At 35.7% G+C, this 72,089-nt stretch overlaps 2 protein-coding genes across 3 annotated transcripts; one reads left to right on the top strand and one right to left on the bottom strand.

Annotated features, from left to right (window-relative positions):
* Nucleotides 1–43,669: 43,669 nt before the first annotated feature.
* Nucleotides 43,670–52,780, top strand: LOC121260718 (ribosome-recycling factor, chloroplastic). Of its 2 annotated transcripts, none has more exons than XM_041162708.1 (11): nucleotides 43,670–43,962; nucleotides 44,139–44,292; nucleotides 44,697–44,766; nucleotides 44,898–44,993; nucleotides 46,154–46,251; nucleotides 46,560–46,671; nucleotides 48,833–48,874; nucleotides 49,481–49,537; nucleotides 49,660–49,710; nucleotides 51,318–51,374; nucleotides 52,500–52,780. In XM_041162708.1, exons 1-11 carry the CDS (start codon nucleotides 43,875–43,877, stop codon nucleotides 52,515–52,517), a joined length of 843 nt encoding a protein of 280 aa, XP_041018642.1. In that variant the 5' UTR covers nucleotides 43,670–43,874; the 3' UTR covers nucleotides 52,518–52,780. The 2 variants fall into 2 exon arrangements, with proteins under 2 accessions (XP_041018642.1, XP_041018641.1); XM_041162707.1 differs by having other exon boundaries at nucleotides 43,685–43,962; nucleotides 52,449–52,780.
* A 3,029-nt stretch (nucleotides 52,781–55,809) lies between these two features.
* Nucleotides 55,810–58,642, bottom strand: LOC121261344 (fatty-acid-binding protein 1). Its single transcript, XM_041163667.1, has 4 exons — nucleotides 58,213–58,642; nucleotides 57,274–57,523; nucleotides 56,759–56,850; nucleotides 55,810–56,150 (listed from the first exon to the last, which is right to left on the bottom strand). Exons 1-4 carry the CDS (start codon nucleotides 58,607–58,609, stop codon nucleotides 56,011–56,013), a joined length of 879 nt encoding a protein of 292 aa, XP_041019601.1. The 5' UTR covers nucleotides 58,610–58,642; the 3' UTR covers nucleotides 55,810–56,010.
* Nucleotides 58,643–72,089: the final 13,447 nt, after the last annotated feature.

Raw genomic sequence — 72,089 nt, 5'->3', positions numbered from 1 at the left:
TAGTCTAATAGGCGTTTCACTTATCCAATTCTGTGTGCAAACGAGGGCCTCCACGGTTGACGGTGACAATGAACTCCGATAAGCATCCAACACGCGACCTCCAGTGCTAAATGCCGACTCTGAGGCAACCGTAGTGACAGGAATGGCTAGCACATCTCGGGCCACACGGGAAAGGACTGGATACTTGGTGGAATTAACTTTCCACCAAGTTAATAATTGAAATACATCACTAGGTGCCTCGACAGCTTACATAAAATATCGTTCAACCTCAGATATACAATGCATAATATTCCTTGTTGACATGAGTTGATGATACTGCCATATAATACGATTGCCTCTAACCCCTACAGATGGGTCAGTATCACCTGAGGAAACTGTCAATCCTGTCGGCCTCGAATGTGAGGAGCTACCAACTGCGGATGAAGGCTGAGCACTAGTACTGTAGTGATGATAAGTCATCAACATCATTTTTTAGCAATCTAATAAACTCTGCAGCCTTCACTGCCCCGAGGACGGAATTTACCCAAAATTCTAGAACGGCCAACTTAACTCGGGGGTCAAGGATCACAGCCACAAATAGCAATCTATTTATCTTCTCAATATTCCCCCAACATTTATCATATTTGATCTTCATCCTCGTAGCCATAGCAGATAATAATCCAGCAGAGTCAGTACAACTATTTTCCAACTGGAAGTGAAGCTCCGAGAGCTCGCTAAAAAATGAGTTCGCAGTCGTATATTTGGATCCAGATAGTCGCATGGTTATCTCATAAAAAGTTCTTAAAAATTCAACAAAATAACTCACACTGGTCCAATCATGTGCGTCCGGCGCACCGAGCCCCTGTCCTGCTGGCTCCAACAAAGCATACCTCAGGCCCCCCATCCTCGACCTTCATCCGCTCGAATGCTTTTTGGTACTTCTGTGCCACATCCAACATCATGTATGTAGAATTCCATCGAGTTGGAACGTCCAAGCACAGCATACTAGAACATTCAATCTTCAGATCTTCTGCTATTGCCTTAAACTTGGCAAGCCTTTGAGGGGAACCCCTCACATATCATATAATGTTGCGGACTCGGGTTATGGAATCATGAACCTCTTTTAATCCCTCAACAACTATGAGGTTAATGATATGAGCACAGCATCGAACGTGAATAAACTCGTGGGCCCGAATGACATCATCTCTTACCGTCGTGTTCCGCTTAAACCAATCAATTGTTGTTTCATTCGCACTGGCATTGTCAACTGTAATACACAGCACTTTTCGAATTCTCCAATCCTTTAAACAATCATCCATCTTCGCCCCAATGGATGCACCTTTATGATCCACAATTTCTTTAAAACCAATAATTATTTTATGCAAAATCCACTCACTGTCAATGTAGTGTGCTGTGATACACATGTAGCAGACGTTCTGTATGGAAGTCCATGTGTCAGTCGTAAAAGACACTCTCTGGCCAGTGGTAATAAACATCTTCCTCATCTCCTCCTTGTCCTTCACATGCCTCTTCATACAATCTCGCATCACTGTATACCATGATGGAATGGGAAATCGTGGCTCAACAAAATTTAGAAACTTTCGAAAGCCTCTTTTCTCAACTATGGTAAATGGCATCTCATCAGTAATTATCATCTCTGCAAGCATTTCCCTCGACATCTTCTCACTGTATTGAGGGATGACCAATTTCTTAGTCTGTGTACCATCAGTGGCTGTAGAAGTTTGGTAACTGAGGTTGGTTTGATCAGTGGCTTGTCATCCCTTCGCTATCTTATATCGTTGACAACCATTTAGATGTGCTATTAACACACTGGTACCTTGCTTCTTCGAATGGCATCCACAAAGTGATCCACAGTAATGGCATCTTGCTACTGGGTTCGCAATTTCACCAAGAATTTTGGTGAAATGCTCCCATGTCCATGACCTCTTTTTAGAAGGTCGTGGTGGTTGATCTTGCTCAATAGGCATCTCTTCCTCTTCGTTGAACATATCCTCATCCTCTATATCAATTGGGAGTGGGAGTCGACTACTCGCACAAGATGTAGCTGCTCTAGATGTAGCTGCTCTAGATGTAGTTGCCCTAGATGTGGCTCTAGGGGTGGAAGTACCCACCGGTGTAGGAGTTGTAGCATTGGCATCCGCCACATCCCCTTGTGGACGATCATCTCCACTATGTCTAGGATCCATATCACAATCAATGAAGCTGAAAAAATTAAATTAAAAGCAAAACATTAGTTTAAAAATAAACTAGGCTATTGTATTATACAATAGGACATGTATTATTGTATCATAATTACATCGAGGTTCGGTTGACGTGCGCTCGACTTAGCGGAACCCATCCAGAGAGGTTCGCTCGACTTGCGCTCAAAGTGGCGCTCGAGCAGAACCCATCTAGAGAGGTTCGCTCGACTTGCGCTCGACATGGCGCTCGAGCAGAACCCATCCAGAAATGTTCGCTCGATGTGCACTCGACGTGGCGCTCGAGCAGAATCCATCCAGAGAGGTTCGCTCGACGTGCGCTCGAAGTGGCGCTCGAGCAGAATCCATCCAGAGATATTCGCTCGACCTGCGCTCTAGCAGAACTCTTCCAGAGAGGTTTGCTCGACTTCCGCTCGACATATCGCTCGAGCCAATGTTCAATACAACGTGTGCTCGACTTGTACTCGACACCTCGCTCGAACGAGAGTCTGCAATACAATGTAAAATTCAGGGTTTTGAGCGCCGTGTTGGGACTATATTGAATATTCAATACAACCAATTCACAAGAATCACAACTGCTGGCTCCAATTCATAAGAGACATGCTTGAATTAAATTTAGGGCTCATAAATTTAGGGCTCACCGTAGGTGGAAGCTGAACAGAGGAGCAACGAGGAACGGTGGCACGGAGGAGCAACGACGAACGGCGGCACGCTGGCAAGAAAGACACAAGACGTGAGGACGGCTTCACAGTCCACTGGTTCAGTCACTGGGACGGGAGACGCGAGAGAGAAGGGAGAAGGAAGAAGAACTGAAGAAGGAAGAAGAAGAACTGAAGAAGGAAGAAGAAGGGGGGAACATATGAAGAAGGAAGACATATGAAACGACGCCGTTCCATATTAAGTGGAACGGTGTCGTTCAATAATTTTTTTTTTAAACCCAGCTGTAAAACGACGTCGTTTTACTGCTGGGTTTAAAAAAAATTCAGAGTCGGAGTCGGAGCTACAAGGACCTCCGACTCCGACTCCGACTCCGAATAACTATTCGGAGCTACTCCGAATTCCGACTCTGAATTCCAACAACTCCGATTCCGTTGGAGTCGGCGTCGGAGCGGAGGTCGGACGGAGTCGGAATTCTCGAAATTTTGCACACCCCTAATATTAAGGCACATCAGCCAGCTCAACTCCCACAAACAGAGCACGTAGAGGATGCTTCTTGGAGAAATAAGGAAACTACCATGCCATTGAGTGATAAACATCCTCACAATCAGCACAAATCTGTGGAGACAAATTCGGATGGCAAGCCAGATTTGAGTACAGCTCACGGATTAATATGACTCAATCACAGCATGAAGATCTATGTCTAAAATCAAGGAAAAATATCCAAAGTGTCCTCCTTTTATATCTCAACACCTTCAATCAAATATTATAGTCCACAGACTCTCCCACTTTCCTCACTGTATAATGTCCTTCTGTCAGTCTTTCTGTTTAAATACAAATTGTAATCTCTACTTCTTGTTCACATTGAAAGATATACAAAGTGATATTTGCTTCATTTCTCAATTCTCTTCTAGGTATCAAAGCCAATGTGAGCAACAAGCTTCTTCTTTTTTTCACTCTCAATAGCCTCTCTTTCTCACAACATCAGCAATTTCATGACTCTCAAATTAAAACAAGATAATTACCCTCTATGGCATGAACAAGCTCTGGCTATTGTTGAAAGCTACGACATGGTTGGTCATCTCACAGGAGAAACACCCAAACCGACCATGCCCCCCACACCAGCCACAGACAACTCTACTGATCAACTCACAGATGCAATCATTGCGTGGCGAAAATCAGATCCACTTCTTCACAGATGGCTTATTGGCACACTTGCAAAAGAAGTACTTGGCCTTGTTATTGGCCTAAACACAATCCAATCTGTCTAGGATGCTCTCAAAGAAGCATATGCACAAGACTCCTAGGAGAGAGAGCTCACTCTTCGTCAGCAAATGACTTACCAGTTCAAAGATGACAACACAACCATTGCAGAACATATTTGCAATTTCAAGGGCATCTATGACAGTCTAGCAGCAATAGGAAGCCCAATAACTGAAAAAATCAAAGTTTTTTCTCTCCTCACAAGTTTAGGACCAAAGTATGAGTCCTTCACCATAACCATGATAAAGCCACCACGTCCAACATACACTGAATTGGTGTCCTTGCTACAAGGTTATGAATAATGTCAAAACCGGTTCACTACTAATACATCCACTCACCAGTTGGCTTTTTATGGTCAAAAGCAGCGTCCCCAACAATATAATTCCACTAATCAAGGATCACAAAATCAATTCAACTCAAATGGTCATGGGTTCCAACCGCACAACCAGAATTTCAACAACCAGGGACATGTCAACTCCCACAAATAGATGGGTCATGACAACAACAAACAAGGTTCTATGTCTCGGAGACCACCTCCTCCAGGACAACAGTGAATGACACCAGCCAAACTTGAAATATATCGCAATGATTCCTATCAAATTTGCAGTGTCATGGGTCACATTGCAAAGATCTGTTGGCACTTAACAAAAAAAATCTCTCAAAAAGATGAAGTCCCATAGGCTCTGGCTGCTCTCACCCTTGACAACACTGTCTTTGATACTGAATGGACATCAGACACATGGGCCTCAAATCACATGACAGGTAACGCTAGTATGTTAAAAAATATACGTCCCTATCTTGGCACTAACTCTATCTTGATTGGAGATGGTACATCACTAGCAATTAAATTTGTTGGTGATGCTACTCTTAACAATGGAACTCAAGTCCTACCCCTTAATGATGTCTTGAATGTTTCTCATCTAAAACGAAATTTATTGTCTGTAAGTCAGCTTACTAATCACTATCCCTTGAATTGGGAATTTTCTAATACTGATTTCTATGTTAAGGAACGGAAGACAGGTCACAAGTTGTTGATAGGACAGCGCAAGGATGAGTTATATGTTCTTTCCAACCCCCATGAATTACATTTTTCACATAGGTTCAAATCTGGTACTGTAGAAGTGTGGCATTAGAGATTAGGACATCCTCATGCACTCACTCTAAAGTTACTTCAAAACAAAGGATTAATTCATGTTCTAGGATCCAATAAGTTGCAATCCATTTATGATAGCTGTCAATTAGGCAAACTTAGTACGTTTCCATTCTCTTGTTCTAACAATTCTAGTGCTTCTATTTTCAATAAAATTCATTGTGATTTATGGGGTCCATCACCTGTTTTGTCTCTTGGAAAATACCATTATTATGCTTATTTAGTTGATGACTTGTCTCGGTATACTTGGCTTATTCCTCTCAAAACAAAATCTAAATTTGTTAATGTTTATTTGGCTTTTAAGCAATATGTAGCGAGACAGTTTGACAAAAAAATTTAAATCTTTTACTCTGATAGTGGAGGAGAATTCATTAATTCAAGGCTCAGCTCACACTTCCAATCATAGGGCATCATTCACCAAATTTCTTGCCCTCACACTCTAGAACAAGCAAGTATGGTCGAACGTTGGCATAGGATAATTCGTGAACTAGGTATGACAATGTTATTTCACAATGGTGCTCCTTTATACTTATGGGTTGAAGCATTTATAACTATTGTTTTTCTCCTTAACCATTTACCATCCATTGCCATTAATCTAGACACTCCTTATTTTAAATTGCATGGTGTGCATCCAAATTACTCCTTTTTACGGGTATTTGGATCTAAATGTTTTCCATATACTTGGGATACTAAGAAACACAAGTTTGAACCCAAGACAATACCATGTGTTTTTCTGGGATATAGTGATCATCACAAAGGATACAAATGCATCCATCCATCTACACAAAAAATGTTTATTTCTCGGCATGTAGTGTTTGATGAGACTAGTTTTCCTTTCGTTTTCCTTTCATGGAACCTCGAGGCTGTAGTCCTGCAATTTCTTCTAATCAATGGATGAGTATTTTTGACTCATGGACTGTTCTCCCTATTTCTCAAACTAATCATTCTACTTTGTCTACAGATTCCACTTATTTACACCTTCCACCTTCTGATTTGCCTCATCTTCATACACCAGCCCCCTCAGACTTGATGACTAACACACTACTGTCCTTATCTCCATTTACGTCAGTAGTTTCTGATAGTTCTCATCTTACTTCGACTAACTCTCCTCTATTTTCTCAGGATCAGGTCACGAACACGGCACCAATGTCACCTCTAATAGAGCATGTTGAGCCTCAAACTGAGGCATCTCATGATCTACTCGAGCCTCCTGACCTCCCTAAGACTCAAAATCAGTGAATGATGACTCATTCTCAACATGGCATTCACAAACCAAATCCGATATATGCTCTCATTGTTGACAGTCAAGATATTCCAAGGATACCTCATTCAATTAAAACTGCTCTCAATTATGATGATTGTCGGGCAGCTATGCAAGAGGAAATGGATGCTCTTCATCATAACAACACTTGGCAGCTTGTTCCTCGCGACCCCGCCATGCATGTTATTGGCTTGAAGTGGGTCCTCAAGCCAAAACTCAATCCAAACGGCTCTCTTGATTGACTCAAAGCTCATGTCATTGCCAAGGGTTTTCATCAATTGGATGGCATCGACTACATTGACACATTCTCAACTAATCAAACCCTGCACAATTCGACTTGTTCTTAGTTTTGCCTTAGTTCGACATTGGGATATCCGACAATTAGACGTTAAAAATGCATTCCACCGTGACTTTCTCTCTAAAGATATCTATATGGCACAACGACCAAGCATGGTTGATCCAATGTTTCCTAATCACGTGCGCAAGCTTCAACGAGCACTTTATGGCTTGAAACAAGCACCTCGTGCTTGGTTTGACAGTTTCAATGCATTCCTTCTTAAAAATGGTCTCTTTTACAGCCTAGTTGACTCTTCTTTATTTATAATGCATTTTAATCATGGCACTGTAATTATTTTATTATACGTTGATGACATGCTTCTTACAAGTTTCAACCTGCAGCTTCTCGATAATTTTATTCAGCTTTTACATTCTGAGTTTGCTATTAAGGATCTCGATCCTATCCATCACTTTCTTGGTATACAGATTGCACACACATCTATAGGGCTGCATCTTTCACAAGCTCACTATGCGCTCACCATTCTTGAGAAAACACAGATGATCGACTGCAAGCACATGAGCAAGCCTCTAGAGGCAAAAACTAAGGCTCTTGACAATGATGTCCTACTTGATGATCCCAGCTTATATCAAGGGATCATTGGAGCTCTACAATACCTAACACTCACTCGACCCAACATTTCACATAGTGTTAATTTTGTCTCCCAATTCATGCATGCACCCACTATTTCACATCTTAAAATGGTTCGACGGATCTTGCGATACATCAAAGGCACTATTCATCTTGGTCTAGATTTAACTTCTCACACTACACTTGATCTTTGTGCTTTTTCTGATTTCGATTAAGCAGGATGTTCTACTACTCGCCGCTCAACGACTGGATATGTCACCTTTCTTGGCCACAATCCCATTTCCTGGTGTGCAAAGAAGCAAAACTTTGTCTCTCACTCTAGCACATAGGCCAAATATAGAGCCATGGCTCAAACTACTATAAAAAAAAAATTATATGGTTAACATTCATTCTCAAGGACCTTGGCGTTCCTCAAACTCATCCTCCGGTGCTGTTCTGAAACAACATTAGTGCACTCCATAGGATAATCAACCCAGTCTTCTATGTCTGCAGTAAACACATCGAGCTAGATTATCATTTTGTGTGTGAGAGGGTTGCACTCGGTCTCTTTGTTACTCGACATATCTCCACTACACAACAGGTGGTAGATCTCTTTACCAAACCTATGTCTAAAGCCTCACTTGCTCAATTTCAAATCAAACTTTGCCTCCAGCACTGGCCAAGTTTGCAGGAGGATATAAAGGCACATCGGCTAGCTCAACTCCCACAAACAGAGGACGGAGAGGATGCTTCTTGGAGAAACAAGGAAACTACCATGCCGTTGAGTGATAAACATCCTCACGATCAGCACAAATCTATGGAGACAATTTCAGCTGGCAAGTCAAATTTGAGTACAGCTCACGGACTAATATGACTCAATCACAGCATGAAGATCTCTATCTAAAATCTCCAAAGTGTCCTTTTATATCTCAGCACCTTCAATCAAATATTATAGTCCACGATACTCTCCCACTTTCCTCACTGTATAATGTCCTTCTGTCATAGTCTTTCTGTTTCAATACAGCTTGTAATCTCTGCTTGATGTTCACGTTGAAAAATATACAAAGTGATATTTGCTTCATTTCTCAATTCTCTTCTCAGAATTCAAATTAATGAGGATAAAATAGTGGTGTTACTTGGCTGTTTAAATAAGAGTGGACAATTATTTCTTATTTTGCTTTCCAGCTCCTAGGATGCCTCCTCAGCTGCATGATTTCTCCACAAAACTTTGACAATTAGGATTTTCCTATTTCTTAATTGATGCTTTTTGAAATCTAATATTTGCACTAGAAATTCTATAAAGATCAATGTCTCTCGTATTTTCAAGGGTTAGTACTAATGATATGCGTCGGGTCATTAATGTACTTTCTCAAAATGGATATGTGGAACACGTTATTGACTTCAAAAAAATTTGGTGGTAAGGCTATTTAGTAGGCTAATTTCCCTACCTTTTCCAATATTTTGAATGGCCCTATAAACCTTGGGCTTAGCTTTCCCTTTATTCTGAACCGCATAATGCCTTTCATTGGTGCTATCTTGACAATTCTTTGATGTTAAATTCTATATCTTAACGTCTATTGTCCGCATAGCTTTATTGGTTTATAGGTTGTTACCTTGTTTAACTCATGGTAGTCAATGTACATTCTCATGGTTTCATTCTTCTTTTTTATGAAGAGTGTTGGTGCTCCCTAACGTGATACACTTGGTCGGATAAATCATTAGCTTATGAGTTCTTTGAGTTACTGCTTTAATGAAGAACTTGATGATATGGATTCAATTTTTCCTACTACTGTGATACATAATGAACAGGGGAGAGATGTATTGAAAGAACAAGTTGATACTGTTGAAAGTGGTGAACCTAAAATTGATGATATGAGACCAGAACAACAAGCAAAACAATCTCCTTCAGAACCACCTACAAAAAATCAGTTAAGAAGATCAACTAGAGAGCTAAGTATGCTTTGCATTCAGATAGGTGGAGAGCTAGAATGTTATCAAGAGGCTATATAGAATGGTCAGAAAAATAAGTGGTTGAGAGCCATGCAAGAAGAGATGAAATCTCTGCATAAGAACCATACCTATAAGTTGGTAGAACCATCAAAGGGTAAAAAAGCACAGGAAAATAAATAGATTTTCAAATTGAAGATTGAGCCAAATAGCTCACAACCAAGGCACAAGGCACGATTGGTTGTGTAAAGGTTTAGTCAAAAGAAAGGCATTGAGTTTTGGAAAAAACAAATTTACTCGTGGTAAAAATATCTTCTATAAGTGTTGTCTTGAGTTTGGCTACTAGTATGAATTTTGAAGTTGAACAATTTGATGTGTAGATTGCTTTCATCCATGGTGACTTTGATGAAAAAGAAAATATATATAGAGCAACCAGAGGCGTTTACAACAAAGGAATAAAATATCATCTTGTGTGTCAGATGAAATAAAGTTTATATGGACTCAAGTAGGCACCTAGACAGTGGTACAAGAATCTTGATTTCTTTATGGTTGAGCACAGGTTTAATAAAACTACTTATGATCATTGTGTATTTGTTAACAAGTTCTTTGATGTTGACCTTATTATTCTCCTGCTATATGTGGATGACATGTTGATAGTTGGTCATGAATCTGAATAAATTGACAAATTGAAAAGAGAATTGAGTAAGTCTTTTGCTATGAAAGACATGGGACCCGAAAAAGATTCTTGGTATCTCAAGAGAGTTTATTAAGAAGGTACTAGACTGGTTCAACATGGGCAAGGCAAAATCAGTGAGTTCTCCACTTGTAGGTCATTTGAAGCTATGTTCAAAGTAGAGTCCTATAAGGAAAAAAGAGAAGGAAGAGATGTAAATTGTGCCTTATGCATCAACTATGTGTAGCTTGATGTATGCCATGGTATGTACAAGACATAATATCGCTCATGTTGTTGGAGTTTGTAGTTGATTCCTCTCTAATCGTGGCAAAGAACATTGGGAAGCTATAAAATGGATTCTCAGGTAACTCAGAAGTATTTACAGGGTGTTTTTGTGCTTTGTAAATAGTAAGTCTATGCTCGATGGGTTTACATATGCAGATATGGTTGCTGACATTGACGGAAACATTGTCTATACAAAGATTTGAAGTATGTAGAGGAAAAGTTGGCTTGGTGGAGCCCCTCGCATAGTCAAGACGGGGAGGTTTGTTTGGTGGGTTCCTCCATGTGAGGGAAGCCCATGTGAGCCACTTAGTGGTAATTTGATAATTTATAAACAGGTAGGGTTGCGTTTAAAAGGTGATATACCATGTGTCTTAGTGAGTGAGAGGAAAGAAAAGGTAGAAAAGAAAGAGAGGGAGGTGTGGCATTGTACATATAAAGAGTGAGAATTTGTCTTTTCTCACACTTCCATAAGAGTTTTGAGGGATATCTGTAGTTTGACTTTGATAAAATTTCGGTATGTTATTTCTAATGGAGAGAGCTTTGTTTTGACTAGTGTTGATTGCTGAAATTCTTTTTTGGTTGTTTACTAAAAATACTCACTTGATGATATCTTTCTTGTTGCTCTGTTGATATCTACTTATATGGTGATGATTATGTGTGAAACCAAGAATATAGATATTCTTGATATATTGATAGCCTCTAGAGATTTCTCTAGAGAAGAAAATATATAAATCCATAATTTTTTATGGTGAAAGTTTTAGCTGGACTAGATTCTTTGGTTTTTCTCTTTGCATTGGAGGGTTTTTCATGTAAAACTCTTTGTCTTGCTTGTGGTTACTTGATTTTCTTTATTCTATTTATGAGTTTATTTTTACTAGATTGCTAATTTAATTTACACAAAGAATGGTAGAAAATATTTCGATGTGTTTTTGGTGTTCACCCTAACATGGTGCCACTCATCACATGATTTCGGAGTTCCAAAATCTTACTCTCTGTGTTGATGAATATAGTGGACAGGATCACATTCATGTTGTAATGGCCAAGGCATTTCCATTTCCTATGTTGGGTTCTCTTTTTTGTCATTTTCATCTTCTAACTTTTGTTTTCTTAACCTCCTACATGTTCCACTTATTCGAAATTTACAAAGATAATGGCAGTTTACTTGAATTTCATCATCATTGTTTTGTTTTCTTAAGGACTGCCCCACGGGGAATGTTCTTCTCAAAGGCCAGAGTAAGGATCGCTTGTACCTATGTCCTTCAACTACAACTCAAGCTCCTCTACTACTTTTGTTGGTGAATGGGCTTTCTTTAGTCCGTCAGCATGATCGTTTGGCTCACCCCCACTCTTTGTAATATTGTTCGTCAAGTCCTTCGTTGTTTTCAACTTCTTGTTTTGACAAATAAGGCTCAACCCATTTGCTCCTCTTGCCAGAAAGGTAAGAGTCACCGTCTCCTTTAGAATTATTATTTGTCAACATTTGGGGTCCTTCCCTTGTATACTAGAATAATGGCAATCACTATTATGTTTCCTTTCTCGATGCTTGTACTCGATATACTTGATTATTTTCCATTAAACTAAGTTTGATGTAACCAATGTTTTTATATTATTTCAAGAGCAAGTAGTAGAACGTTTTTTGGGTGCAAATATTAAATCCATTCAAAGTGATTAGGGTGGTGAATTTTGTAGTTTACATAATATTCTTGTTTCCAATAGAATTCTTCCCCAAATTTATTGTCCTCACACTCATCACCAAAATGATATGATTGAAAGAAAACATCTTCATCTTGTCGAAATGGGTCTCTCTCTCCTTGCTCACGCCTCTCTCCCTTTCACATTCTGGGATGATGTTTTCCAATCATCTTGCTTTCTTACTAATTAGTTACCCTGACGAATACTGGCCAACAAAAGTCCCAATGAAATCCTTTTAAAAAAATCACCAAATTATTCCTTTTTATAAGTTATAGGTGTCTGCTGACCTTTTTTCATCTCTTTAGTATTTTTAAATTAGACTTCCATTCCAAGCCATGTGTCTTTATAGACTACTCTCCCATACATGTTAGATACAAATGTCAAGAACCCAAATCTGGTCGTATTTACATTGCAAGACACGTTTTCTTCCGCGAGTCTCACTTTTCCGTTTGCATATAGACCCACCTTATCACATCTTCCATTGAGCAATTAGTCTCCACCATAAACATGTCTTTCCCTTCCATTTTACATGTTTCACCATACTCCTTTTGTCCTTCACTGAGCATCCTACTCTTAATGACCAACGTCAAACACCTGTTGCTTCCTCTCCTTTTGTGTCTCCACCTTTGGTTGCTTTGTGTCATCCACTCCTCCATCATCATCTCCTCCTTCCCTTAATTCAGAGCTTCTTCTTGGCCATTGTACACAACTCATGGTGACAAGATCAAGGAACAATATTTCAAAGCCTAAAATGTGTAAGAATTTCACAAGAGGAGTAAATTACAGCAAGAAATCATTGCTTTTCGTTACTGAGATTGTACTAAATATATACATGTTTGTATTAGTCATTATAGCAGTAACTACAGCTATACAAATTTGACAGTAAATCTAAAAATGGAAACAAAGAGCAAGATCAACTGTTGATTATGTAACAGTAGAATCAAAGGGATTTGGACCATCTAATGAGCTGACTTCATGTGAAGAATCTGTGTAATCAATAGGCTTAACTGCCCCCACAAGCTAATGGGGAAAGTTTGAAGCATTAGCTTGTCTCTAAGAAGAAGGAAACAAGTTGAGGTAAGGCCCTTGGTGAAGATGTCTGCACACTAATTAGATGTAGGAATGTATTTGATTTGAAGATCTTTGTTTAACACCTTCTTCTGAATCAAGTGATAATCAACCTCAATATTCTTGGTAAGAGCATGAAATATGGGATTGGAAGCGAAAGCAATAGCACCAAGGTTGTTACACCATACAGTAGGGGGTGAAGAAAGTGAGATTTTTAAGTCACAAAGAAGCATCCTTAACCAATATAGTTTAGCTATAACTAGTGCTAGAGAGCGATACTCTGCCTTTGTGCTACTACGAGCTACAACACTTTGCTTTTTAGCACACCATGAGATGAGGCATGGACCAAGATAGACACTAAAACCAGCAATAAACCTATGGTCATCAAGATAACCTATCCAATCCGAGTCACAATAAGCATGTAGTGTAAGAGAGCCACGAGAAACTTGAAGACCATGAGTAATGGAGCCCTTAAGATATCTGAGCACCCTCTTGGTTGCAGTCCAATGAAAGGTTGTGGGAGAATGAAGGAACTGGCATAACTAAGTTACAGCATATGCAATGTCAAGTCTTGTCAAGGTGCAATATTCTAAGGCACCTCCAATTTTTCTATATTTCAGTGCCATCAAGAAAGGGATCACCATCATGCTGTGACAGCTTGTTTCCAGATGCAATAGGCAAAGAACAAGACTTGGCTCCAACCATATTAACTTGGTGCAGTATATCTAAGATGTACTTTGATTGGCTAAGATAAATTCCATTGTGATCCTTGTAAGCTTGTACTCAAAGAAAAAAAGATAAGTTGCCTAAGTCTTTGGTAAGAAGTTGAATCAAAGAGAGAAATATGAGACAAATGTGTGCCTGTGACAATTATGTCATCGACATACACAAGAAGGAAAATATGAATGTCAGCTTGCTGAAAAATGGAGTGAGTGATCAAATTGGGACTCCCTAAAGCCATGGGAGAGTAAAACCTATGAGAACTGAGCGTATCAAGCTCGAAGAGAGATTGCTTTAGTCTGCATATGGATTTTTGTAGCCTACATACATGGTTTGGAAATTGTGGGTGTTTAAACCCTCGAGGTTGCTCCATGAAGACAGTTTCTTGCAAAGTGCCTTGCAAGAAGGCATTGGAAATGTCCAGTTGTTTAACTGGCCAATTAAAGTGAGTGGCAAGGGTCAAGACTACTCAAATGGCGGAGGGTTTAATCACTAGACTGAAGGGTTCAATTCCATCACGTTGCTCAAATCCTTTAGCAACGAGTCTTACTTTGTATCAATCAAGGCTACCATCTGACTTTTGTTTAACTTTGAAGACCCATTTGCAATGAATAACATTGTGGTGGGTGGAACAAGAACAAAGTACCCAAGTCTTATTTGCTTGAAGATCATGGAATTCAGCAGTCATGGCAGCCCTCCATTTCTCAGTTTTAACAACTTGGGAAAAAGAAGTAGTTTCTTTAGGGAGAAGGGTAGTGTGGAAGGCTTTAAGTGGATGCTTATGGAGTAGTAGAGATGGTAGTCCAAGAAGTTTTTGGGTTTGGAGGATCCTGCTCTGGCTCGGGTAACCATTGTGTGAGTGGAACGTGGTGGTGATGGTGTTAGTGTTGAAATAGCAAGTGATGTAGTGATTGATATGGTGGGTAGAAGATTAGGAGTAGTATAGTTCTCGGTGAATTGGATGAGGAAGAAGGGGAGCTAATAGGAAGAAAGGAAGGAAGAAGAGATAAGAGAGGGAGAAGAAACAATACCTGTGGAAGAGTCCTTGCAATTCAGTGAGTGAGAATGAGTCATATCCTTTGCTGGAAAAATCTTCTCATCAAATACAACATTTCTAGAGAGAAAGATAGCTGGAAGTGGGTTCAAGGCAATGATAACCATGGTGATTAGAGCTCTAACCAAGAAAGATACACTTCTTGGTTCGAAACTCCAATTAACGTTTTGTGTAGGGCCTAAGCAAGGGAAAATAGGCATAACCAAAAGCTTTTAGGAACTTGTAGTCAGGAACTTTGTTATACAGCTTGGTATAAGGAGATGAGAAATTGAGGACTGTGGTGGGAAGTTAGTCTATGAGATACACAACAGTGGTGAATGCATCAACCCAATAGTTGTGTGGTAAATGTGATGTGGCTAGAAGGGTAAGACCAGTTTTTGTTATATGGCGATGTTTCCTATCTGCAAGTCCATTTTGTTGGGTTGTTTAGGGCAAGAAAGTCGATGATGGATGCCATCATTTTCTAGAAAAGACTGAAATGAGGTGGAAGTGTATTCTCCCCTCCATCAGTTTGAAAGTTCAAATTTGTGAGAGAAAATATTCTCAACTAAAGACTTAAACTTGATAAAAACATGGGAGAACATCATATTTCAACTAGAGAGGAAACAACCAAGTGTATCGAGAGTAATCATCTACAAATAGGACATAGTCATGGCAGCCACTATTAGATTGTATGGAGGATGTCCAAACATCATAATGCACAAGTTCAAGTGGAAGTGAGGACTGTCTAACAGAAGAATAAAAGGGCAATTGTTTGTTTTTGGCCATTAGACAAGGCTCACATACATGAGTGAAATTCTTAGAACTAGTGGTAGGTAATTGAGAATTATTGAGTACATGATTGACCACATCTTTGGCTAGATAACTGAGTTTATTATTCCAAGTTGAAGAAGATGTTTTGACATCAAGAAATGATGTGAGTTGTTGTGGATGATTGAGAAGCAAAGTCTTCAAGTGAATGGGATATAAGCCACCTTCACTCCTTCCTTGTAAGATGATCTTCCCAATGTGGTTGTCCTTCACAAGATAAATAACCAGCAGTGAGCACCAAATAACAATCATTATCAAGACAAAACTTTTGTATAGAAAGAAGATTAGCAGATGCATGAGGACAATGAAGAACATTTCGTAGATGAAGAGAAGAGCCATTGGAAAGAAAGGAAGAGGAACCAGTGTTTTCAATTAAGAGGTTGGATCCATTGCCAACAGTCACTGCATCTTTGCCTTGAAATTGCTGATTTGTGCTTAGATTCTCAAGATTGGAGGTGATATGATTGTTGGTTGCACTGTCTACAAACCAAGGCTAGTCATCTTCTTTAATGTGAATGGCATCAGATTGAGCTACAAGGGCAGCAAGTTGGGAAGGTAGATGTGTCCCTGGTAAGCATAATCCATCCTGTGGTAACAATCAAGGGCTTGATTATTGTTTTTACCACATATTTGGAATTACACCTTTTGCTAATTATTGAATACATTTGAGCTTTTGTTTGAATTTAACTACTATGTAAGGAAGGACTGAGGCTGTTGATTTCTTGAATGAAAGTTTTTTGACTGGGAGGAGTTTTGGTTCTTACTAAAAAAAGGTTTGCCTTGCTTAGTAGAATAAAGGGCAAAGGAACCTTATTCAAGTGGGACATTTTTGGAATGTGAGTCAAGCAAGGTTTCAAAAGTGAGAGGTTCAGCTTGGAAGGCTTCAAAAGACATGGGTTGATCTCGAGTGGCAAAGGAAAAACTGGTAATGAAGGTGTGTGGGAGGGATGGAGGCCACTGACAATAAAAGAGACGAGATCTTCATTTTCAACAGACTTCCTGTGGTGGCCCGAGTTTTCATCTAGGCTTGGCCCTTAGAATTGAACCTAGTCTTGAATGTGGGCTAAGGGAGAAAGAGAGAAGTATAGGAAATGCCAAGGTTTGGCTTGCATAGTCAAAATATGTTACTGACTCTGTTCTAACCAAGCAAGATGTATGATCTCTATTCCAAACAGGCACACAAGAGAGCAAATAACTACAAAGGACAGACACCAAAAGGAAAAGGAAAAAAAAATAGAAGGTAAATGATTAAATATCAATAGAAGGGTTAGATGTCACCAAGAGTGAGGAGGTTCACAACTCAACAAAAACATCCTCTCAACAACAAAAGCAAGCTCTGAGCTTCACCGTTAGTCCCCGGTAACGGCGCCAAAAATTTGTTTCTCCAATTAATCTACCTCCCAAGTGTAGAAGGTGTCTAGTTGTTTCAATGGAGAGTCTCAAGGTCGATTTCACAGGAACTATGGTGGTCAGAGAAGGGGCTCCAACACAAAATAATTTGAGGATGCTTTTTATTTCCAGAAAAGAGTATAAGTTAGCTATGGAAATACATAATGTAATGATCTAACCTAATTCTAAAAAGAGAACTCAGAGGGAAGTATATATATATATATGCAAAGAAATGACTTGTCTCGACTGATAGATAATTTGCCAAATTCAAACACACTCATTCAAATTTCTTGGAATATTTATACTTCAAAGCAAAAACTATGTATGTAGATCAATCTATATGCAAATTTCTTGATGTCTAAGAAGCAAATGATCGAACACCTAAGCTGTGGATTTCTTTTTAATGGGTTGTTTTTAAAATGGATTCCAATTCTCCCAATTACTTCAAACACAATCTTAGTCAAGAAAAAGGTGTTTAGATGATTTGAAAACAACATGCAGTTCCCAAATAATACTAATGCCTCTACTAAATTAAGAAACAATCTAATTGAAACAATAATCACTAAAACAAGTCTTATGTACAATCCAAGCATCCATCATGCCTTTTTGCCAACAACGAATCAGAGATCAACAAGAAAAACCTAATTTAAACTCATATAAAGATTGTTTGCAACCCATAGATACAAAAATTCAATCCAATCAAAAATTGAACCCCATTGAAACACAGCCCAATCAAAACATTTTTGAGCTTAGGTATAAAGGGTGTATAATTAAGCATAGATACTAAATCCTCATTTCAATAGCCATATCTTAAGCTTAATGTATAATTAAGCAAGTAGCAGGTATTTTATTTATTTTTTGCTCAATTAACATGCTTAATTTATACATTATTATCTCCTCATCATTGCGTATAGCCAAAAGAAACCTTGTCCCTGAGGTAGGTATATGAATACATCAATATTAGTTTGGAATATAAGAGGGGTGGGGAATATTACCTCTCTAGGAAAGTTGAACAAGCTAGTAAAACAATGGAAACCAAGAGTGGTGGCTATCTTGGAACCTTTTCTTCCATTCGGTAAAGCGAGTACTACTGCTACTAAAATTCAGTTACAAAATAGGTGCTCTAATGAGACATAGGGGGTAAAAATTGGCTATTATGGGAAGAGGAGGTTGGTTTTGACTTAATAAAAGCAACTTCATAATCCCTATCTGGAGTAGTTACTGTAAACAATGTTCAGTTTTATATTTCCATTGTATATGCAAGATGTGGATACTTGGAGAGAAGATGGTTAAGGCAAGATTTGAAATCTTTGATGTTGGGGGACAGACCATCGGTTGTGAAAAAGGGACTTTAATGTGATAAGGAATTATTTTGAAAAAATAGGGTGCATCCCAAAACCAAGAGTGGCTATTGATGATTTTAATAGTTTCATTCATGAATGTGGCTTGTTTGAACCCCACTTTGAAGGATCGAAATGTGCTTGGTGTAATGGACGGAAAGGACTTATGAGAATCTAGGGAAGGCTAGATAGAGTCATCTCTCCAATGTTCCTTCGTTTAGAGAGACAGTTGAATGCTAAACACCTTCCTAGGGTAAGCTTAGACCATAACCCTATCCTCATCTTCTCCGGACAAGCTCATATTAGATACAGCCCTAGTCGTTTCAGATTCCAAAGAATGTGGTGCCAACACCAAGATTTCAAAAAGTTAGTGAAGGAAAATTGGATATAGCCAATTCATGGTAAGGGCCTTTATAAATTAGCTACTAAACTAAAGAGATTGAAGATTGACCTCAAAAGATGGAATAAAGAAGTTTTTGGGAGGGTAGACCAAAAAATACAAGCTTTGGAAGATAACATTCACTATAACATTTACTGGTTTTACACAAGAATGGTTTTGGTGGCAAAAGGCATTGTCTTCATGAGAAATATCTTTTTCCCACCAACTCGTATCGTGGGAAGTTCGTAGAATAAAATTGGTGTCAAAAGCTATCTTTTTCCATGATAACTTCAACTCTTGGGGAAAACAAGTGGGAAACCACTTGGTTTCCCCACGAGAACATCTGAGGGTAAAACTTAAATACTCGCGGCAAATAGTCCGACAATTTTGGTGAATCTTGTAGAATAAAGTACTATTTGCCACAAGCTTTGTTTGTGGGAAAAGGAAAATCCATGAAGATTGTTGGTGGAAATTACCGTCAGTAATACAATTGGGCTACACCTTTTGCCACGACTAGTACTCACCTGTATTGATGAATTCTCATGAATGCCACCTGTATGAAAAACTGATGTTCTTCCCTATAGAAAAACATATTTCCATAAGAAAATATTTTGATTTAAAGCTTTCCCCATGAACAATTACCATCACTATTTGAGCCATCTCATTTTTTCCTCCATTCACCAATGAAGCCACTATACAATATGAAATAACTTCAAATCATGCAAATCATACATATACATATAACAGAATGGACTATTGGAAATATATCCAATAATTACTATGAAGAATTTCATAAATAATTCGTGGCAACATATATGTCCCAAGTCAACCATATACAAGGAAATACATCATGTTCAGAAGTGCGAAGTACAATAGGGAAGCCTACATGCATACTCAAGTATTTTTCATAAAATATATTAATATATGTTATGAAAAATACACTGCAACCCACTACAACATATATTTCCTGTAACTGCTTATATACAAATTCACAGCACTAGACACATAGTTTTAAAGAATTTCATGCTGTTGAGACAAGCTCCAATTCATCTCCCCAAAGTCTAAAACCACATAGCTTCTTCATCCACAAAATATGAAGTGAGTGTAAAAAGGGAGCTCATTCATTTAAAATGAGAACTAGACAGTTGCTTACTTCAAGAGGAAATCCTTTTGAAACATAAGGCTAGAATTAAATGGTTAAAGGAATGGGATTCTAATACCAAATTCTTTCATCCTGCTTTAATGCACTGGAGAAGTAAGGCACTGATTAAGGAGATAAATTTGGAAGATGGGAGTGTTAAAATCAGCACAAGAAATTCATTAGGCCGCTATAAAGTTTTTCTAGGAGGCATTAACTCCGAATGGGAACACAAATTAGGTTGATCTAAGCAGTATAAAGTTGTGTCAACCCCCATTATTGCTAAACTGAAACAAGCACTATCCGAGAGATCTTTAGATAATAGCTCTGACCCTGATGGGTTTGGGTCTAGTTTTTTCAAAGATTGCTGGAAGATTGTAGCTAATGACCTAATAGAGGCTGCAAAGGATTTCATTAAGGGGACAACCCTACGAGGTTTTTACTCCTCATCATATATTGTCACAATACCCAAAGATGATAACCCTGATACTTTTCAAAGGTTGAGACCTATTAGCCTATGTTCTATGGCCTACAAAATATTCTCCAAGATCATGGTTTCCCACCTATCTTCTCTGTTGTGCCCTAAGATCATCTCCAAAGAACAAGGTGCCTTGCTTAAGGGCAGGAGCATACATGAGAATATTTCCCTTGCCCAGGAAATGATTCATAGCATCAACAAGAAGGTGGGAGGTGGAAATTTGATGATAAAGATTGACATGGCTAAAGCATATGATAGGTTGGAATGGGCTTTCCTAATGAATGTGCTACAAGCTTTTGGTTTCTCAACTAAGTGGAGAAATTTGGTTTTTAATTGTATTGCTTCACCTTTATTTTCTGTAATGATGAATGGGACTTGCAAAAGTTTCTTTAAGTCTTCTAGAGGATTGAGATAAGATATTCAATTATCTCCTTATTTGTTTATAATTGTTGAAGAAGTGTTGAGCAAACTGCTAAACAGTGCTTTTGGAGGAGGCAAAATTGGTACATTTCAACATATCTAAAGTTGTCCAACAGTTACTGACCCTCTCTATGCAGATGATTTGACTATATTTCTTAATGGCACCAAATCTTCTCTTAAAGCTTGTATTGAGGTGCTCAAAACATATGAGGACATGTCGAGGCAACGGATTAACAAAAACTTATCTGCAATTTTCTTTCCAGCCTGAAATTCCCAATGTACCCCTATGTATTCACGAGATTGTATACCAATTTACTTGAACACCATGGTTAGTTTTCAATCTTGTGACTATTTAAACAATCAAATACTTGAAGCAAAATAAATAAATTTGCATAACACAATGATTGGTTATGAAAGGAAACCCTTTGAAGAATTTCCTCAAAGGTAAAATCTTACGGGGCAATCAAATCCAGAAAAGACAATTTGATTATTTGAAAATCAAATTACAAATAAATTTTCAATTACAAAACCTTTGTCAATTGACTCTCTTACTTGACCAGAAAAATGACCCGTTCAATGAAAATGGGACAAATGAGTTGAAAGTCATCCGTAGGAAAATCATTTATGCTTACCTTGCGTTCACCCAAAACAGGTCTTTTGGAGAACTTAGTTTTGTATGTAGTCTCAGCTTCACTAGTTGTGAAGCGTTCAAAAGTATCACTGGATGGTCATGTTGAAGGGTGGAAAAGGGGAAGGGGCTAAAGTCTCTCCAAGCTACACTGGTTCAGGCCCAAATTCATCCTCACTTGAGGAGTCCTCAACAAGATCAGAATAAAAATAGCCAATGTCAGAATTGAAAGATTATGATGACAGTGAGGACAATGACATTATCAACCCCTTAGATTTGACTCAACTTTTCACACGGACCAGTCACACTTATGTTCTAGCAATACAGGTAAGACAGCCTCATCAAATAGATAGAAATAGATAATTTGATTTAATTGAGGAATAACCACAAACACCTGGTGTGCACTGCATTAAACCTGAAAACTATAGTCACATTACCCACCAAAAATCGGCCACAATACATGTATAACATACTCTCAAATGATCAACTAAGTCAATGTCTTCTCAGCTAAATCAAAAATTAATCCCAAACTTCACATAACCAAATTTCACAACTCAATCTCCACAAATACATGTCGAACCCTAGTTTAAAAAGGAGAAGGATTTAATTTAGATAGAACCCTTACCGTGATGAAGAGATGTAGAGCAAAAGGATTACTTCTGGGTCTTAATCACAAAGGGCACGAAATCGATAAGATGATGCGTTGTGCGTGTAGGCTTCAAGATAAGGAATGAGAGTGTCGTGGGTGTGAGTGATTTTGGGGGGAAAGGGGAAATCTAGGCATGTTTGTGTGTCTGGAAAAATGCCTTAAGTCACTTAAGTGACTTGCTGCCGTGTGCGTGCCTTAAGCCACAAAGTCCCACTAGGACTTATGTCAATAACTCAGAGTCCAAGTCCCAGATTTAGACCAGTACCCAATACTTACCCAACCAAAAAATATTTTATATTTTTATTACTTTATTTATATTATTTAAATAAAATAAATAAAAAATTAAGTAAAAAAATGAAAAAAAAAAATTAATCTTTTTCTTATATATATATAAACTAATGCAGCAAGTAACATGCTATATGCATCTTAGTTCAAATATAGTGTATCTCACAAAACAATTTCAATAGAGTACATCTTCTTATTTGCACAATCACTATAGATGTTCACGCCTTATAAGATCATCAATGTCAAAGTCCATGTGAGTGTGTGAGTGAACAAACTTATATAGAGCAGTAACTTTTTATTTCTTTTCTTCTTCAATATATTTTTGATAATATTACTCATGAGTGTTCTCTTCTTATAAATGCTCCCAAGAGTTTCTCACTCACCTCAAAAGTCAAACTTTATGCTAGGGTCTAGATACATGAATATCTCCTCCAAACACTAGTTTGCACAACCCTTTTATATGCCCATGTCTGTTGCTCATCTTTTTCCACAATGATTAGGGCAGCGATTCTCTCTATAAGGACTTAAGGGATAGATTTGTGTATGGTGTTTGTCTTTTTTTACAATGATATATGTGAAGCCCCCAATTCCCCCACTTGGAATGGAACAGAGAGTTAGAGCGTCAGAACATGCAACACAAGATTACATACCCACGTTCATGACAGTTAATATGTAATGCATCATAGTATGCAACTAGCAGTATGTAATAATCACAGCAGAAATAAAAGGTTAAGGTGAAAAATATGCCAGAATAACTAAAACATCACAACTTCATTAGATAATCATCATGTTCAAAATACTAAAGTAGCATAGACTTATAAACAAAGTCATATCATTCACTTAATGCGATCTAAAGCATAAAGAACTTGGGCTATGAACATGAAAATTAAGCCCAGCTTCCTCTGCGCATCCGACTCCTCCTCAATCATGCAAATCCAGTGCTCCATCAATCTCCTCCTGGTCAATTCCTGACACAACTTCTATCATTCCAAGGTGGTCCCATAAAAGGGTGAGATTTACTCGAAATTTCAGTAAGTTAAACAACTAACTGACACAAAGATAAATCAATCATGAAAAATGATAAATATGCAATGCATGAGATGCAGAAAATCAGTATACATGTCTCACATCCAAATTCCTCAACATCATTTAAAAAATAAAAGACACGGGTTTTTACTCATTATGTAATTTCGTCATCATTTTGTTAAAAGACATAACTTCTTCATAAAAATTTCATCATCATAAACTTACATCATTATCTTAATTAACAACATAACGTATGGTAATGTCACATTTCCCCATATGCACTGTAAGTACATATCGGAGACCGTAGTATAACTTACGTTGAAACTACATTGTCTATAGACTCGTTCTCAATGCATTGGTAAATAACATAACATCATAAAAATCATAACGTGTACACCCAACAGCGTTAGGTGTCATAACATGTTGACTTCACTCAGGTGTTCTTTAAAGAGAACCCATTCGAAGCCTGTTGACTGTTTTTCGTCAACTCAGGGGTTACCACTCTTATTAAACACTCCAGAGTGGACAAATGAGTTCTACTAGGATAATTCCGCATCCTAGCCTTTGAGGTTGTGATAAAATGATTTTCATGCAATATTTTAGAAAATATTTTTCATGACATGTGTAAATGTAGTAAATTTCATAAAAAAAAAATGACTTTTATAAAAATAATATGCAAAAATGGGGAAAATTTCATATGTTATATAAGTATGCACTCAATGTGTCATATAACATGATAAATTATGCCCAAAATGATAATTGAAGAATAAATGAAGCATTTATCAATAATTCATAAGAAAATTATCAAGGTGTAAGTTAGAGGCCAACTTACAAACTTTCAGGGAAATTCGAAATTAGCGTCATAGCTGCGTAAATCATGTGTATACTAAGTTAGGATTAATACTCTTTTGGATAGGTTCAAAATCAAAGGCTTCAAAAAAAATTGGATATTTACAAAAATATCCCTAGACTTTCAAAATTTGTAATTTAGGCCTTAAATTTTCACTAATTGCAAACGAACTCCAAATTTAACCAAATTTCATGGACTTTATAATTTTGGCATTATAAAATTATCTATGCCCTTATATTTTTAAAATTCAAAGTGAAACTTGTCCAATTAGTCTCAACTCGTGACATGCATTCTAATTGATGCCTATGTGTATTTCAACTATTGATCCCTATGAATGCATGCATATGAGATTTTCTTTAATCATTAATGATCACTAATATCTTTAGGGACATTATAAAGTCTAATTCTTGAGTAATCAAGTTCATCCCAACACTTAATCAAAGCTAAGAAATCTTTAATCACCAATATGCTTAAAACCGATTCATGCTTGATGATCAAAACAAGATAGATTTAAAACCTATCATGACATGCTTCTAATCACAAATTTAACCTTCCATAATCTTGTTAGGATAATGATAGATCATATCAAATCATGCTTGGGACATGCCATAGCTAAATTTTCCAATTAGAAACATTCAATCATTCAAACCATCCTTTAATTGACCCAGTTTTGCATTAAGCATCACAACCTTCTCAAAACTCAACCAAATTTCGTACCAACACTTGGAAACAAAGCTTTAAATGCTAGATAATATCAAAAGGAAGAAAAGTTACAAATTTCATGGCCTTCCAAGCACTCTAGACTGCCTTACACAAGAACACTCAAAAACTCACTCGGTTTGCACTCTTTTGATCTCTACAAGGGGGAAATGCTCTCAAGGCTTAAGATGATTCTTGGAGCTGTGGTGTAGGTGAAATGAGAAGGGGAGGGAAGTATTTATAGGTGGCCAAGGGGTGAGGGACGTTGGCTTGGGTGCTTGGTGATTGGGTGAAGTGGGAGGTGCTCAAATCTGGAAAATTTCCAGATTTGCTTGTATGAGCTGAGGTCACTTGTGCAGAATGAAATAGTGCCCTAAACCTTCATCATTTCCTCTCCACAATAGCTGAAAGGGACCTTTAGATGACTCTAGGTCATGGGGCATCATTTGGATGGCAGAAGATCCCTCAAACCACCCTTGAAAACAGGTGGATGAAGGTGGTTTTGTGGTGGCAGAAAATCAGTTCGGTTTTGGATCTATTTGGGCAGCAACAAATGAGTCAAAATCCTTCATGATGGTCATGGGACTTCTTGGTAATTTGGTGGAGAAGGAGGTGGCATGGGGTGGTGGTGCAACCCATGGCAGGAGGTTGGTTCAAATTCAATCCAAATGGTTCCTACACAAACTAGATCAAGGTGCACCCAGTTTGGTTCTTTGAGTTGGTTGATGCAACCAATTTCGTCCAAGGCTCAAACTGAGTTTGGGAGGGTCTCATAAGGTGTTTAAGAACCATATTACCCTTGAGGAAAACCACAAAAATGTTAGGCCCAAGGGCAAAACAGTCCAAGCATTACAAAGGGCAATGCACAAAAGCGATTGAAGCATGGTTTGGGCTTGTTATGTCATTTTTCTTAATGACATGTGGAATGGTTTAGCTAGGATATTAACATGGTATAATAATGGTTTAAGGGAGTATTAATTCAAAAAAATTTTAATTAAAAAGTTTAATAAAAGATTAAGTATGATTAAGCTTCAAAGCATAGCTTAAAGTGCACTAATCTCAAGTATGATGGTTAATGGCCTTAGCCAATTTCAAAATTTAATTTGAGTACTTTGAGTGTGATTTGGACTTAAAGAAACCAATGGTATAGTGTATTGGGCCTTTGGTCTTTGAATGGTAAAATGAGTCAAACATGACTTTAGGCCATATGAGCTTGAAAAGGGCCAAGGGTCCAATCTACACCAAAAGCCTTATGGCTTCCTATACTTGGGCCAAGACTAGTCTTGATTTCCTAAGGGCTTGGTTCAAGGTTTTCTTGGGCTAAGCCCATGAATGTACTTGGGTCCTAAAAAGCTTCACAAAAAGTACTAATGGGCTTGCCTCTCAAATCCTTAGCTCATTAACACTAAGTACCAACATTGATGCTAATCCCACTATCAACCTTAATGAAAGTGATTAACCCAAAAATAAAAACTTAATCTAGAGTACTTAAGGGTTAATCAAGAGTTAATAAAGCGGGGTGTTACAATATAACACCATTTTTTTTTATATAGATCAACTAATTCTGTTTGGCAATGGAAGATCTCATTATTATTGTACTAGATTCAACTAGCATTAGTCAATTTAAGGTATGAACTCCCTCTATGGTGAGCATCTAAATTAACAATATAAACTTTAATTATAAGATGCATGCATATAAGTTCCTCACAATGCTTTGTAAATGAACTTTCCCAAGATGACTCATAGGGTTAGTATGCACAAAAAGAATTGCACAAAATAGAGAGGTGCATAAGTTCAAGAATTTATTAAGTGAAAACACACATGCTCAAAACTTTGACACATCAAAATATGCACTTAAAAAAAACTTAAGCCAACCAAAGTAAAATTTTTATATTATATTGTTCTTATTTAAAATTAAAAAAAATAGACATAAAAAAAACAGAAAAATAAAATGCATGTCCTAGACTAATAGAATGAAATGCCTCTCACTTGATATCACATACACCAATTGCTTTTCCTAAGAACTCAAATCTTAGACCATCTAAAGGTTTAGTAAACAAGTCAGCCAGTAGATGTTCAGTAGGCACATGTTCCAAAGATACTATTTTATACTCAACCAAATCTCTAATAAAATGATGTCTAATGTCAATGTGCTTGGTTCTTGAGTGCTGAATAGGATTTTTTGAAATACTTATTGCACTAGAAATGTCACAATATATCATCATAGTATCTTGAGAAAAACCATAATCTTCAAACACCCTTTTTCATCCACAAAAGTTGCGTACAACAACTCCCTGCAGCTATATATTCGGCTTCAGCAGTGTATAAGGAGATCGAGTTTTGCGTTTTACTTACCCAAGCGACAAGATTCCCTTCTACATAAAAACATCTACCAGTAGTACTCTTCCTATCATCAGCATTCTCAGCCCAATCAGAATCCGAATAACCAACAAGTGTTAGATTAGTATCTTTAGAATACCATATCCCATAATCAATAGTTGCATTAAGATATTTTATGATTCTTTTTACTGTTGTAGGATGGCATTCTTTAGGATTACCTTGAAATCTAGCACACACTCCAACACTAAAGGCTATATTGGGTCTACTTGCTATGATATATAAAAAACTTCCTATCATGCTTTTGTAAAGTGTAGGATCAATGTTTTTACCTGTAAGATCATTGCTGATTTTTACTAATGTGCTCATGGAAGTGCGAGCATTGCTTTTTCCTTTCATTCCAAACTTCTTAACAAGGTCTCTAGCATAATTAGATTGTGAGATAAAAATACTTTCTTTACATTGTTTTACTTGAATACCCAAGAAAAGGTTTAACTCACCAATCATACACATTTCAAATTCAAATTTTATTTCATCAGCAAAGTTATATGCTAGAGATTCAAGTGTTGCTCCAAATACGATATCATCAACATAGATTTGAGCAATTAAAAGTTGTTTATCTGATCTTCTCATGAAAAGAGTTATATATGCTTGTCCTCTAATGAAACCATGATCAAGTAAATAGGTTGTCAATCTTTCATACCAAGCACGGGGTGCTTATTTTAGTCTGTAAAGGGCCTTCTTTAACCTATACACATATTCAAGATAAAGGTAATTAATAAACCCTTTAGGTTGTTCAACATATATCTCTTCTTGTAGTAGACCATTTAGGAATACACTCTTGACATCCATTTGATATAATTTCAAATCTAGATGACAAGCAAATGCAAGAAGAATGCAGACAGATTCCAGACGAGCTACGGGGGAATATGTTTCATCAAAATTGATCCCCTCTACTTGTGTGTATCCTTGTACAACCCAGCTTTGCTTTATTTCTCACAATAGCGTCATATTCATCGGATTTGTTTTTGAAGATCCACTTAGTCCCAATAATGTTGTAATTTTCTGGTCTAGGGACTAACTCTCATACATCATTTCTAGTGAATTGATGGAGTTCTTCATGCATGGTGTTGACCCAACTTTCACCATTCAACGCTTCCTCCACTTTCTTGGTTTCAACCTGTGATAAATAACAAAAAATAAACTTGATTTAGTACTCTTTTTCTAAATCTCATACCTTCATCCAGCTCACCAAGAATATTCTCCTTTGGATGATTTTGAATAACCCTTGAAGAGGCTTCTTTGACTTTTGAATTTTGTGGTGTTTTCTCTATGTAATCTTCTTCATTTTTGTGAGTCATCTTCACTAGCTTGCACCAACTCTTTCATATTCTCAAATTCTCTCATAGTAGTCTCGGCTGAACTATCGTCCACAACCACATTAATTGATTCCATAACAGATTTTGTGCATAAGTTGTAAACTCTATAGGCCTTACTATTTGAAGAATAACCAAGAAATACTCCTTCATCACCCTTGCTCTCAAATTTATGAGTGTTTTCTCTGACTCTTAAGATGTAACATTTGCTACCAAAGACTCTAAAGTACTTTACCATGGGTTTTTTATTTTTCCACAAACTATAAGGTGTATGTTTGGTACAAGGTCTTAGGACTACTCGATTTAGGATGTGATTTGTTGTGTTTACAGCTTCTCCCCAAAAATATAGTGACATCTTCTTGTTGCTTAACATAGTTCCAGTCAATTCTTGAATCGCTTTATTTTTCCTTTCCACCACTCCATTTTGTTGTGGAGTGATAGGTGCAGAAAATTCCTGATATATGCCATGTTCATCACAAAAAGAAGTGAAATTAGTATTCTCAAATTCTCTACCATGATCATTATGTATTCTAGAGATAGAAACTTCCTTTTATATTTGTAGTTTTTTTAATAGCTTCTTGGCAAGGTCAAAAGCTTCAGATTTTTGTCTCAAAAGGATGGTCCATGTATATCTCGAAAAATCATCCACAATCACCATGATATACTTCTTTCCACCAAGACTCTTGGTTTGTGTTGGACTCATCAAGTCCATATGCAATAGCTCAAGTGGCCGAGAAGTAAGAATATGAGAAACTTTTTTGTGTTGAGCTCTAGTTTGTTTTCCTTCTTGGCATGCTCCACAAACTATTTTCTTGGCTTTAATGGCCTTAGGCAATCCATTTACAGCTTCTCTTTTTGAGAACTTTGATAGATCTCTGAAATTAATGTGCCCTAGGCGTTGATGCTGCAAGTCAGCTTCATCAAGTAAAACTCTATGACAGCTCAACCTTGATGTTGAAGAGACTCCATAGCAATTATCTGAGATTCATGTGCCCTTCAAGATCCACTCTCCGACTTGATTATAAACATTGCATTCATCTTTTGAAAACTGCACAGAAAGATTATCATCACAAACCTGACTAATACTGAGTAGATTAGCTTTAAAACCACTAACAAATAAAACATTATGTAGAATAGGTAATCCAGGTATTTCAATTCTCCATTTCCCTTCTACAACAGTCTTGCTACCATCTCCAAAGGTCACAATGCCTCTATAGGTTGGTTCAACCTTCTTAAATAATGTTTTAACTCCAGACATGTGTCTCGAACAAGCGTTGTCCGGGTACTAAAGGCAATCTTTCATTGATCTAAGTGTTGTGTGAGCAACAAGACACAGCATCTTCCTTAATCACCCACTTTGCCTTGAGTTTTGACTTGTTCTTTTCATTTCACCGCTTTGAGCGATCTTTCCTTTATTTTGAAAGCAGAAATCTGCTAGTTCACTAAGCTTGAGACTTATGAAGTTGATTTGTTGACTCGTATCATCAACTTGATTCTCTAGACTCTTCCCTTTCCTTTTTTATTTTCTTTCACCTTCAATTTTCTACACGTGGTACAAGTTGAAGCAATGTGGCCTTATATGACCAGCAACTCCATAATTATGACAAGTAGGAATAAATTTACCTTTATACTTACATTTCTTCATCATTTTTGTGGCTAATTTTTCATGCAGAATTTTTTAATGAACTGCTTAGATACAGCATGATTTTGTACATTTATACATTGACTTCCTTTAACAAAAACAATACATTTAGATGTAGTGGCAGTGGATGATGATGCTTGTTTTCTTTTCCTTTGGAAGTCATATATCTTAGTCCAATTCTATCATTACTTAATTTCTAAAAACTCAACATTTCTTCTAATTTCTGTGTTGCAATTTTTCGTTTGCACTCCTGAAAATTTTTCAATTCTTTTTCTAGTGCAGCCTTCTGGTCCTTTAATCGTGATACTTCAACATCATAAATTTTCCATGCCTCAGAGAGATTATTTTTCTTATTCTCCATAGCAGTAAGTTTATTGTACAGCTTCTTGTTGAGTTTATTTAATTTGATCACTTCTTCAAACAAATCATTGTATGTTTCCTATACACTCAGTTCTTGGTCAAAATCAACAAGTGCTACATCAAAATCACTATCATCACTTTCACTTTCAAGTTTTGTTAGTGTAATCTCAGAAAAATTATTCACAATAGTAGAAAATGCCATAAAAGATTTTTATCATCCGATGATGAATTTGAGCTTTCAGAATTTGAATTGTCACTACGTGTGACATTCAATGTTTTTCCTTTACTTCTCTTGAAATTTGGACATTAAATTCTTATATGACCATAACCAGAACATTCATGACACTTTACTTTGTCCTTTTTCTCAACTCTATCTTTATTCCAACTTTCAAACTCATTTTTCAAACTCTATCTTTAGAAGAAAATTATTTTCCTCAGAAGAAAATTATTTTCCTCGTTTTTGTTGACCACTAGTCTTTTTCCTAAACATAAATTTTCTGAACTTTCTTGCAATGAGAGTTATGTCCTCATCGTTCATATTTTCTTCATCAGAAAAATCCTCATGATTTTCTTTTATAGTTTTTAAAGCAATAGACTTACCTTTCCTTACTTGAGGAAGTGAGGATTCATACGTTTGTAAAGAACCAACCAGCTCGTCAATCCTTATTGCATCTAAATCTTTACTTTCCTCAATTGCAGTCACTTTACATCGAAATCTTTCAGGTAGCGACCTAAAAATCTTTCACACAACTCTTGAGTCTTCGACTTTTTCACCAAGATTAAACCTAGAATTTACAATGTCATTTAGCTTAGCATAAAAATCATTAAAATTCTCATCTTCCATCATCTTAATCTCTTCAAATTTTGAGGTTAACAATTGTAATTTAGAGTTTTTTACAATTTTTGTTCCCTCATGTGTGACCTCCAAGATGTCTCATTCTTCTTTAGTAATCTCGCACATGGAGATTCTCTTAAATTCTTCTGGAGATACAGCCATGAATATAGCATTCAGTCTCTTGCTAGTCCAACTACAATTGCTAGCCTCATCTCTTGTCCAATCATCAATATTTGCTTTGGATTTAGTCCATTCTCATTCAACGGAGTACCATACTCGTTCATCCAACGATTTGAGGAAGGTTCTCATGCGTACTTTCCAATATGCTTAATTTTCACAATTAAAGTGTGGCAGGGCAGCCAATGATGACATATTCTACAGGGGCACGGATCACACTCGGATGAGTGAACCACGCTCTGATGCCAATTGAAATTTCCAATGTACCCTTGTGTATTCACGATATTGTATACTAATTCACTTGAACAACTTGATTAGTTCTCAATCTTGTGACTATTTAAACAATCAAATACTTGAAATAAATAAATAAATTTGCATAGCGCAATGCTTGGTTATGAAAGTAAACCCCTTGAAGAACTTCCTCAAAGGTAAAACCCTACGGGGCAACCAAACCCAGAAAATACAATTTTATTATTTAAAAATCAAATTACAAATAAGTTCTTAATTACAAAATTTTTGTCAATTGACTATCTTACTTGACTAGACAAATGACCCATTTGTCTTCTACCGCAGTAGCGGCCAGAACCTCTTACGATCTTCAAATATTGTCTTTTCTCCTAGAACTCCAGTAGATGAAAACCAATCAACGATCCTCCAAACTTGGAGCACAATCACACTCAAGGAGAGATGAAAAATAAGATGAAAATTCTTAAAGGAATTTTCTCTCTCAAGCACACAAAATATACTCTCACTAATTTATGGCTAAAACTCCTTAAAGAGTTATTAAACTGAATCCTTTTAATTATAAAGTCCAGAAAGAGTTCCAGTTGAGGTAGGACTCTGCTAACGGATCAAATCTATCGCGAGAACATCTCCTGACAGGTTGCTGACATTTCGCGATAACTCTTCACTACAACTTCTGATTTCAGTTCAATCTTTTGTTTTGAATAAGTGCAGATTATGGACTCGATTTTCACATAACTGACTTATCTAAACAAACTCTAAGACTTCTAGTTAAACTTAATATTGTTATACATAAAGTCAATAAATATTTTACATTCATCCACAATTACAAACATAATGATAGGATAAACCTTATCATTTTAGTCACCTAATCCTAGCCAAATTATTGTATTTACACAGGCAAATTGTGGGTACCAAAAAGTAATAGCACTAAGGATCACTAGCTTTTCGGAAACTAAATGCCCTTGCACGTACTTAGGAGCTACAACCCACACGGGTAAAATTACTTCCAAGATTTTAGAGCCTTTGGTTTTGAAGATTAGAAAAAAAAAAAATCATTGTTATTGCAAGGTGCAAAACTCATTCTCATTACGCATGTCTAGTCCAACATCCCTATACATTTACTGTATGTTCTCAACATTCCGCACTATGTGAAAAAAAATGTATCAAGGCTTTTTGCAGATTTCTTTTGGGGTGGTAAGGAAGGGAAAAAGAAGAAAAAATGGGTGGTTTGGGACAAAGTGTGCAAGCCAATAGAGGAAGGAGGCCTGGGCTTCTAGGATCTGGAGGAAATGAAAACGGCGCTCTACATGAAATTTGCTTGGAAATTCCTTCATGAAGACTCTCAATCGGCAACATTTCTCAGTGGTAAATATTTAAACCAATCACACCCATATTTCATTCAAGCCACTAGGTAAGATTCAGCTCTTTAGAAAGCCATTAGACTACTACTGGAGGTAATTCGAGGAACACAATGGATTGTTAGAAGGACAATATTTCCTCCTGGTTCGACATGTGGTCACCGCCATATTTACTAGCAGATAAAGTAGAATAGATAACTCAGCCTAAAACACAAATGAAAGATGTATGAGGACAAAATGGTTGGGATGCTCAGCAAGTTAAACAGCTAATTGGAGAGGAGTTAGCAAGTCAATTGATGAACTTGCATATATAGATGAGAGATAAGAAGGATCAACCTGTATGGACAGCCTCAATCTTAGATAGCTTCTCAACCAAATCGGCCTGGTCTACCATCCGGTCATGTGGAGTGAAAATGGAATGCGCAAAATGGGTATGGCATAGAGCAATACCTACCAAAGTGTATGTATTTATGTGGAAATTCTTTCAAAGAAGCTTATTTTGATTCAAGTATCAAAGGTTGAACATTGCCATGGCTTTTAAATGTAACTGCTGTGTGAACTCTAATGTAGAAACATTTGATCATGTCTTATGGTTGAATGAGTTAGAAATGGAGATATGGGAGTATTTTGCAGGACTATTTGGATATAAACTGGACAGAATCAGAAGTTGGCAACAGCTGGTGTTGTTTTGGTTTCAAAAGGTCAAAGTTGTCTCTCAACTAAGCATTGTCATGGGGTTAATTCCATCTATTATAAGCTGGCACCTATGGACACGAAGATGCAAAGCTCGTATGGAAGGAAAATCAAAATCTGCGAATGTGGTTTGTTTTAGGATCAAAAGCATATTATCTCAATACATGTCTACTTGCAAGAAGGTAAGAGTCTATTTTACTTAGAATGGGGCTTCGGTATTGGGTTTGAAAACACAAAAAACTATGATTATGAGATGGTCCATACCACCATTAGGCTTTTTCAAGTTAAATATTGATGGATGTAGTTTGGGGAACCCTAGTGAATGTGGTGGTGGAAGGGTAGTTTGTGACTCTAGACGGGGACTTTTGGGTGGTTTTATGGTCTATTATGGAAGCGGCACCAACACAATGACTGAGACATGGGCACTGCTAGATGGTCTACGAATTTGTACTATGCTGCAACAAACAAACGTCTTGGTTAATATTGATTCCCGATTGTTGGTTAACTGGTGGAATGGAGAGAGTGATGTTCACTGGTTTGTACAAGAGGACTGGGAGAAAATGGTTTATTCTGCAAAGGATTTGAATCTTGCAGTTAGACACATGTATAGAGAAATAAACCAAGTTGCTGATTCTCAAGAAGGTGCCAAGAGACAAAGAATTTTGAGATGGCCCCAAAGGAGATAACATGTTTGTTGAGACTAGATAGGATACGATTACCTATAACGCCTCGATCTCACAAGGGTCGAAGAGTTACTTCCTATCACTTAAACTCACATTTCAACAATATAATAATAGATTCCAAATTCCCAATATCATATAGAAATTTCGATTCAACCTAATTTCTTCTATATAACCAATTTTCCAAAAGTCAAGTCATCATAACACAATAAAATTTCTTAAAAAAATTGTCAATACTCATAAAAACTTTCTATGCTTAATCCACTATACTTAAATCATCTCACCCAATACCTCATAATCTTGATCCTCAGATAAACCATCAAAATATCTAAAAAATATTGTGGGGATAAAGGGTAAGTTATCAACAACTCAGTAAGTAGAGAACTTATACTAGCATGTAAACATAATCATTTATAAAGTTCGATATGCAGAACAAAACATTTACTTTTAGAATGCAGAAACAACATATTTACTTTCAGAATGCATAAACAAAACTTGGTACAAAATATTAGAGCGAAATTTTCAGAAAAACAAACTTGTTTCCAAAAAGAAAATCCTTTGGCATATCCAACTGAAACATTATATTCATAGTATCTCATAGCATCACATCAGGATAAATACCATGTTTAACCTCCGTGATAGGGTTATAAACCACCATTATATCCGTGGCTGGGTCGTATACCATGTTTCACTCTTGTGGTAGGGTTATAAACCACCATTATACCCTTGGCTGGGCCGTATACCATGTTTCACCTTTGTGGTAGAGTTATAAACCGTCATTATACCCGTGGCTGGTTCTTAATAGAAACAGAACAAAACATCATTGGAACCAGATCACATTTAGATACAAAATCAGAATTTCATGTCAAGGGTTTTAGATGACACATCATATGAAAACAAAATATTTAATAGTTTCAGATCATTTCACATGTTCGAAATAAACAGAATCAAAACATCTTCATTTATTCATAGCAAAAACTTTTAGATTTTCATATTCGTTCTTTTTGCATAGTTCAAAAATAGAATGCACAAAATTAGCTCATGTCTATACCAGTCATGACAGAAAATACTTTCTCTTATATAGAATTTATGCATATGCAGAATAAACATCTGAGGTCGTTTTCAGATTTCTTTTCAAAAATAAACATGCTTATTTTCAAAGTCAACCTCATTTCATTTCTTTATGTAAAACTAGTATATGAACCGCTCTTACCTGGACTTCTTAACTTTTCAGCAATTTTTCCCAATAATGCCTAACAAGAATTACTCATCACCTATAAAATAATCACGTAATATCCATAAATTTTCAATCGAACACGTATTTTAATATTTAAGCCTAAGATGCTAAAATAACCTATTTTAATTCCTCAAAACCTATAACCCTGAAATACCATCACTTCTCCAAATCTAACAATAACCACTTAAAATGCTCTGACTAAGCTATTAAATTCTAAGACATTTTCTAAAACTGTAAAATAATATTAGTAATAAACTCAACTATGCCACAAAATACAATTTTGGTTTAAAGATTCATTATAACAAAACTGATTAAAGTAGAAGGGCAAGATTTCATTTAAAAACTTATACTACAAACAAATCCTGCGGATAGCAAGTGTATAAAAAACATGTTCAATAAGCACCCATTCAAGGGCATTTTGGGAAAGAAAAAGAAAACATAACATGCATGGCTCTTTGAAAACAAAAACTGGGATTTACAAACACGTAATAGTGGCCATGCTTACCGAGGAGGAAGGTGGGATGCAACAGCAGGGCTGGGCAGATGTCACAAGTGGTCCACACGGCAGTGGAGCACTGAGAGATAGAGATAGAGAGTGGTGAGCGAGAGTGAGTGAGTGGTGGGAGAGAGAGGGAGAGATCAGCACCATGAGAGAGACGGACAGTAAAGGAAAGAGAGAATGAGGGCCAAACCGACAATGGGCAACTGAAAGGGATGGAGATGCCATGTGATGGTGGCTCGCGACGACACAGGGTTGGGTATGGCAGTTCAGGGTGGTGCCAGGTAGTGGCATACGATGAAGCTTTTCCACGATTAGGTTTACTACAATAAAGATAGTCTTGCAGCTTTGAGTTCGTTACTGACGGTGGTTGGTGCAAGGTCATGGGAAAGCATCTCACAGCTGAGCCACGGTGAACAGGTGGCAAGTGGCTAGCAACTTGCATCGCTGGTGGCAGAGGTACAGAGCACAAAACTTGCTCTGTTTTCTAGCTTAAAATATAGGCTTTCGACTTATGGATGTTGTAACACCATGATGTGTAAGACATGCAGCGGTGGAGTTTTCTTTCGGTGATTTTCGGCAATTTTGCGCAACGGTGGTGCGAGATGGATGCGATGAAGAGGATGTTGAGGTGGTTTACGATGGGGAAGAGGGTTACGAGAGGTGGAGTCGAGCACAACCTTATGGTGGGGCTGGGTGTCATCGTTGGTGGTGTTAGGAGGTGCAGTGGTCTGCTACAAATCCGAGCACTAGAGGCGGGCTGAAGGTTGTAGGTGGCCGTGCGTGGTCCAGGGGAAAGAAACTGGAAGGCTTGGGAGGAAACTACCGTGCATGGTGGGGTCCCTTGGAGGGCTAGTTGGTGGTTGTTGCTGGTGTGGATTTACGGAGGCTAAAGGGTGGATGCACAGTGCATGGGTTTCTCTTCATCTCTATACATGTGTGTAGTGTTTGGGTTGGCGTGGAGGGGGGAGGTTGCAGTACAAAACAACATGGTCTGCCAGTGGGGAGGTTGTGCGACGTGGGTGGTTGTGAAACTGAAACCCTAGGTTTGATGAGGGGATGGAAAAATACTTGCATGGTTTTTAAAAAAAAAATTAAAAAAAAAACATAATAATAAATTTTTTTAAAAAAAAAAAAAAAAGAAAGAAAGAAGGCAGCAACTTACGAAATTTTAATGCGAACAAAACTCTAAAATGTAAGCCTAGTTGTTGAAAATGGATACGATCGTGGGCTTGGATTTTAGGGCTTGGGTATTACATTACCAGTGATATGATGTAAGTAATAAGCCTTGTTTTTCATATGTTTTTTTTTTTTTTTTTTTTTATCTAAGTTGAGGTTTGTTTCTACGGTATTCCTCCACCATAAGCAAGGGCTTCAATAAAAATGGGATATCGTCATTTTTCTTTTTTAAAAAAAAAAAGTTAAATATTAGTAAATAAGTAAATTAGCAGTAAATAATTTAGTTTTAGTTTCTATTTTTTTAGAAAATTTGAAATTTGAAAGCCCACAAAAAATTATTTCTGAAAATTAGCTAAATATGAAGCTAAAAAAATCCAAAGCTAAATGCCCAAATCTGATTCCGCTCTGACAAATCAGAGTCGGATCAAAACCTACACAAGTTGGAGTCAAAGTTCAAATTTGAACTTCGACGGATTTAAGAGAATCCGACTCCGATTAAGTCAGTATTCACTCCTAAGTTAGATGGATACTATTGACTCATCTAAAATATTAGTTTAATATATATATATCTATGTATGTATATTCTCTCTCCTCAAACCTGCCCTCTCCAGCCCTTCAATGGGTAAATAAACTCTCCCCCCAACTGCATCCAAGAACTCATCTCGAATGATAAGTTGCCATACTGTAATAGAGGGGTCATTCAGGTTGATGTTTATTACTGGGCCAAGATATTTTAAGATCTAAAATTTATTGGATGTGAATAAAGGAAAACCTTCTATTTTCTTGCATGTTTTGGACTAAATCACCATGTTCATGCTGATTAAATTCATGTCAAAGCTAGGATGGGTATACTGAGAAAGAAAAGCATTATTTTAACAATCAGTAATGCTACATACAGTCGTGAAATGCGCAAACGTCGCGCAGTCGCTTTGAAAAAGAGTGGGGTCCACTGTTAAAAAATTAATTTCTTTTCATGTGGGTCTCATATTTATTCACTTTTTTTAAAACGATTGCGCGGTGCTTGCACACTCACGACTGCAAGTATCATTTCTCTTTAACAATTTAACCAAACTTATAGATAATCCAACGCGGGATACTTTTGAATTAGGTTGGCTAAAATAACTAAAATGCCATCCTTTGGTAAATTTTAATAAATATATATATATATATATATATAATTCAATGCCAATACTCCAATCACAATATTAATATTAATAGGCAACATAATGTTTCATTTCCCTCTTGAATTTCCTCCTCTCTCTCTCGTTCATGTGTATAAATTGACAAGGATGTGGAGCTTCTCATGGCTATGAAAAGGTAGGGAAATATAATAAGATTTAAAAACTTAATAATTTCTTATGCATTGTGGGTAAGGTTGAGCAAAAATATGAAAATACAACTCCGATACTATACATATGTTATAAAAAGATATATTTATCTATATATTAATCATATGTACTAATATAGTTATAAAAAAAAATATATAGTTATATATAGTTATATAACTAGAACTTATATAGCCAAATTCAATAATATACTAGTATGAGTTAATTATGATAAAATAATATATTTATACTATAATATAAATAGACTAATAATAGTTTAGTATATGTAAATATCATTATATTACTACAAAGCATAATCAAGTATAGAAATGAATTAGACACTAGTATTTAAATAAGCCTAGCATAATAAATTAATAACACAAACTAATTTACTAAAGTATAAAATTAATAATTTGTAATTAGACACTAAAAAGTCTAGTATATAATTAAGTTAAAAATAAATTAGACATTAATATAATAACATGCAATACTAATATATAATAACATGCAATACTAATATATAATAACATGTAATTAGACACTAAAAATGATATGTAATGCTATAGTATGATAAAATGTAATTAGGCATTATAGTAATAAGTTAGATATTAGTATAGAAGTAAATTAGCAGTGAATGATTTATTTTAGTTTTTAATTTTTTGGAAAAAATGAAATTTGAAAGGCCACAAAAAATTCTTTTTTTAAAATGGGCTAAATATGAAACTAAAGAAGTCCAAAACTGAAAACCCAAATCTAACTCCTCTCTTTGTCGGAGTCAAATCGGAGTCTACACAAGTTGGAGTCAAAATGGAAGTTGAAGTTTTAACTCGGATAAAATTGGAGTTGGAGTTGGAGTTCGAATTTGAACTCCAACAAAGTTGGAATCAGATTTAGAGGAATCTGACTCATACTATGTCGGTGCTCACCCCTAATTGTGAAGATGTAAGACTAGTTTAATTTATTTCTTAGCACTCTATTCGAATTAATTATCTTTCCCAAAATATCTTTACGTTTTGATCACTTGAAATATGTAAGACCGTTTGGTACAAAATATTTAAAAATTGTAGGAAATAAAAATTTATGGTGTTTAGTTGTATTGAAAACCATTGTCATAGTTTTAGTAATTTTAATTCATAATATTAATATACTCTAAAAAATAGAAAATCAATGTAGTAATTCTTAAGATAATTTATTCGCAATAATGAAAATTATTAGATTTATTGTAAATACAGGGTGAAGGAATGGGGAGGGAACATAATGTCCTTTTGCAGCAAAAGATTATCTCTTTTATTTGAGGGAAAAACAGCGTCTATTTATTGTCTGGTCGAAGAAAAACGCTTAAAGCATGCGGTGGAAAATAACTTATTTAGTTTGGTTACACAATTCAAATTATCTGATATTATTTTATCTCATATAATTATTATAATTTTTTTATACTTTCACACAAAATATAATAAATAATTTAATTTTTTAAAATTTAAAAAAAATAATATAAAAAAATAATATTTTATTTAATTTTCAACTTGTATTTCTTTTCATCTCATTTATGTAACTAAACCGAAGACTCTCCTCAAGAATGGTAGGTTATTTTCCACCAAATGCACATAATTTTCTCATTGAGTCACCGATCGTTTTGTATTAAAAAAATTGATAGATTCACCGTAGGAGCCTATTGATTTTCTTTACCAAAATGTATTTTATTTTTATTTATTTAGCATTTGTGTTTGTAATTTTTTAGCATTGTGGTTGTTTATTTTTTATTTAAAACAAAAATACACAAAACAAAAAAAAACAAAAATAGACAAAATATTTTAAACTGCCGGTACAAAAGCATGGTGGCTTTTATCGGCTGACGTAGCAACGCCCTTTACGTTAATCAGTCTATTTTGCCCGTGCCAAACTCGCCAATTGATAAAAATGCTTTCTCAAAATATATTGAGCGGTGCTACAGCCATCCAAAATTTATCTGAAAAGATGTTTCGAACAGCATATTTTATTTTTTTTCTTTTTCTTTTCATTTATTTCATATATTTTTAATCATCATAAATATTTTTTAAAAAAATAAAAAAATTTATAATATCATTAAAAAATATTTCCTTAATCACTAAATAAAAAAAAAAAAATTAGAAAGAAATGTTTGAGATCCATTTTTGAAATCCAAGCATTTCTTAAATATATTTTCAACCGAGACAAACACAGCTTAAGTTTCTCATTCATCTCCAAAATATTGAATTCTCTTATTTGTTTATTACTTAGTACCAATTAAAAGTTTAAAACGTGTTGTGTACATTTTATGAAATAAAAATAGTTTTCCAATTATATATATATATAATAGACTGTCACAATGATATAAAAAATAACACTAAAAAGTAAAATTTAACATTAAAAAAAAAAAAAAAAAAACTCTTCTTTTACACCAATAACTATGGCAAAAAAATAAAAAATAAAAATATGACATTTATTTGGAATATCTATCTATAATAAAAGAGTGAGTATAAACCTTACGAAGTAGTGATTCATGTGATCACTTTTTACCAAAATATATATCCCTCTCCCAATACCGTTTGGACTAAAATGCCATCGTTACATATGGTGATCCGACCAAACTACCCCGTCAAGAGACTCAAGTTAGGCTAGAATGTCACTACCACATATCCAAACTGACTAAAATACCTCTACAACAAATCGAATTAAATAGAAACACCTTAGTCCAAATCAAACCATCCAACCAGAAATCTTCAAAACCATCGATAACTAAAAATCTCCACAGCCATAAAAGTAGCCGACCATGGTAGAAACAAACTCATGGTGGTGTCGTCGAAATGAGAAAACTAGACCAACGGTAGTACCATGGGTCCTTAGTTTACTAACTTGGCTCTTTAGACTTCTTATTATATTGAAAGATTGTAGAGTCATGTTTGTTTTTTGATGTCATGGTCGTGATAATTGCAAATGCTTAGTCCACTAAATGTAAGGGCTCTCTATGTATAAGCTCTAAATCAGTCAAGCCACGATAGAAATGAACTGCGGCATAGATGGCCACATTAGGGATGGACCATGGCACGACCCACGACCACAGTAGGGATGGATGACTCTGTCGACATGACTGGATCAAATCACGGTGCAACCAACAACAAATATGGACAACTACATTGGCGCAACCCATGGTAGAGATTGAATCGCCTCAATGTGATAAACGAAGGAGATTGACCATGACAACAACATTTTCTAAGTATCATCAAGACCAAACCTACAATGATATCGTGGGTATGTGAACAAGTGACCCATGACATCATCATGGGTGCAAATCAAACCAAGGATGGACCACTATGCACTCTTGTGTGATGCCAACTCTTTGCCTCCATGGTGCACGCCACAAAGGAGGCGATCATTTTTGCTCAACATAGTGTTGGCCCAAAAAGAGCCTACGTTTGAGCACTCTTTGTTGGCCTTCCTGGCCGAGCACTTTTGCTTGAGTTCTAGGGTGGGGGCACGATTTGCTCTCCCCATGGTGGGGGCACGATTTGCTCGCCCTCATGGTGTGAGCACTCTTTGTCAGCCGGTAGTGTGATCACTCTTTGGTCGCCCCTGTGGGATGAGAGCTTTCCCTACCTTCCGTGGGGCCGAGCGCTTTTGGTCAATATAGTGCTCGCCCATGAGATTGACGGGCACTTTTAAATTACATAGTCCTCGTTCCTACGAGCACTTATGGTGGCCCTAAGGACGAGCACGTTTTCTCTCCCCTCATCCCTCGCCCTATAGTGCTCACTCACGACGTGCAAGCACTATTTGCTAATCTTGGGTATGAGTCCATTTCCTCGCCCCAAGGACAGGCACTTTTAGTTCGCCCCAAGGTGAGAGTACTTTAACCTCAAGTACGAGCTGTTGTTGCTCAACTCAGCATGAGCCCTATTTCTTGGCCCCAGGGGTGAGCACTATTTGGTCACCCCTTCTCGAGCCCTTTTTGCTCGCCAAAGCACTATTTGTTCGCCCCGAGACAAGCTCCGTTTCCTCACCCTGGGGTATGAGAACGCTTTGATTGTCATGGGTGATAGAATTCTTTGGGCCCAAGCACTTTTGCTTTTCCTCCTGGGTTCAAGTGCTTTTGGTTGCATTCCGTGGGCCAAGCACTTTCAGGAGAACTTTGGTCGCCCTCCTAGGTGGGAGAACTTTTGCTCGTACACAATAGGTTACATACTTATTCTCGTCACTGCACTTTTACTCTCCCTTCGCAAACTGGGCACTTTAGCTCACCTTAGGAACAAGGCGAGCACTTTGCTAGCCACTTGAGGGGACGAGCGAAGCCTTTTGCACGTCCCTGGGACAAGCACTCTGCTCGAGACCCATCATGGGCAGATCACTTTTGCTCGCCTTCTAGGGTTCCTGGCACTTTGATTGCCCTTGGAATGAACACTCGTGAAAAATAATCCTAACTTTTTATCTAAATACAACTTATACAACTAAAAAAGGTCAAGGATATTTTCGTCTATTTATAAGGATATATTAATATAAATACAACTGAAAATGTAAGTTGGGAGGAAATTGATTAGAAAAAAAAAAAAGTTGGGAGGAAATCAATCCAGATTCTCATGGATATCTCGAGTCCCTTAGCCTAAAGTCTTTTTTTTTTTTTTAGAAAAAAAATACAACCAAATGAAAGTAAATTTTTAGGCTTGAAAAAAAAAAGGACAGATATGTCATTTGTTACGCCGGTGCAGGACATTGTCTAGCTCTGGTTCGGGGTCTTCTAATATAGGAAGCCAAACAAGCCCAAAGGAAGCGCCATGAAAATTCTTATCCACAAAATCAAGTGTACAGGCTCTCCCAGCAGCCTCTTCGTCTTTCCAACTGCTTGACAGAGGCTTACCAAAGTTCTATTAACGTTTTCGACTCCGTTCCCCACAAACACACTGACTGTGAGTGTAAGTTTAACGGTAACGGTAACGCTTTTCAAGGTCTGAGCCTTCATGGCGGCGCCGTTTTCTCCAACCACCCCAGTACGGTCCATCCTCCAACCCTCTCAAAACCCTCCCAAAACCGTCTTCTTTCTTCGAGGTACGTAACCCTTAAACCCTTAACACTGTCCCCCCCACATTATTTGCTGACTTTCTTTGTGGGTCTGTGACCCGATTGGAGTTTGAGTCTCAACCTTCGTTAGAGTTGTGGGTCCGACGCTTAATGGTTATTGATATTGTTGGTGAACAGTTATTTATGACTGAGCTTTTTTCCAGATTCGTATCGTGGAGGACCGGACTGTGTGAAATGCCAGTCGAGCAGGGGTAGTTTGTATTCGTGGAGCTCGGCTCTAAACAATGTGAGACTTCGGAATGGGGTAGTGGGATTTTCTGGGAATCGCAATGTTGTGAAGCAGTTGTTGCAAAGGAGGCAAGCTAATTGGAAAAACATAACTGAATTCCTTTTTTTCCCTACAATTATGCTTTTGATTGATTTCATGAGTGCGCCATTTTTTCATATTTATATTCGAGAAATACATACTCCGAGATGTAGCACGACTCAGTTATGTAATTTTTGGAATTTAGAGCATAGAATGGTAAATTGGTTTTACATTTTTGGACTGTGTTAGGATGGGGAGTTGGGATTTTAGATTGCCATTCCGGTTAATTCAATTGGTATTAGTTAGCGGTTGGATGGTGTGTTATTTGGTGACCTTTCTTTTTTTTTTTTTTGATAAGTTATTATTTGGTGACCTATTTATGTTCCGGTTGATTCACTTGGTTTGTCTGTGTTAATGGTTGGGTGACCCTTTGTTGTTATTGTGAATTGTTCAGAAGGGGAGTTGTGAGGGCTGCAACTACTGAAGAAATTGAAGCAGAGAAATCTTTGATTGTGAAAGATGCTGTAAGTTTGTATCAGATGATTGGTTATCAGGATTATTTTGTTTTTGGGTTGTATGATTCAAATCATTAGATTATTGTAGTATTGAAAAGAAGTGTATCATTGGTGTTGTTGGGCCGTTGGCTGTGTTTCAGAAAGGAAGGATGGAAAAGACTCTTGAGACAGTTCGAATCAATTTCAATTCCATAAGGACAGGGAGAGCAAACCCAGCCATGCTAGATAAAATTGAGGTATGAATCTAAATGCAGGTTTTGGTCCTTTGTCATTCAGTGTCAGTGTTTTTATACATCATCTTCTGAAGGATGTCCGCCCAAGTTTTGTTAAGGACAAAGATACCATATTGTGAGTACTATTGATACAAAGCTTAGTTTTGTACATGGCATTCAATTTTATGCTGGTGTGGGGCAATATTGAGATTTACCCTCTTCATTCTAATTGATGGATAGGATTTTGTTTTCACCATTAATGCTGTCATAAACAATCTATATGAAGCATAACCCAATAATACAATCCCTGCTAATTTTTATTTAGCATAATTTTCTTGCAAGTGTTAACCAATGGGGGCATTCTAACAAAAAATGTATTGGGAACTGCCTCATCCATTGATTAGTAATAGTGACATCAAGTGGCAGCAGTGTGGAAGATGATTCCATTGTGTATTATGTGGTGCACTTGGATGGAAAGGAATGCGCGTTGCTTCGAAGATAAGGAAAGTACATTGCCTGAGCTGAAGAATTTTTTTCTCCACACTCTAATGTGTTGGTTTTCCACTATTGTTTTACATGGGGATAGTGTTCAGGATTTCTTATCTTTAATTTATCGTTCTTAGAATGTAATTAGGAGTTCTTAGGTATACTTCATGTGTACAACATATGTAATTAGGACTATGCCTATTTCATTCATATATATATCATCTATCTTTTATCGATAAAAAAAAAGTAATAGTGACATTATATTTTGGCCAGTTTTCTTATAAAACATCTTAAGGTTTGCACATTTTTTCCTAGGAAATAGGAGATGTCTTTGGCAACATATGTTGCAAAAGTGCTATTATAAAATCATCATTGATAATTATTAATATTGATCTTAACCCCTAGGGGTTGGCTCAAGTGATAAAGGCCTTGGGCTTGGGGGTATGCTCCCCCTAGTCTAAGGTTCAAATCTCCTTGGGTGCAAAGAATCTCTAGGGGCCATCGGACTTGGGGATTTTCCCCTTGAATAACCCGAGGTGCACTTGCGGGAAACTCCTTGCCGAGGGTCTGTGCACCCCTGGGATTAGTCGGGACGCTGTTCCGGACACCCGGTGCCAATAAAAAAAATTATTAATATTAATCTTTGGTTTAAAGTGTTATCCTTTCTCTTAGTTAGCTATAACCCATTGCATTTATAGGTGGAATATTACGGAAGTCCAGTTAGCTTAAAGAGCATAGCTCAAATCAGTACTCCTGATGCAAGCTCTCTCCTAGTTCAGCCATATGACAAATCCAGGTATTCTATTTACCAAATGACATGAAATTAACTGTGGAGGACCAGTAAAGTTGCCTCCTTTACTCTTCTGCAATGAATATACATGTATTGAAATATGAACTAAAATTTTATCGTGTTCTTGTAAAAGAAAAAAAAAAAAACTATATATGGCAGTGATTCTTTGCTGACTTTTTGGAACACCAATGAAGATTTAACCCTGCAATTCCTTTAGCTATAAAGTTTTGGCATTTTGTACTTGCAGGAGTGGGCTCTGAATGTACTTATTCTTTTGAAATCATTTTAACTTTTTGACATATCATGTTTCTCAGCTTAAAGGCTATAGAAAAAGCCATAGTGGGTTCTGATCTTGGTATGACTCCAAACAATGATGGAGAGGTGATTAGATTGACCCTCCCTCAACTTACATCAGAAAGGAGGAAGGTGTAGTCCCTTTTCTTTATTCTATCTGCACGTAAATACTGAGATTCTTATGATTTTTGAGCTCCACTTTCAATTATTCTGTTTAACGATCTCCATGCAGTATGTAACAGTAACTTAACATGAAAAGTAATCCTATATTTTTTTATACCATTTTCTATATTCAATTTATTAGAAATCTCAGTTGGAATATTACGTTACCTATGTCGCGGGTTTTCCTGGATGTTGGATGCAAGGCTGCAGCTAATTCATTCTTTGCCTTATTTTTCTCCTCGGAGGCCAATATCCTTACAGTGTACCCTGTACTTATAATAATTGCTCTCCCCCTTTCCCCCTCTCTAGTTTACACCTTTTGAAGGTCCATGGCTTGAAGAGCATCACATTAGATTACATATAGATATTATGTACCTTTTCATAATTAGCTTCAGTCACCAACAAATAAAGAAAAATGTGTTAAGCTTCATTTAAATAGTTTGGCTTTGATCATGCAAGCCCTGCTTTAAGGGTTCAATGCTTCTAAAATCTTGGTTTGGTTCTTTTGTGATTTGTTTTTTATATCCTTCGTGTCAAGTCTTTTATTTATAAGTAATGCTAGATACAAGCCTAGGGCGTGCAAGCCCCATGCAGTTCCTTTGGAAAAAAAGTGGACCCCACCACAAAAAGTTCTAAAAAAGTGACTTCTTATAGTGGGGCCCACTATTTTCCTAAGGGACTACACTGGGTTTGCATGCCCTAGGCCTGCCCAAATAATTTTCCTTTATTTAAAATGGACGCCACACAATCCCAATGAGTAAATAAAGGACCCACATGAAAAAAACTAATTTTTTAATAGTGAATCTTACTCTTTTTCAAAATAATTGCGTGACGCTTATGCACTTCACGACTGTATGTAGTAGCATTACTATAGATTTTATGTACCTTTTCATAATTAGCTTCAGTCGCCAATGGTTGCGGATCCAAAGTTTTTTTTTTTTTTTTTTCTGGGGGGTGGGGGAATCAGAATTAAAAAATTGATATACTTTCATACAATAGCATATATAAATAAAGAAAATATTATAAATTTAATTGATATATAAAAGTTTTATCAATATATCTATCGATTTAGGGTTATATGTGGAGCAAATTAATGGTAATTAAAGATAGATAAGAGTTTTTCCTTCTTAAAAAAAAATAAATTTAATATGTTTATCATTAACTAGAAAGAAAAATGATTGAAAAAACATAAAGAGATAAATAAAAGTCGTGCGCAAAAAGATAGTGTAAGAAAACAACAAAAAAAATAAAGCTTGAGGGGACTCAAAGAATGATAGGAAAAGATTAGACATTATGAGTTACTTTAATATATAGCTTTTAATTTATTGGGGCCATCGAACTAGGGGAACTTTGCTTTGAATTATCCGAGGTGCACTTGTGGAAAACTCCTTGCCGAGAGCTTGTGCACCCCCGGTATTAGTCGGGACCTTTTTCTTGGACACCCGCTGCCAATAAAAAAAAAAACTACAAAAAAAGAAGCTTGAGGGGACTCAAAGAATGATAAAAACAAGATTACACATTAAGTTACTTTAATATATAGCTTTTTTAATTTTTAAAGACTTTGAGAGTCAAAATTTAAGAAAAATTCAAGTTTTATAAGATTTGGGGTTATATTTTGAATTTTAAAATCTAATGAAGTTTTTATAAATTTTAAGCTTCACTTAATTGTTTGGATTTGATCATGCAAGCCCTGCTTTACTTTTCTGTTTAAGGGTTCAATACTTCATTTTGGTATTTTTGTGATTTTTTTTGGATATCCTTCCCATCAAGTCTTTTTTTTTTTTTAAAATGGCTGTCTGTTTGGTTTCATAGAGATTTTACAATTGCTCTTAAGTCTACGTACATGAAAAACTATTGGTATTCTAGGTAATTGAGGTTTTGAGTGTAGTTCAAGGGCACAATAGAAACAATGCTTTATAATGTTGACAAGAGTAGTGGCATCCTAGAAATTCTTCTACCATGTAAAATTGTATTGACTTTCAAGTATACTAATTTTTGAAAAAGTACCATAACCACTTATCAAAAGTAGATACCCTAACCAGTGAAGCTCCATAAATCAAGCTTACAAAAAATTCATTCAGCTTATTTTGTGCCTTTTTTTTTTTTTCTTTTCTTTTTTTTACTATTTCAGGACTTGTCAAAAGTGGTAGCAAAACTGGCTGAAGAAGGGAAGGTACGATAAATTTCTCAGGCTTTTCAACCCACCTGTGGGGTAGCCCAAGTGGTAAGGGCAAATTTGTGTGCATGAATCCCATGTCACAAGTTCGATTTCTCCTGGGATCAAACTGTGATTTAAGTGGGAGGCCATGGCAGTGGGTTGCTATGCTAGTCTCCCTGAGGGTTTAGGTTCCACAGATGAGTTCTAAGGGCTCTGCTGTGGGGTCCCCCATCATCCAAAAACAAACAAATACTCTAATACTCTTGGGCTTTCAAGTTCTTGGGTAGATACGCACAGGGTAGGCAGACCAAACCAGATTTCCAGAAAGGGCTATCACTTACAATTTTTTTTATTGTTCTCCTTCGTCCTCCTCATCTTCTCTTTAGTTGTCTGAAACGATGATTTAGATTTGAAAAGTCTGACATCAATGGGTTGAAACTTTTTTACAACACAGGAAATGTCATTCATGATGTGGCTAGTCATGCACAGTACACTTACCTAAGTGCTTACTTTCCAAAAAATATATGTTTAGTAATCTTTGGTTAGAGATGAACAAATGGGCTAGATTAAAGTCACTGAACCTGTTCTCTTCATTAACTCCTCTTCCTCAACTCTTTATAGGTGGCACTGAGAAATGTAAGAAGAGATACTTTAAAAGCCTATGAGAAACTTGAGAAGGTTTGAACGAACCTCTAACTCCCCTTACTTCCCTTTTTCATTGTCCAGTAGTTGCTTCTTTGATAAGACCCAAACTCTCTCTATTGTTTAATATTCTTTATCATTCTTTACTTTTCATGCAGGAGAAAAAGCTCTCCGAGGATATTGTGAAGGACTTCTCAAATGATTTGCAGGTATCTTAAGAATTTGCATACTCCATTATTAGATGCTTCCGGACCTGTGACCAAAATTATGGATATTATAAGTTTTCTGCACATCTTGCCTGGTCATCATGGAACCGGCTTACTGATAATTGTTTGGTCATCAATAGTGGATTAATCTCTGGAGAGACCTGGTTCCTAGTTCTACTTATCAAAATAAACGAGAAAAAAAAAAAATTCAGAAATGTGTATTATTCAGGAGGAAGGGATAAATAGGTTAATGTGAAAAAGTATAGCATACCATAAATATCATTCCAAACACCATGAACTTCAATTTAATGGGCTTGTCCTATGTTAATGCTATCCTTAATTCTTGTGCTTATAAATGGAATTAGATTGTAGGACAAGATTCCCAATATACAATAAGAGGACAACCTAATCATTCAAGTAATATGGCGTCTGTGATAAATATGCAAGATAATAATCAAACAAGAACATGAAGGTGTTCTAGGGGTATGCTCCCCCTAGGTTTAAGGTTCAAATCCCCTTGGGTGCGAACAATCTCTAGGGTTCATCGGATTGGGGGATTTTTCCCTTGAATTATCCGAGGTGCACTTGCAGGAAACTTCTTGTCGAGGGCTTGTGCACCCCCAGGATTAGTTGGGACCCTGTTCCGGACACCCGGTGCCAATCAAAAACAAAAAATGAAGGTGTTTTCTTTTAGCCTATATAAAACGTAGGTCAAATGGTCAAATATGATTTTTGTCCCTAAACTATGCTTTGGTTCTAATTCTTTTCTCTGAACTATCAATGTTTAATTTTGTTTTGATATTTTCAAAAATTCTTGATTTTGCTCATAGCACACTTTACCATCACCAAGCAAATGGCAATCATTATGTGGCAGACGTTTTGTTTTGTTTTCCTACATATGTTTTTGTAAGGTTGAGGTGATACATTAAGCTACATTTTTGTTTCACAAATAGAATATACATGGACATAAAGATTTAAGATTTAAAAGTTCTAAAATAAATTAAGAGAATACTCTTAAAAATTAAGAGAAATGAGTGGTTCACAAGGAGATTTTACAAAAATAAAGTTTACAAACCAATGACTTATTGTGATGCATCAGATTGTAATTTTTTTTTTTTTTTTTTTTTTTATTGCAAGGAAGATTTAACGTATCAGATCTACGCATATTAATTTGTGTACTTTACTTTTGTGAGATTTCTTTGTGAACTACTTCTCATAAATTAAACTATTTATGGTTCCCAACATTCATCTTACTTGGCTCCATATATTTTAATTTTGTGAGACTGGTATGTAAAATAATGTGACGTACTAGTATTATGAAGACTGTATAAATAACAGCAACCACATCATCAATTATCATTCACATGGGGACATTATGATGGTGCAACGGCAATATGGAGGCTTTTAAATAGATTTGAAGCAATTTTTTTTCCCCTTTTTAACTAGTAGATCTGAAACAATCAGTGATAAGGGATGAAATGGATCTATGACAGGTAACTCAGAGGCCAAAATCATATCTTGACCATCTTATATTATTAGGCATTTGGGATTCATCCTTAGAATTGCTTCAATACTGTATCTTTTTCTCACATTTCATTCTCCAAATGTAGAAACTGACAGATGAGTATATGAAGAAGCTCGATGCCATCTACAAACAGAAAGAGAAGGTATGTCCCTATAAAAAACAAATCGATGCCATAGGAGAGAATATATGGTAATTTGAAACTGGAATTTAGTTTATCCTTCTAGTATACTTTTACATTCGTGAATTTGAAATGGAAGATATTCGGTATATGTCACTATCTGGATCTGAAGCGTCGAGTCTTTGCTATATCAACCATTGTTAGGAATGCGCTGCATTTGGTAGCATTTAGTTCAGGGTTATTAAAATTGAGTGCAGGTATCTGATCACTATATCAACTACTGTTAGTGATGGGCTGCATTTGGTAGTATTTAATTCATGTTATTTAAATTGAGCTGCATTATATTCATCCCACTTGTCGAGTTTGTGGATACAAACTTTTCAAAAAAAAAAAAAGTTGTGGATATTTATTGGATTAATCAGTCTGAAAAGCAAATTTTCTTTTGAAAAGGAGATTATTCTCGTAGTTCTTCTGTTTTGAGGGAAGGACATACAGGGTTTTAAGAAGTAGACTGCTACATTGGGTGTGATTCCACTTAAATTAGGGCATGCTTATGCTTATGAACCTTTTGTGGTGATTCAGATTCCCATTTTCTGACATGAGAAATGCTACTATGCCGCCCCAGTTATACCGCTAACTTTGCCCCATTAATGTGGCATTACCACTTGGTGCCTCGTGGCTTATTAAAAAAAATAAAAAATATATTCAAAGCAAAATGGCGTCCTAAAACACAAAAAGATGACTAAATCCATAGATTCCCTCTTTCCCTTTTATGTTTGTGTTTTTTATTTTTTTAATAAGCCACATTGGCACGTCAATGGAGCAAAGTGCATAACTTGGGCGGCATAGTAGCATTACTCTGACATACATGTGGATTGCACGGCTTGTGGGTAATAAGTACTATTAGATTTGGGCAAGTAGAAAGGGTCAATATTTACCCCATCTCCTCGGCCCCCAAAAATAAACAAGAACAAAAACAAAAGCAAATATTTGTTTCTCAATCCGTGTATGCATTCACATTTAGGTACACAACAAACCTACACTGAAAACTTGTGTAGAGAATCTACACCTATTCCTAACAATGTTACATTTTTCCAGATTTCCAAACATATGATCTTGGATGTATGACATGTATTTCTCGTCTTCCAGGAGTTGCTGAAGGTTTAGGGATTGCTTTACACATGCAAATGGGAGTAAAAGAGAGCTTTCTCATCGATGAACCTGAGAATAGGTCCCTTATTTTGTATGCCGAAACGCAGTAGCATTTTGTTTATACCTGCCTTACAAAAATACTTGAATTAAAATTTGTCTCTCTTTTATCTACCTGGGATTTCTTTTCCCTCCAAATTTTGGAAGATAGGGACTTTCTCTACATTAGTTAAATAGATTTTCGCCTTTTTTTAATTCAAGCAATCAGTTTTCAACTTTAACAAAATTGATATCTGAATTTTAAGAAACTAGCAAATTAAGTCCTTCCATCTTCCATTTAAAAAATTAATGGAAGAATTTCATGTAGCATTAGTATGTAACGAGTCAGCTTTCGATTTATTGACTTAGCATATTTATGTCATATGTTAGCCAATCAAAAATTGACATGTGATTTTTCTCTTAGGGAAATTAACGAAAATATTTAATTATGAATATTTTAAAATTCAGGTATTAATTTTGGTCACAAATTGTAATTAATCCCTACCTTTTATTTTGAACACTTTTAACGTGGGTATTTTTAAGCCTTTGTCACAAATGTTTGATTAAAAAACACATTCGATGGTATATGCAATATTTATTTTTAGATTCATGAAAAGAAGCGGTCGAGTCTCCAAATTTTCTCACTAATTGAAACACTCTCGAACGTTTTAAATCTTTTTTTTTTTTTTTCCATTTTCTCATCGCCCCTTTCTATCCATCCTTCTCCTCTATGTCAATAATTTCTTTCCAATTTTATTTTTCTCCTCTAGCTCGGTGAAGGCCTGATCTGTTGCCTTCCAATACATCAAACAACCACATGCACCTAACCATGCCACTCCCCAACTTTTTATCTATAGGTGCAAGTTGAAACACTCCAAAACAATTAGTGCATGATTGTCACATATTGCATAGACCGTGTGTGGGCTTCACATGCATTGCAGAGGCAAATTTGCACCTTAGATATGCTAGATTTGACACATCCCACCCAACTCCCCTCCCCGCTCGGCGTATGGGGTATGGATAAAAATTGTAGTTCAAGCCACTACCAACTTAAGCCATAACTGACTTGTGCCTGGGGTGGGGTTCGAGTACCCGCCCAAGGTAGGAAGGGTAGTTCGCCCGCATCCAACAGGCAGGCGCCAACCTCTCTTAGAAAAGAGGGTTTTACCCACCTGCCCGAGTTTATATATATACATATATACATATATATAAATTTTTAAATGAAAGGACATCATTTTGTTTTAGTTTAAAATATAACCTCCCCTATGTTGCACCTCCGTCTTTTCTCTCCTTTCTCTCTCTCTCTCTCTCCGTCTGATAATAGTGTGTGACGGTGGGCGGACAGCCCATAGGCGAATCTGCTCGCCCGGCATACGAGCTTGCTCAACATGTGGGACGGGGCTGAGGCCTGAGGATTAAACTCGAACCCTAGCCCATATGAGTGTGGGGCACGTAGGGGGCAATGTGACCGGTTACCCACCCACTGATGGTGGGTAGCAAGCCTACTCATGCGGCATGCCACCTCGAACTACCTATCTAATTATATTTTCACTTTTCTTAATAAAAAATGTGTGGAAGAGAGATCAAGTCTCTATTAGCCAAACCAACAAAAAATAATTGAACAGTAGACATCTTTGCCATAGTGTCACTTGTTGAATTGTCTAAAACCACTATTTAAGGTAGCTCGATGTTTCTTATCATATGATCATATGCACTACTAAAGACTAATAGACATTCAACTTGTTGATGAAATTTAGGCGCTTCTAGTTTTACTTGGAGTAGGCTTGCTACCTGTCCTTAGCGTGTGGGCCACCCCGCATGGGCAGATAACTCTCTACCCAGTGGCCAAGCGGACAAATGGCCTTGCAACCCATCCGGAATCTGCCAAACAACCCAAATACTCAAATACGTTCACCAAATCCATAGATCCATCCATCAAATCCACAGATCAAACCCCAAAAACATATTTCCAACAAAAAAAAAAACATCTTAAACTAAAAAAAAAAAAAAGAATAAAGCAATGCAGACCACGACGTGGTTGTAGGTTTGAGCAAAGAAGCATGACCATGATTGGATGTGGATCTCTATAGGGACCCACAGTCCATCATGGCCATCATGCCTATGGATCTTTGCTCATACCCATAGCCACGTTGTGACCCATGTGTATCTCAGGGAGAACCACGTTGAAGAAGAAGAAGAAGACATGATGTGGGGTTGGGGTTGGCGACGGAGGAGATGAAAAAGATTAGAATTAAGAGAGAAGAGAGAAGGGAATAAATGAAAAAGTTAGGAATTTTTTTTTTTTTTTTTCTCTTATATATCGTATGCAGGCAAGCGTGGGGGTGAAACTTAGGCTGGTGGAGTTGCCCACCCACATACTGCACCTGCTTCTAACCTTTTAATAAAATCCCACCTACCCATCCGCTTGGGCCAAGCAGGTTGCCCACACGAGCCCATGCAGGGGTGAGCCGATGGGCCCTTTGGCCGGATGCGAAGGCCCGCCCAACAAGTCTAACTTGAAGTTTTTTCTCTTTTTGGGCCGGGTGGGGTGGAGAGGTGTCTAAATCTTCAAATGTAAAATGCTCTAAATATTTCAATTCAAACTAAGAAGGTAGATTAAGATAAAATATTAATAGGAATTTCTAGAAGCTGAGGGCTCCTGGTTAGTGTTCCTGGACCCAGAGGTAATTACTAAAATTAAGACTTCTTGTTCATGATGATCAATTCTATTTAAGTGGCAGCAGGGTTACTTGGAAAATGACCCCTCTTATTTCGTTTTCTTTCATATGGATTCGCTCTACAAGTTGGGCACGCAAAACAGACATCATTTAGGCAGGATCCCTTTCCTCGTACACATGCATATCGAGTTCGAGGGCCCTTGAGCAGGAACTTTGACATCTTCCGTTGGATGCAGATTGATTAAGATCAAGGTCCTACCTAGGGTTTGAGCTCGATGAGCCGTAACCCTGAACCCTATTGAACTAGCAAACCTCGTTTAAGTCCGGGAAGCCGCTTACCATCCACTCATCCCAACAATCAAAATATAAATTTATGCACTACCACAAATATTGTTTGTATCTTATATAGTCTCTTATTCCATTATTATCTTATCCTTTTAGAGGCTGAACACATCATTGAATAAAGTAAAAAAGAAAATAAAAATTAAGTCTATAGTACAGAGAAATAGATATATTTATTCAAGATTTGGGTTATATTTGTTTGATATACCTTAATTATCCAACCCATAAAAGACTATATACTGACGAGTAAATAGTCCCGCGAGAAGGGCCCCGTCGCCCAACCGGGGGAGGGGGGCATTATGATTATTATAACTTTCGGAAAATGAAAACCTTGGACCTTATGCCTAAATCAAAATTATTCTCAGAATTACAGATTAATTCTTTCAAATACAATTTGCGTGGCAGGGAAAAAAGTTCTAAATCCCCATTGCCATGTTATCATGATCATCTGTCTACTTCTGGAGGAGAGAGGCCAAACTGTGTTCAATATCTTCTTTGGCTTGCCTATCAAATGGATCCTCACCAATATATAAATCTAAAATAGACCGGCACAGAAGTTTGCTCTGGATACTTCCCACCTCCTTTCCATCAACTTAAAAAATTAACAGAAATAACAATAAGAACTAGCATTTAATGATTTATCTAACAATGTCATAAAAAATGATTAAGCATTCCAAAAGCCTCTTTTATTGACTTCACCAGGGGTAACTTGCTAAGAATTAAATTTCCCTCAGGTTAAATTTCCTCTGGTTCTAATCTATTGTTCAAATGATAAATGCTTATTCAGATCTTTATCACTTCTCCAGCATCAGCTAGTTACCTGAATGATTACCAATCAATTCCACTCTCATCCTATATGCCGTAGTCCAGCAGGAAACCATAGACATTAGACATCAATATGCTATATTCTGGTCCTATAATATTATATTGATGATTCAGAGATTGAAGGATTCCGTTCAATATGTACTGAAAGGCTCCCAAGAAAATGAAGAAACATAATGATATGATAGGCACATCATGTTCTTCGTTGCACACAAATGCATTATTCATCTAGTTCCATCACTGTGACAAGTGTTTTCAAGTCAGTTTCTGCGAAGTCATAGCAGTTACAGAGGCCATAGCTAAAAGTAAAGTAAAGTCGGGTATGACGTAATTTGCAACCAAAGAGAAAGGAACATAAAAACAGAAAAGGCATCTTACTTGTTGTGCGAAGTACATGGCCCCGTTCCCTTGAGAGATCTATCACAGATCCCCGTGGTATCTTATACTCATCTTTGAACTGGGAAGTGAACCTGCAATAAAATTGGCTATTAATCTTTTTTTCAGTAAAAGAGATTTTATTAATACGAAAATAGGTATAGCCCAAGTATACAGGTAGTATACAAGAGAATGCACCTATTTCCAATTTCGGGACATATTGGACTAAAGAAAAAAAAAATCCAAAATAATTAAAGAGTGGCCATCTTTTCAGGAAAATTTGAAAACGCTTCCTATGGTGGAATTAGAGCACCCGGCAACTATGTATACAGAACGGACAAAGAAAAATGCAGAAAATGAGAGAGAGAGAGAGAGAGAGATGTGATATCCCTGCATAAAATGGCCTCCAACTATGAAAGTTCTTAGCATTTTCCAGCCATTCATTCTTTGAAATATAACATCCAACCGATACTTACCATTGGTATGGAAAGAAACTATTAAGTCATAGGATGATTCACCTTTGAAGCAATTCTTTATTATCCGATCCACCAAACTTTTGGAGTCTGCTCCCTACTGACTGTTCAAAAGCACTACGTACAGAGCGGATGCTCAATTTGCTATAGACTATTTGAAGTCTAACAGTCATGTCTATATCGTTATCAATAAGATCTTCATTACACTCCTTGTTTTCCTTGAACTCAGAGGTGGATAATTTCTCATATTTCTCACCCAAAGATTCTTTTAGGCCATTTTCATCAGCATAAACCCCTGCACAAAGACATAATCGAGAATGGCACAACTTAAGTATAATGCAAGTGTTTAATATTGAAAGCATCTATTGATTGTAAACACGAAAAAGTGCTAACGATTCTAGTGGAAAGAGCAAAACTCAGGCTACGTATATGAATAAAAATATAAACCTGAAATTACCCTGCCCCACTCTCCCACCGAAAAATGGAAAAAAGAGACAGATGAATCGGCTTATGTTGAACACTTTTTTCCTCCAGAGAAGCTTTTTATTTAAGTAAACAACTGAAGTGAATCTTTCCTATATAGTAACGGTGCAAGCGAAAAATCGTTGACTCTCATGAAAGAAGATTGTTTTTCTTTTCCTATTGTTTAGAGAATTTAACTAAGGATACAGTGATAACAAAAGAAAACTAATTCACGAGAATAACACAAACAACAAGAACTTAGTATAATCTTAATTTTTCCGAAAATCCTGGCTGAAATGTTTCATTCGATTTTACATCATTACCATCCATGTCTTTCTAGTGATGGAACTGCATTATCAGGACAAGATATTTTCACTTCAAACAAATTCAAAGCTGTTCCTGATTCTATCTAAAAAAATCAGACACGTTTGTATATTCGTATACATGTTATTATCCATATAGACAATGCCAACACTGAAAACGCAACGAGCTTTTTAACTTGAAGAAGAAGAAATGAGGTACCAAATGCATAGACATCGATGTTCTTCAACCCAAAGATGCTCTTTTTCCTCAACCCAATTCCGAGGAGCCGCCGAGAGTCTCCGAGGATCGAAGGGAATGAGATTCCATTCTTGTACTCGACCACGGCCGAGGACGATTTTTCAGCCAGAGAGAGTGAGCCCCAGAGCGGGGCAGACGAGCAGTTGGAGGAGAGGAGGGAATTCAGCGCATTTTGGAGAAACGGGTGTTTTGGGTCTTTGGATGCCGCAACTATGGCAGCGGCGGATGCAGCAGCAGACGCAGCAACTAACACGGCAGTGGTGGCGGAGGAGAAGCTTCGGGAGGAGGTGGTGCTGCTGATGCGGTGGGGGAGCTTCGGGGGCTGAGAAAACAAGAACGGGAAGCGCAGAGAGACCATGGTGGTATTTTGGGGAATTTGTGAAAATCAGAGGTTGAATTGTAAACTATATATTACGTACTGCAGGAGTGGGAAAGAAAAAAATAAGGGTTCACCGGATTGACCGAACGGTCCGATATCGATTTTATTTTTCTTAAAATTGATGGAAATCTGTTTGATTTTAGTTTTTTTTTTTTTTTTTTCTTCTAACACCGGATCGAATTGGAGCGGCTCATATATATATATATATATATATATATATATATATATATAAATATTTTTTTTATAATTCTTTGTATTATATATAATATATATATATATAATTTTATATTATATGGTAAATTATTAATTAATATAACATTAAATTTTAAAATTCTATATAAATAGCTATATATTATTATTATAGTCTATAATATTAGTAGTTACACTAATGCTATATCATTATATATTATAATATACAACTTATAAAAAAAATTATATATTATAATATACAATAATATATCACTATAGTTTCTAATACTATAATATATATAATAATATACTATAATATATTATCAATATATTATTATATATTATAATATATATTATAGTATACTATATATATAATCTACCAAAAAAATCGGACCGAATCAAATTAAAATTGGTAAAATTGAAAGTATCAATTTAAGAATTTAACAAGTGTAGTATCAATTTTTCAAATTTTAAAATAGATATATATAGATTCGATTTTAAAATATTTTCAACGAACCGAATCAATTACACTCATATTCCGTAGTACGCATACACTTTAGGATTGCGGCACGTGGTGTGTGGTACTCTCTGGGCTGAATATGGTTCTGTGCTGAAATTGGGTTGCTGGTGTGAAATGGGCATGTTCTCGGCTTGAATGGGTTTCGGTAGATTGGGTTACTTTTAGGTCGTCTGGCCTTTTATGTTTTTTTTAAGGAAAAATCTGATTGTAAGCGATTTTATGTATTAATATGTATGTTAATTTAATATAATTAGTCAAAAAATAGATTTTATTGAAAACAGTACTAATTTGAATTTAAAATATAAAGGTAACAACATTAATACACAGATTGGTACGCAAACTTACTTGTACATAATAAAACTCTTTTTAATGCCTTTTAGGATTTTGGGCCACTTTTAAGCCTATTTGGTTATACACAATATTGGTCATAATGTATGCTGTTGTTAATGAGCAAATGCTACCAACTTAATATTTATTTTTTAAAATTCAATTTTTTTATGATGACTACCTCTGTTACACCGTTGGTAGTAGATAAATATTAGTCTGATGGTGTTACATGTAGCGTCACTCGAAGTTAATTTGTTTAAAGTAATTAAAGGAAGCTTAAACGTAAAGATATTTTCTATTTATTTGTTATGTGGATATTTTATTAAGATGAGCCCCACATAATATAGTTTTTAGAGAAATTTCCAATCCTAAATTTGTTATCTTCGTCCTACTAATTAATTTGTTGCATTTAAGTAATTTCTCATCCAAGTAGTTGACGTAGAAAGCTAATTAATCAGTTTGACCGGAGATAACAAATATAAAATGAAGAGTAACTTTTAATATATATATATATACATATATATATATATATGAAATTATCCAAGTCTCTTTGTAACGTAGCGAGAATATCTATCAATTCACTCAACAAATTGGTTAGTCTTCAAGCATGCAATTAATTTAATAATTAAACAATAACATAAAATAAATAAATTGCATAGTACTAAGATTGGTATCGAAGGGAAATCTTTTAAAAAACTCTTTAAAAGTTAAACCCTACAGGGCAGCCAAACCCAGAAAATTCAATTTTATTATTTAAAAATCAATTACAAGTAAAGTTCAATTACAAAATTTTTGTCAATTGACACACTTACTTGACTAGACAAATAACTAATTTGTCTTCTACCGCAGTAGCAGCTAAAACCTCTGACGATCTTTAAACATTGACTTTTCTCCTGGAACTCCAGTGGCTGAAACTCGACCAATCAATTTTTCAACATGGAGCATAATCACACTTTTTGAGAGAAATAATATGAAAATTCTCCAAGAAATTTTCTCACCAAAATATACACTGAGAAGTGCTCTAAAAAATATCTAGATCTACATCTCTACAAATCCTAACCAGTAGAATCCTTTAAATATACAATCTGAAAGCAGTGTTAGTTTCAGTAGGATTCTGCTGACAGTCGCGAAGTCGTCTCCTGACGAAATGCTGACATTTCAGAATAACTCTTCACTGCAGTAATAGATCTCAGATCAGCCTCTTCTCTGGATAAGTGCAAATTCCTTGGGACTCGATTTTCCTACTTTTGACTTATATAAACAACTTCTAATACCTCCTAGATAAATTTAATATTGTTATACATAAAGTCAATCAATAATTTACATTCATTCAAAATTACCAACTCAATAATAGGATAAACTCTAGCATTCTAGTCACCTAATCCTATCAAAACTTATCAACTTAGTCACCTAGTTCTAGCCAAACTTTTACATCTACAATTTCCCCCTTTGGCGGATTGGTGACAAAGTAAACTTGAGGAATGTCTTACATCTACAATCTCTCCCTTTGGCGGATTAGTGACAAAATCAATTTGATGAATGTAGTGTGTACCTAAGACAAAAACAACCAGCAGACCAAGATCTTGTGAAAAAAAATCTTAATACAATAATGAGAAGAAATGACATAGAACATTCTTAGAAATTAGTCTCAACAAAATCAAAGGTTATGCTGATTTCTAAACCTACTAAAATGGTGTTCTAGTCATTATCAATAACCATATTCAGTACTTAGTCCTCCCCCTCAATATTCTACTGCTCCCCCTCAATCTCTCCCCTTTTTTTTTTCAGCAATACACTTACTTCACTTACTCATTCAACTCTCCCTCAGCTTGTTCACCTCCTCAACTCGTTCAACTCCACCTCAACAATACATTTAAGTCTCCTCCTTTTTATCACTAATCTGATAAGACTCATAGGATAATAAATACCACTTACGTGAACCAAGATGAAGACACTAAGAAAGATATGATGAACAACTCTCAAGTGTCTCAACTTTTCATGGATTAAATGAACCTGATGTATGAGCATGAATGCAAGTAAAATTATAGCAAAATGAATGAAGTAGCTTGGTTGAGACATAAAAACAAACACTTGGTGGACATTAGTTTAAAACCGACATGAATAATCCCATAACCCACCAAAAATCATCCTCAATACATGCATAATATAGATCCATGTAATCATATGTGTAAATGTCTACTCAACCCAACCAAAATCCAAGACCCAACTTCACATAACTAAAATCAACAATCCAATCTTCATAAATATGCGCCGAACCCTAGATTTTGAGAAGGAGAGAGATTTGATTGAGATAGATACTTTACCGAGATGAAGAAATGTAGATTAGAAGTATTTGTTCCGTGTCTTAATCACGATAAGCACGAAACCGATAAGTGTGAAGTGGGATATGGCTAGGCCTTGAGAATGGAGAATGCTATGTATCTGGGTGAGTTCCCGCAAGTGAAAAGGAAATGATATTGAGGGTAAGTCTTGGGCATGTACTCGTGTGGGGCTAAAACACTTAAGTCGCTTAAATGATTATTTCCGTGCATGGGTTACTAGATAGAGTTCCTGTGGGACTTATAAGCAAAACAAAGACCCACCATTGAGACTTATATAGCAAATGTAAAAAGAGCTCCCAACACTGACCCATATATCAATATATTTTATATTTTCATATTTATTTTATATAAACCAAAATAAATCAATAATAATAAAAACATTTAACAAGAATTTTTATTTTTATATATATAAGCAACGGGGCAAGTAATATGCCTATATGCATCTTAGTTCAAAACATAGTGTGAATCACAAAAAAAAAAAAAAAAAAAAAAATCATTAGAGTTCACCCTTTCATTTGCAACAATCATCATGGATGTTCAAACCTCATAACATCATCAATGTCAAAGTTCATATGAGTGTGTGAGTAAACAAACTTATATAGAAAAGTAACTCTTTATTTCTTTTTCTTTTTAATATATTTTTATAATATTATTCATGAGTATTTTCTTCTTATAGATGCTCCTAAGAGATTGTCAACCTCAAAAGTCAAACCTTATGCTAGGGCCTAGATACATGAGTATCTCCTCCAAATGCTATTTTGTACAACCTATTTCATGTCTATTTTTATTATTCACATTTTTCCACAATGATTTGAGTCACAATTTTTTCTATAAGGACTTTAAGGGATAGATCCGTATATGGTGTTTGTTTTTTGTCGCAATGATATAACACCGACTTTTTCCATATAGATCAACTATTTGTGTTTGGCAAGGGAATATCTCTTTATTATTGTACTAGGTTCAACTAGTATTAGTCAATTCAAGGCATGGACTCCCTCTATGGTGAGCATCTCAATAATAAATATAAAACTTAATTATAAAGTGCATACACATAAGTTTCTCACAGTACTTTATAAATGAACTTTGTCAAGATGACCCAAAATATTAGTCTGCACAAAGTGAATTACACAAAATAGAGAGATGCATAAGTTCAAAATTTTATTTTGTGAGAACACGTGCTCAAAACTTTGACATATCAAATATGAACTTCCCAAAAAATTAGAAACAAACTAGAAAAATTTTTATATTATTTTTCTTATTAAAACTTGAAAACAGAAATATAAATTAAAAACATAAAAATAAAATACATGTCCTATACTAATAAAATGAAATGCAAGGAATACAAGAACATGCAAATGGTCCTATCAATTAATGTGACACGACATCTTCTTTGACCACCCACTTTGCTTTAAATTTTGGCCTATTTTTTTCATCAACACCACTTTGTATGATCTTTTCTTTATTGTGAAAGCAAAATTCTGCTAGTTCACCAAATGTTAGAGTTATGAAGGTAATTTATTAACTCATCTCATCAACTTGATTTTCTAGAGTCTTTCCCTTCATTTTTAATTTTCTTTCACCTCTATTTTTCTTCACTTTATTCAAGTTAAAGCAATATGGCCTTATATGACCAAGAATACCATAACGATGACAAGTAGAAATAAACTTACTTTTGAACTTACCTTGGTTATGCTTCTTTGTCATTGATTTATCGTGTGAGGCTCTTAAAACATGAGTTTTAGACACGACTTTCTTTGGAGCTTCCTCATCTCAACTTCCTTTAATAAAAATTATACATTTTGATGAAGTGGTAGTAGATGATGTGGCTTTAAGTTTCATACATTGGGAAGTCATGTACCTGAAACCCATGCGATCATAACTAGATTTTTTATAACTCAACATCTCATCTAATTTCTGATTAGCAGTTTTTCTTTGGCACTCTTGAGAACTCTTCAATTTTTTTGTCTAGTGCATCCCTTTTAGCCTCCAATCTTGATATCTCAACTTCAGAATTTTTCAGTACTATGGAAAAGTTATTCTTTTTATTCTCCACAGCTGTGAGTTTATTGTATAGCTTCTTGTTGAGTTTTTTTAACCTGACCACTTCTTCACATAAATTATTATAAGCTTCATGTACACTCAACTCATGGTAAGCATCAACAATAGCTATATCCAAGTCACTATCATCAAACAATAGAAAAAGCCACAAAAGAATTTTCATCATCAGATGATGAACTTGAATTTTCAGATTCTGAATTGTCACTAGGTGTGATATTTAATACTTTTCCTTTATTTTTCTTAAAGTTTGGACATTTAATTCTTATATGATCATAACCTGAGCATTCATAGCACTTCACTTTATCTTTTTGCTCAGATTTTTCTATATTCCATTTTTCATAATATTTTTTCTTTGTAAGAAATTCCTTACCTTGTTTTTGCTTTCCACTAGCTTTCTTGGCAAACAAAAATTTTATGATTTTCCTTACAATGAGATATATATCCTTATCGTTCAAACTTTCTTTATCAGAAAAATCATCTTGATAATCATTTACTGTTTTTAAAGAAATGGACTTGCCTTTTCTTATTTGAGGAAGAGATGACTCATATGTTTGTAAGGAACCAACCAATTCTTTAACTTTAATGGTATCCAAATCTTTACTTTCTTATATGGCTGTAACCTTTGGGCGAAATCTTTCAGGTAAGGATCTTAAAATCTTTCTTACAACCATTGAATCCTCAATTTTCTCACCGAGATTAAATATGGAATTAACAATATCATCAAGTCTTGCATAAAAATCATTAAAACTCTCATCTTCTAGCATTTTAATCTCCATAAATTTAGAGGTTAGCAACTGTAATTTTCAATTTTTTACAATTATTGTGCTTTCATGTGTGACCTTCAAAATATCTCATACTTCTTTAGCAATCTCACACATTGAGATTCTTTTAAAATCATCGGGAAATATGGTCATGAAGATAGCATTAAGTCATTTGTTATTCCAATTAGAATTGGTGATCTCATCTCTTGTCCAAGCATCAATAGTTGTCTCAGGTTTAGTTCACCCTTGCTCAACTGTACACCACACACGTTCATCCAAAGACTTGAGGAAAGCCCTCATACGAACTTTTCAATATGCATAGTTTTCCTCATCAAAGTATGATGGGACATATAACGATGAAGACATGATCTATAGGGAGACACGGATCACACTCGAACGAGTGAACCACACTCTGATGCCAATTGAAATTACCCAAGTATTCCTGTAACTCAGCGGAAATATCTACCAATTTACTCAACAAATTGGTTAGTTTTCAAGCATGCAATTAATTTAATAATTAAACAAAAACGTAAAATAAATAAATTGCATAACACTAAGATTGGTATCGAAGAAAAACCTTTTAAAAAGCTCTTTAAAGGTAAAACCATACGGGCAGCCAAACCCAAAAAATTCAATTTTATTATTTGAAAATCAATTACAAGTAAAACTCAATTACAAAACCTTTGTCAATTGACACTCTTACTTGACCAGACAAATGATCCATTTGTCTTCTACAGTAGTAGTAGCCAAAACCTCTGACGATATTCAAATATTGGCTTTTCTCTTGGAACTCCAGTGACTGAAACTCGACCAATCAATTTTCCAACATGGAGCACGATCACACTCTTTGAGAGAAACAATATGAAAATTCTCCAAGGAATTTTCTCACCAAGATATATACTGAAAAGTTGTAACAACCCGATTCTAAGATTAGGCCATAAGATAAGTTTTATTTATTTCTCTTATAACTATTATTATTATTATTATTATTATTATTATTATTATTATTATTATTATTATTATTATTATTATTATTATTATTATCATATTTTACATTATTTAATTTAATAATTACTATTATAATTTTTTTTGAATTTACTAGAGTTTTGTTTTATTATTAATAACTATTACTAGATTTTATCAGATTTTACGTTCCACTAATTTTTGGTTTGAATTTAAATCTTATTTCTTCCTACCTCAACCCGTAAGCATCAACCTCATACTCATCCTTATCCCCCTAAATTGGTAAATCCAAATCCTAATAGGAAACCAAATCTAAAATCCCATTAGCAAGCGTTCATTTTCCCTCTATATAAAACCATGAAACCTCTTACTAAACACAACACAGAGAAGGAAAACACACTCAATAAACCTTCCCCCACGTCTCAGTCTTGTTTTGCACTCCTCAACAGAGGCCTCCCTCAGTGCTTCCCCCGCTAGCCACTGCCACTGCACTTCATTGTTCTGTGGGTAAGCCATGCTTAATCTCTCTCTCCACTACTAATAACAAAAAATCTCTCAAGACCTATCACTTCACACAGAAATTGCTACCATTTCTTTCCGTCACCCCAAGTACACCATCACGCGATCACGCGTTTCCGTCTTTTACAGTGAGTTCTGAAACTCTTGCACAGCTCTTAGTTTTTCTTACTTCTTTTACTTTCTAGTTGTTGAAGTCTAGTAGGTTCTTTTATTCTTACTTCCGTAAAGTCTAGTTGGTAAAGTACTTCCGTAAAATACTATTTTGACTTGTAGCTCTCCTATAGTATGTAATGAATGTTTATTTTGTGATTATTACATATACACCCCTTAGTGTTTAAGAAATGACTGAATTGTTTTTGGACTGACTATTTTTATGAGGGCTCTTATCTACGGGCTAAGGCCTTATTTTGTTACAAAGATTAACAAGTTGTTTTTAAATTGGATTGGACTTTCATATTTTCAATTAGGCTTAGTTTAATTAAATAAGTATGTTAACCCATTAATATATATTTTATAGAAAATATTAGAAATTATTTATATTTTTAAATATTAAATTTTTACTAGATTTCAATAGTAAATACTAAATGGTTTAACTATATAATGAGTCTTATGAAACCAGTTTTCATTAATATCTAATACATTTAAATACAATATGATTTCTTACTAAATTAAAATATGTTATTAGTAATTAAATAATTTAAGATATAAGAATTTAAATAATTTAAGATATAAGAATTCATTGATTTTATGGTGTTAAACAAAAGATTTATTTGACTATCTTCTAGATTATGAATTTAATTAAGTAGGATATTAGTACATATTGTTCCTAGACATATTTAGTGATAGTTAATACTGCGTATAGGTGACGAGCTACAAAGTGATATTCAAGAAGAAGTGCAGCGAGGTAAGTAATTTGGTCATAAATTAGGATCATCACAATTCATTCTAGATATAAGTATTATTCAAGCCAGTTCATTGACAACCATTATTTTATACACCATTCATGTCATATGCAAACATGTCATCCAACATAACATACGATCATGTCATTCCGCATCATGCTCAAATTCAGAAATTATAATTATGTATGCATTATGTCATGCATCTCATCTGTATAAGACACGTAAACTCTTAAGTCCAAGTATAAGATAAAAGCAAATCAGTTAATCAAATTGCCATTCAGATGCATGGCACCAATGCAGTTTAGTTTCAGGATGGATGTGCAAGCCACGGACTCAAACGTGGTCTACCATAGTATGTCAGAATAATATCAGCGGCTCTCCTCGTGGCCGCGGAACGTGGGCCGAGTACACAATCTCGCACACATGGTTAAGTGTGTTGGCCAGTCAGATCAGTTAGTTAATTCAGATAAATCAGTTAAATCAGTCAGCTAAATTAGATCAGTCAGTCATGCATAGCATAAACATCAGTATGAATAGTCATGAATTTGAAACTCTCAGCATGAAAACTTTTACGAAAACCTTATGTTTATTATGTTTACGTTGTGATAGATTTCTTGCTGAGTCTTCGACTCATTTTAGTTTGTTTTTATGTTTTTAACCACCCAGGTGGGGATGATGAATATGAGTAGACAGGTCAATATTAGAAGGAGCAGTTGATTCAGTTTCAGACTTTCTAAAATAAAATTTACTTTTATGACATAAATTTATTCATTTTATTCATTTAATGTTTTTGGAAGACGTTTTATTAGATGTTTTTCTAAAAAATAAATTCTAATTTCATTTATGAAATATAAGATCTTTTGCCGGGTTTATTTTATGAAAAATACGTGACACTCCTAGCCTACGGGAAATGGGTGTTTCAAAAGTACTCTAGAAAATATCTAGATCTGCATTTCTACAGATCCTAACCAGTAGGATTCTTTAAATAAACAATCTGAAAACAGTTTTAGTTTCAGTAGGATTCTGCTGACAGTCGATTCATTGAGACTCGATTTTCCTACTTATAACTTTTCTAAAAAACTTCTAATACCTCCTAGATAAACTTAATATTGTTATAAATAAAGTCAATCAATAATTTACATTTATCTAAAATTACTAACTTAATGTTAGGATAAACTCTATCATTTTAGTCATCTAATCCTATCAAAACTTATCAACTTAGTCACCTAATCCTAACCAAACTTTTACATCTACAATATATATATATATATATTTATATAAAGAGAGAGAGAATTATTCTATTATCAAGCTAGTGTGTAAAGAGAGGATACTATCCACATCATGTAAACAGTGTATAGTATACAGGCATTAGAATGGTAGTACTCATATACTAATATTTTTAACAATTCTTCTAGGGACAGTCGGCTGTGGTAAGAGTAGCTGACATGGCAAAAAAAAAATTTGAAACGCACCATTTTGTCCAACACAAACTCACCCTCTCTCCCTCAATTTCCATCTCCTCTCTGCATTTAAATTCCTCCCTCCCTCAAAGCCGAAGTCCACTCAAAGCGCCTCCCTTCCTTGAGGCCTCCCACTGAGAAACCCAAAAAAAAATATTCTACTCCGACGAACAAAAATCAAACAAACAGATTGAAAAAAAAAAACAAATTCTCCCCACACAACCGTCGTCATCCTTGCATGAGGAAAAAAACCCCAAACAGAGGATTGAAGATATTACAATCTTCTTCAAATTATATCTACATTAACAGCTCCAACAATAGAAATCGCATATTTTTACCAAATCGAAGAACAAGACAACTTGAACATCCACATCTACAATCAACACTTTTCGATGAGGTTTACAAATTTCACATCCAGCTAAGAAACCCAACAACAAAAAATCGATTCCGATGAATACAGATCGAGAAACAAATCTACATCCAAGAAATACAAAATAAACAGAAAAAAAATATATTTCCACACAGCCATCGTCCTTCCAAGCTCAACCAATGGGATCAGATAGAGCTCAAGTTTGGTCACTTGCTCGGCGAGGACCCCAAACTAACCCAGATGCTTCGTCTTGAAATTGAGAAAAAAAAAATTCGATAATGGGCATAAAAGCAAACCCAGATGCTTCGTATCTTGAAATTGAGAAAAACTTTTCTAAATAGAAAAGGTAAGTTACCCTTGCCTTTTATAACTTTTCATATCTTGAATGGAAATGCAGAAATGCAGAGGAAGATGGAAACTGAGGGAGGGAGGAAGAGTTCGTGTTGGATAAAACGGTACGTTTCAATTTTTTTACCATGTCAGCGACGCTTACCCCAGCCCACTGAATATAGACTTTTTCTATTTTTAATTATCAAGGGGGAGTTAGCAGCTAGGGGAGGGTTTTCTCAACGTGGAACCATTTATGAAAGTTGTACGTACGTATCAATGCACATGGGAATGCTTTCATCACGAATGCAGAGGCGACCCGTTTCGCCATTTTATTACGTGCATAAGAGTTGGCACTACGTGGAATTTGCTGAGAGTTCTACAAGATTGGTGCCTAGCTACTATATATATTAGCTTAAATTAATTAATATATATATATATAGAATATTTAAAAGACATATATAACACGTCTTCCTAACTTCATTAATTATTCCATGTATATTTACCGGCAGTTCCCATTCCATCTAGATAATTAGAAATAATTAATTCATACGCATACGTACGTTTAACCTATTTTTTTGGGGAAAGCTTGGATTAATTAGATTGGAAGTACTGGACAAAACGTCGGCCTTCCTGCTCTCAAAAAAATATTATTGATGTGAAAGCTAGCTTGTCACATTCTAATTTAACATAAAAAATATCGGTGTTTTGATTTCTCTCTAATAAGAATAAAGAGTGTTAATGTATTTACGTACATGACACGCTGAGAACTTCTTATTTTAGCTAGCTAGCTAGGGTACTACTCGTGTACGTATAGATTATTCAATATTTCATTTAGGGTACTTGTCAATCCTTACTTTACTCAAGTACTGCACACTACAATAATGGGTTAGAATTATTACTATCATTAATTACCATGCAATAACTCAAGTTCTTTAGTTTTCTCTCCAAATGAAAAGCGTATCATGAGTTCGAAAGAACATTAATGACATGACTATATATATATATATATATATATATATATATATATATATATATCATGCTTGGAGAGAATGATGCCAAAGTATTAATTAGAATTTAAAAATGCATGAATATTGGCATAGCATTTCACACACACACACACATAAATTTAATTATAATTTCTATACGCTAAGCTTGCCATGCATACACTTAAAATTCATGAATACGGTACCTGGAAAAGGTCGAACTAGCTAGGGGACATTCATGAATTATTGGTTGTCTTTTGGTTCATTTTCCACGAAAGTCATGTGCTGAAACCTTAAAAATTAACTGTTTCTACTCATGATCATGATCACAATATTTTACTGCATGCCTCATGTAGCAGACTAGTTTTGACACGAAAAAAATTAGTACTTCATCAGTTTAATTTAATTCATTTGCTTCGAATAAAATAAATTGACCTTGACCTGTGATTTTGAAGCACGCACTCGAAAAATGATTTTTTATTTTATTTATTTTATTTTTTAATTATTTCCTTCTGTTCATTTTCTGCCTCATGAAAACTCTGTTTTGGTGGGAGTGTACGTAGATCTAAAATATTAGTAATGACAGACCGTCCGTATATCTACCATTGAAGACTTCTAAATTAATGTACTAGGTTGAAGGAACAATAATCTTGACATAAACAAGGGAATATATCTCGAAAAATATCAAGTAACAGATCACAAATAATTAAATCTTTTTTTTTTTTTTTATATATATATACCAAAGTCGCTTTTAAAAGCTTTTGGAGGATTATACATATCCCCAAGAAGAAAAAGGCACAAATTATATTTATTAATTTTAACAGCTTATTAATTGGTTTCCAATCAACTTTGAGATTGTGAGATTATTCTGCATACTTTTTATTATTATTATTATTATTTTCGCAGATACTGCATGCATGGATGGTGCTTTGAATAGGATGGAGGAAACGAAGAGTGTAAATTAGTAAGGAGATGACTCATGACATGCACTTGGTCTCACATGCATATATATGCGTCATGATCTTGATCTAACTGGAGTGAGTTGTGGACATTGGTTAATTTATAAGTTGATGTATGATGTGAAGGATCAGAGTTGAAGAAAAAGTCCCATTTCTCAGTTTTAGATTGTCCTATACGTGCATGGGAGTTAGCTGCAGCATTTAGCTAGCAAATAGATTATGAGTTGTTTATAATAATTAACAAGTTAGTTAGCTGGTCTATTTTTGAGCACGTACAGGAAAATACAAAAGAAGATCATATATATATAACGTAAATTAAACGATTTTAAAAGAAATTAAATGACTTAATTAATAAGAATATTATGCATTTGTTACAAAATGATGCATGATCAGCCAGTTGATGATGATCAGGCAGATAAGACGTTTATGACGTTGTTGTCGTGGTAGTACTGTTATTCTTAAAAATTTTCTTATAAATCAAATCAATGCATGTTGATCTGACAACTTATAAATAAATGTAATTGTGTTTGGGCATTGCACCCGTTTATGAAAGCATCCGGATGGTTGGGAAGTCTTTAGATTCCGTGCGGGAAACAAACATTTAAATAAGAAATTGTTGCTTTACGTTATTGGACTCAACAACTACTACTTTTGTTGGTTTACTAAGTGTCTTTATGCAGAGCTTAATCAAAGCTTCCATGCATTAATAGCATAAGCAGATGCTGTTAGGATATTATAATAATATAAGGTGAATGATCGTAAGTAGCCTTTCAATT

Source organism: Juglans microcarpa x Juglans regia, chromosome 4D (assembly GCF_004785595.1).
Source record: "Juglans microcarpa x Juglans regia isolate MS1-56 chromosome 4D, Jm3101_v1.0, whole genome shotgun sequence".
Classification (NCBI taxonomy): domain Eukaryota; kingdom Viridiplantae; phylum Streptophyta; class Magnoliopsida; order Fagales; family Juglandaceae; genus Juglans; species Juglans microcarpa x Juglans regia.
Note: the sequence above shows the minus strand (reverse complement) of the source record. Positions and strands in the feature narration are given on the sequence as shown.

What these genes read in the sequence shown, in the direction of transcription:
- LOC121260718 (XM_041162707.1), top strand. Translation starts at nt 43,875, where the DNA reads ATGGCGGCGCCGTTTTCTCCAACCACCCCAGTACGGTCCATCCTCCAA. An exon ending in CAGCCATATGACAAATCCAG is followed by an intron (nt 46,252 to 46,559) that starts GTATTCTATTTA and finishes CATGTTTCTCAG; the next exon opens with CTTAAAGGCTATAGAAAAAG. An exon ending in TTACATCAGAAAGGAGGAAG is followed by an intron (nt 46,672 to 48,832) that starts GTGTAGTCCCTT and finishes TTACTATTTCAG; the next exon opens with GACTTGTCAAAAGTGGTAGC.
- LOC121261344 (XM_041163667.1), bottom strand. Translation starts at nt 58,609, where the DNA reads ATGGTCTCTCTGCGCTTCCCGTTCTTGTTTTCTCAGCCCCCGAAGCTC. An exon ending in AATAAAGAATTGCTTCAAAG is followed by an intron (nt 56,851 to 57,273) that starts GTGAATCATCCT and finishes ATTTTATTGCAG; the next exon opens with GTTCACTTCCCAGTTCAAAG. An exon ending in CCATGTACTTCGCACAACAA is followed by an intron (nt 56,151 to 56,758) that starts GTAAGATGCCTT and finishes TAATTTTTTAAG; the next exon opens with TTGATGGAAAGGAGGTGGGA.